Below are 72,089 nucleotides of genomic sequence, written 5' to 3' on the forward strand. Positions count from 1 at the left end.
AGAATCATATGTTTATTACAGTGCTGCCAAAGTACAGAGAAATTGCGAATGGTTTAGGTAATTTAAAATTACTTCTGGAGCAAGCACCCAATCTGAGAGATCTGAAAACTGAGCTGTTTAAAGAGACCTCCCAAACATAATTATTTCACTTCAGCAAGCTGTAGCAGTAGCACGCCAATCTGAGATCTAATCTAGCTGCAGCTTTTGGTCTAATGCAGTAACTATAGTTCAAATGTTTATAAATATTTTGTCTGGTAAATCCAGGTGACTGTGCTAACAGCACAGGAGGGTGTACCTATGGTATTTAAGATTGTAGGCAGCTTTTTGACTATGGAATTGTCAGTGTGCCTGAACTGACCTGACAAATGGATTCTACATTTAATCAGCAAAAGAGTTCACATTCCACCAGCAGACACCCCAGTCCCCACCTTGAAGTTAACAGGACATCAAATTTTGGTACAAAGTCTTTAAAGTTTCTTGGTCTTCGTGAATTGTCTCAGACCTAAGAAGACATAAAGAGAACCAACACCTGTCCATACTTCTCAGATACTTTATTCTACTTGATTCATTTACCAAATGTTAAATGAATCTCTTTTTTAAGCAGCTGAACAATCAGTTGGAGCATCTTACAGACACTGCTGTGAGAACAGTGATGGACAGATGGCTGAGTTCAGCCTGCACTCCAATTCAGGCATGAGGAGCACATGTGTAGATATGACCACACTTCACAGCTAGGAAAAAACAGTGCAATCCTTCCATTATGGCTTCAGCCTGGCCTGATCTGTCAGCAGTGTCTCAGCACTAACACACAGGGACATCTAGTACCTGACACAAAGAATATCTATACAAAGTGTCATAGTACCAGTCTCCCTTCATCCCTCACATACTTCTTCTGCCACTGTAAAATCATCACCCTATAAGGTTATAGAAAGTGTAAATTATTGTTAATCTTTCAGATATCTCTTTCTTGATTCCTTTCTTTTATTTTTTATTTCACCCAAAAAATAAATTCTCTCTTTAAATTTTTTTTCAAATAAATAATCCAGTCTCGGACCACTTAGGTTTTCATTTAAGAGGAAGGTGAAATAAATTAGTTTGGTACTTCATAATGTGCGTTGATCTACTGGACAGATTTACAATGCAATACAATTTAATTTATAGAATTTCTCATAATATTGACATCAACAAAATGACTTACAGCCAATTTTAAACACATTATCATAACAAAGCCATTGACTAACTTAGAAAAATATCTTCGATTTATATATTTTTCTAGAAAAGCTGAAAAAAGAAAGATGTGGTTTGTTGGGGTCCCTCCCCTGCCGTGTAGCCCTGGGAGAGGGGCCCTGAGGGCACAGACACGGGGTTTCCTGTCCCTGCTCAGCCTCGTTCCCATTGGTTGGTTTGTGTTCCCTGCGCGGGCAGAAGGACCCTTGGTCCCGTGACTGGAACAGTTCCTCAGCAGAGCTCCGGCCATGCGGCTGGAGAAATAAACATCTCTGAAACAGCTAGCAAGAATCTGTCTGTCCATATATATTTCCTTTCCACGGGACTCCTGGTTTGATATATGCGTGTTGCAGGATCCCCACTGCAACAAATGGTGGAGATTTGTGAGCAGAACGATCCCCGATCCCTAAGCGACTGATTTGTGTGAGTAAACCCTGGAAACTTTGGATTCCTCTTCTTGGTTTTGCTTTGCTATTCCATATCTGAACTATGGAGGAACCGTGGGAAGACTCTTGGCTCTCAGAGCCGCATATGGACATTTATCTTAAACTTAAAATGATTCTTGAACAACGATTTGTAAATTTTAGCTTGATTCAAGCTCAAAAAGAACTGAAACACTTCCTGGCATGGTTGTTTAAGAACTTTTTCTATGTTTCTTGGGATTTAATTCTTACCAAGGGCTTTTGGAAAACCGTTTGGACACAGTTAATACTAGAGTCAAAATATATGCCGATGGAAGAATATTTTCGTGAATATTATTTAGTTACCGAGACTGTTGAGCAATGTCAGCTGTGTCCTGGCGAAGGGAAGCGTGGCGCAGGGACCGTGCGGCCCAGGCCACGTGCACCGAGCGCTCTGCGAGCAGCAGCGAGGCAGTTCCCGCGCGCGGGCGGAGCCACGCGAGCCGCAGTGTCGGTGGCGGAGCGAGGCGCGGTGGGAGCGGCGGGACCCGGCGGGACCTGCACGGCCGCGTGCAGCGCGTGGTGGAGCGAGCCCCGGGAACGCCCGGCCGAGAGGGGCGGTGCGCAGGCGGCGGCTGGCGGTGGTGGCGGTGGAACGGAGCCGCGCCCAGCCGAGACGCGCGCTGGAGCCAGGCGCGGGGGAGTCATCGCTCGGGGGCCCGGCCGAGATGTGGGTGCAGCGCCCGGCATCGGCAGCGAAGCTGCGACCAGAGGAGGCGACGCACGGAGAACTGAGCGGCGTGGCCCGGCCCGGCCCGCACGGCCCCGAACGCGACCCCGGGAAGAGCGCGCAGGCACCAGCAGCCCCGACAATTCCAACACGGGAGCGACCGAAAGAGACAGCAAAGACGCAGCGAGACAGAAAACAGCAGCCACTCGGAAAAAGGAAAAGATCATAGCAACTAAGACCTTAGGGATAGTAAAATGGTATAATGTTAAGCAAAATTATGGTTTTATAACAAGGTGTGACAACCAGCAAGACATATTCGTGCATAGAACTGCTATTAAAAAGAATAACCCTGAAAAATGCATCCCAAGCTTGGGAGATGGAGAGGTGGTGGAATTTAATATTGTACTAAGGAGAAAAGGGTTACAAGCATCGCAGGTCACTGGGCCTGATGGTGTTCCTGTAAAAGGCAGTATATATGCAAAAAATCGTAGTCATGTTAGACAGTATCTCTATTGTAAGCCCCCCCTACAGTTTCCCTTTCCTAATCCCACCTTTCCCTTTTACCCTATGTCCTATTACCCCCAGTGTATTCCCAATCCGTTTTTTCACCCATGGTTTCCCTCACAAAACCATGCTTTTGCCAATTGTTTCCCCAAAAATCCCTTTCCAATGCCAAGTGGGGGATGAAAAGGGGGAGGGAAGAAGTTAAACCCTCTCCTGCCTCAGTTTCCCCACAAAGCATGCTCAGAGAATTCTGTCTCCCTTCTGTCAGCCCTAAGATGTTCCAGAGAATCTGTTTGGACATTTAAAGACTCAGGAGGGTGGCTTGTTTTGTCTTGAAACTGTTCTTGTTATGTTTATCCAGTTGTTTTCATTCTCCTTTTATTAAAATAAAACGGGTGAGGTGTTGGGGTCCCTCCCCTGCCGTGTAGCCCTGGGAGAGGGGCCCTGAGGGCACAGACACGGGGTTTCCTGTCCCTGCTCAGCCTCGTTCCCATTGGTTGGTTTGTGTTCCCTGCGCGGGCAGAAGGACCCTTGGTCCCGTGACTGGAACAGTTCCTCAGCAGAGCTCCGGCCATGCGGCTGGAGAAATAAACATCTCTGAAACAGCTAGCAAGAATCTGTCTGTCCATATATATTTCCTTTCCACGGGACTCCTGGTTTGATATATGCGTGTTGCAGGATCCCCACTGCAACAGTGGTTTATCCTTGAAGAAAGGAATTACAAATGTCAGGATAACGACGAGACAACTACAGTTCATTAACAAATACCTGGAAGCAGCAGCTAACAGGTATGCTCAGTTTGCAGGGAGCTGTGATACAAACCTCTCACGGTAAGCTTCATTCTCTAATATCCCATGGCTGGGGAAGATGTTTTCACCATAATTCGTTCAGTGTAAAATAAGGAAGATATATATTTGATATAACTCTTTGCTTATTTCTATGGAAAGCAATTCGTACTGACAACAATTAGTTATGCTGGATTCTGGATGGTGTAATCCTGGATGTCCTTAAGAACTGGGGGACAAGAGGCTGGAATGCATCCCTGCAGAAGGGGATGTGGGAGTTTGGGTTGATGGTGAGTTCAATATGAGCTCAATTTTCAAGAAACAGAAGAAAATGTACATCTAAATCTGATGCAGAATACCCTAATTTAAAACGTATAAAATGAAACAAAGAATGATACCAGTCCATTTCTGATAACATAGTGCTTGACTATCTTCAAATTTATATGGTCAGTCTTGACAATAGGAACAGTCATTCCAAATAATCAATGTTCTTTGTGATCAAACTCCCAAAAGGCAGAGAATTAATGTACTGTAAGAGCACCAGAAATGTGACTGCAAAGCAAATAAATTTATTAATTAATTATTAATAATTATATTGATAATTATATAAATTAATTTCAAACATTTATTAATTTTAAGGAAATAGTGTTTTATAGCTTCTTCCATGCCCACTTTGGTACACAAATGTACTGAATTTATGAGCTGGAGTATCTCTACTTGCTCTTGCCTGCTCCTTCTCTTGCCCCAGGTTTTCCATGACCTATGGTGGTAAGAAACTTAGAAGCTAATGCACCCTCTGTAATAACCCTTTCAATCCCTGCCCCAGCCTGTTAAGCTTTGCATGACATGAAATCCTGGGTGGGCCAGGGACAGCTCTTACTACATTCAATTACTGCTATCAATAAGAGGGTTCCCCCTTTTGAAAAGGTGCGTAGCCAGAATGGCAGGAACAAGCCTGTCCTGTCACACATAAATCTGATCATCTCTTTCTCCCCAGCTCCACCCCTGCATTACATATCCACACAATTTCTGTCATAAATATTTATATATGACCAGACAATCAGCTAATGTGAATTTGTTTCAGTTAAGCTATTCTGAATACCTTACTGTATTTTCATTATTTCTTTCATTGACCTGTAGTGTAGTGATTTTTTTTCCCTAAACATTGGAACTTATCACTTTTCAAGCTTTAATTCTGAAGTAATTTGATTCTGGGCAGGGGAGAGAGCCCAGACAAATACTGCTCTGCATGTACTAGCTGGTGTTTCTGTCTATATTTCAAGAGTCTGCTGATTTCTGGAGATATAAGTTATTCTTCAGGATGATAATTTTTCCAGACTCCAGTGCAGGCTTCTTGCTAGAATTTTACTGAAAGAGGACAACACTATTTGTTGGACATTGGGAGTACTGAAAAATAGATAATGATAAATTTTAAGGTTTTTTTATGTCTTAACTAGCACCATAATTTTCCTCTTCTCTATAACTATATCCATTAGGAAATGTAGCAATCACAGATAGAGTAATATAAATATCAGCTTTCAAAAAGCAAGAATTCAATATAGGCAGTTTAAGGATTAAACAGCATTGAGTAGTGTCTTTTCCACCCTTTTTGCAGTGGAATAAATGACCACAGAAGTTACAGGCAGTTGAGAAAGTAGCACTCTACTCTGCAATTAGAAATGATGGATAAAATGAAAATAGAACTACAAAGCTGTCATTTTCAGATATTAAAAAGACAAGCATTTTCCTAAGATACCTGAAAGATTATTTGCTCAACTACTTATTCTACTTAGATGTCAAAAATATAAAAACTTTATAGCATTTAGCATTTTAGCAGTTCTAAAACCAGCAAACTTAGCCCCAGTTTTCCTCTCATTGAACATGGTGATGATTTTTCCTAGAATCTCAGAAGGTGCTGAATTGGAAGGGACCAGTCAGGTTGGCAGGACACCCTAAGAATCACCATGTGCGTGGGAGCATTGCCCAAATGCTTCTTGAACTTGTCTTTGAACTCAAGGTGGGTTCAGACCCTTGGTTTGAAAGGAAATTAATATTTGAGTAGTTTGTAGTATAAATAAAGAATATTATGCTACAGTTCTAGTAGCATAAATTTGGAGTTAAAAGCAACACTTGTTAGTGATAATAAATTTGGAAAAATTTGCTTATTTTCATTGATTTTGTGCTTTCTTCCAGTTTATGAACTCTCTGAAGAGTTTGTGACTGTGATCTGTAAGGCAGACATCTACACTCCAGGAGTGAACTAAACAAAGTTCTCCTTAAAAACAGGGCCAGGGTCAATTTTCCATTTCCCCATTAAACCCATGTTAGGCTTATTGTTGTCTAGGCTCAAGGGGAGAAAATTCCCTCAAGGCTGTGACCTTTCCGGTGAGTTAGCACTGTTCTGAGTTTTATCTTGAAAGATGGGAGTTTTCCTAGATGGACACTAAGGTTTTAGGTATAGGGTCATTACCAAGCAACAAAGTAGCACAAATAAACTAGTTTCAAAATTCACATTTTTTGATGATATTTCGTCAGTGAGAGCTCGCTTGCTAGAGTACACAAATTGAACCGTTTGTCCAAGAAAAGACTGCTGAATATGGGAGTTAAAGAGAGGTCAAGAAAGGTGGAAGGTCTAGACTGGGTTCTCAGCTCCTGGAAGCACGGTGGTCATATTGGAGTCAATAGATCAATGTGGGTTTCTCCAGGCAGGGGCCTGGCCATCCAAAGCCACTGAAATGTGTCCCAGGGCTTGTTCTACCATTTTGCCATTTTGCAGCTCTCCCAGCACAGGACAAACTGTGCAATGCAGTGCAGAACTTACTAAGTGCAGAAAAGTCCTCAGGCTGCCACCCAACACTGAACTGATTAATGTTCAAGTCCTGAAGAGCAGCCAGTGCAGCACTGGAGTGAAAGGTGATGGTGTCTTTCCCAGAGGGATCCCGTGCCGTGGGAGCAGCTGAGTGCTGTGCTGCACTGTCTGCCTGCACTGCTCCTTGTCTGGGACATCACCCCTGAGATGTGTTGGACTAGATGCTACTGAATATGGCTCTGCCAGTGCATTCTCAAATTCCTGAGAAGTGACAACATTAAAAATGATGGCCCTTATCTAAATACTTCTCTCTTCCTCCTGCAAAGGACATTAAGGAGTTGTCTGTGTCAGTAGTAAAGAAAGAGCAGGGAGCCACTTGTAATCTCCACATTATTGTCTCAAATTGTGAGTTATGGCCCCATCAGCCACAATTCTGCCCAACCACATGGAGCCTCTATCACTGCATCACTCTGTAGTAGCATCTTCTTCAGCCACATTAATTTTATACCATGTTTCAATATTTTTTTCCCCAAGAGCAAACCTAATGTTTCTACCTGCCCTTTAATCACTCCTGGTTCATAGCAATCTGTGTTAAAGAACATTACAACAATAATATATAACTCTAGGGAACACTGATATTATGTAAACTGCAGCATAATACTTAACATATTAAATTCAATTTTTCAATTTAGCTATTCTCTGTCTGTTTTACTTGGCTTTAAACTAGACAAATTTCCAGTGCCAAATGCAGCAGTTGGAACTGACCACCTACAGCACAAGATTAAGGAAATGAAAAAATGCTGTGTATTTGTTCTGAAGCTAAAACCTCCTTCTCTTCAGCGAAGGAACTTCATTGATTATAAACCACACTGCTTTAAATTAAATAAAATGGAAATATAATGAGTTATTGTGGAGTGAAGTATAGTTTATGTAAGGTTTTTCAATCTCATAAACTCTAAGGGAGGTCACTCTTCTGCTAACAGAATTTTCCAGGCTTCTCTACAAAGTAAAAAATTCATCTGTAAACCTGGCAATTTTATTTTAAAGCAGTACAAGTAGTGAAAAGGAGAGAAGTTGATTTCAGTTCATTCAAGGCCCTTTTACTTCTACATATTTGCCCTGTCTGTAAGTAACTTCTTCTTGACAGTGTAACATCTCTTGTGGCTTTGTGGAACAAAGCCCTGGTTTGGCTCTGCAGTCAGAGCTCCAGAGGCTCGGCCTGCCCAAGCGTGGGGAAGACAGGAGCCACAGCTTCAGTGTTACTTGGGCTCTTAAATTTGTCAGCATCTCTCTAAGTACCTGCAGCATGAAGCTACAGCAGGAGCTCATGAAGGAGCACAACTTCCTCTCCTTGCCCAGACACAAAGGGTGACCAACACCTCTGGAGTTATTCCAGCTCCAGTGAACATGCTCAATGGGAATGAACATCCACAGATGAGAGATGAAGCACTGACTACAGAGGCAGGGTGGTCCTGCTGTCTCTTTCTGACAAAACAAACTACATACTTATTTCTGAGTCTTGTTAGCTCAGAAAATTTCTAATGCTTCCCCAGCCACCTAAAACAAAGAAAAATTGAGGTGTAAATTCATTCAGAAATGTAGTATAATGATCCTATCTGTCTTGGAGTCATTATGATGTTTTCTCAAGAGCAGGTACAGTTGGTTGGAGGATATAATTGTCTAGTTTAAAATACGTACCTTAACCTAAATTCGATTAAACAAAATTATTTCATTACAGTTTGTGTGCTGGAGAACAGCAAGAGTACCATGGGTGCTACTCCATGAGCTCTCTCATATCCTGTCTGATATAAAACCAGTATTTAGTATATTATTGTATAGACTTCAGTCTGTCCTTTATGTCCACTGAAGGAGCATGACTGAAGACTCTCCACCACTTCCAGCTCCCATGTGATGAAAATAATTTCTCTTTTCCCATTTATTTTAAACTTTCTTGTCTTGCATACTTATATTACTGCATTCTTGAGTGAAATACAAGAGGTTTGTTTAAGTTACAAGTCAGCTCAGAGAGGAACAGAACAATAGGAAAACATAGTACATGTTCAGTGCATATTGAGTATGGAATCATCAGGTCACTTAAAAATATGTAAAAGTAACCTCAGACAGAATATTGGAATTTTACCCAAACTATAACAGTTTTGAATAGGCATTCTCCTAACCAGTTAAAATGTCTGTATTCCTTGCAGAGCTCCTCCCTTCTCTTTAATTCAAGGTGAAGTAGTAGCATTGGTGGCTGTTGCTAATGTTGCTCTTAGTTCCACAGCACCGGCTCCATGCATGGCAGGTATGGGATATTGCCAGGAGTAAAATTGTAAAATTATGGAAATTTCCTGTATAATTAGGGAAAAGAAGGGATACTATGTTAAAAAGCCCATAAAGCACCAGCAGTTGCTGGTTTACTGTGTCCCTCCTCAAGGTAAGCAAGTAATAAAAGCTGTGTTATCTCTTGAATGACTCTCATGAATGAAAGCATCAAGATTTGTGCCTCATTTCAGAGAGAGTGAATAGCAACAGACCTTTTGAGAGTTCTCGGAAGAAGACCCCACTACACTGTGGATCTAGAGTTACATTAAGACAGAGAGAGCTGTGTTAAAATGAAGAAAGACCAAAAGACTGAGAACAGGCATCACTGGAAAGGCTGTGGGGGTGAGTTATGCATTAAGTCTCAAGAGTCAGCTCAGAATTACTACACAGACCAATGTGGAAAGATTTTTTAATACCCTTCCCTATAATGATAGAGAAAATTAAATTCTAGTAATTTTATGGTTAACTCATTCCCAAACTGTTATTTTTATTCACAGAGATGGTTCCTCTCAATATATTTTACTAAGCTCCACTTCAGCAGATTGGTAATTGTGGCTTCCATCCAACAAAGCACATACAGAGGTGAACCTGTGAGTAGCTGAATGTATTTTAGTGAAGTACAGATATGTTTAAGGTATTCATACACTTAACTGCTTTGCTGGGTTATGGTTTGGATGAACAACATCTCCATATCACTCCATCAGCCTGTCCAGCAATGCAATGGAGCCATTGAAAAGTTAATGTGATTGTTAAGTCATTGGAAACAGGGCATGCATAAGTCTGGGAAATCATCTTGTGGAAGCACTTGTCTGAAATTAGTTCTTGCTTTTTCAAATTAGCTCATTTTTCTGAATAAGAGAGCTGACTATTCTGTCCAAAAATGGTGAAATTAAATAAAATTAACATACTCTGCTACTAATCAAATAGGTGGCACCAGATTGCAGCTTAAGAACACGTTTTAAAGGAAAAAGGCTGTTCAAATAACAAATGCAAAAGTATATGTGTTTTACTGACAACAGAAGAATGTTATTATTCGTGTATTTTATTAGTTCTGAATAATATCAGCCTAATTAAAATTAATGTCATCTAGGTTCCTTGAACAGCATTTTAGCAAGAATAAAGAAAACAATCCAAATTTCCTGCAAATACTTTGCTGCACATTAGAAATAACTATCAACTAATTTACTTAAATACCCAGATTGTGCTACCACAGTCAATGAGGCTTGTGCTATACAGCAAATTAGATTTCAAAACTCGAGCATAAACAGAAGGCAGGGGCCTAGGCTGAGAAATCAGGAAAGGTGTTGAGCTCAACAGGTAAAATTATCCCTGAGGAATTGTGCAGCTCTGAGCCAGTACCCTGATGGGCAGCAAGAGGCAGGTGCTGACGGAACACTGTGGGATGCAGAACACTGGAGTTGTCTAACCAGGCTTGAACCTCACCTCACTGAAAGGAACGAGGAGTGAACGTTTGCAGAACCGCCTGGGTGATTTATGAGATTAGATCCGATTTCAACACTCCTTAGGTGTTTAATCCTTAAGAAAACCCCATGGTACTTAGGCTAGAAAGGCCAAGATTTTCTGACGGAAAGCAAAAGATGCATAAAAGTTCAGATGTGTTTTTCAGTGGTCTTAAAAACACCTCTGTGTGCACCTGTTGTCTTAAGCATAGGTTAGTTAATTTAATTTTTTTTTCTTTTTCTTTCTTTTTCCATTGACAGCATGGTTCAGAGGCTGCTGAAATCAATGGAAAGCCTTTCTTGTATCAGTGATTTTGAACTTGATTGTGAACAACATTTGTGAAAAACCATCATGCATCATCTCCATTTGCAGACAGACAATGGAACACAAGCGCTACACTTGATTTTCACTCTGTGCCTGAGTCAGGGGCCTATCTGAGATCTCATATGAGACCTTCTCTAACCTGTAAACAAGATCAGAAGTGAAGTTTATCCCTTCTATTGCAAAGACCTACCGAGGGCTTTAGTCCTTTTAGGCCTACAGGAGCATTATCAATATGTGTTTGTGATTTTAAGAAGGGTAAGTAAAGAAGGAAAATTTTACTGAGTTACTGGTTTTCCTCAGATGATTACACAGGGACCATAGAATTCCTTCTATCTGTTACAGTAGGATTGTTGTAGCCATGATCCAAGGATATAAGAGAAGCAGGGTAGAGAGTATCTTTCATCAGACAATTTGAGCTAGAAAAACACCTGGTAAATACTTCCTCAAATCTGAAAAGGAGCAGCAAACCTCCAGCTATGTAAAGATTAGAAACAATTGGTCTAAGTTCAGTATAAGAAAGAGAAGGAGTTACATGATTTAGCCATTTCTTCTCCTTCCTTCAGAGTACAATGTTTGATATTAAGGCCTTAGCCTTTGTAGCAGTGTGGAGAACCAAAAAAAAAATTAGCCAACAACTGTGGGGAGCTAGTTAAAATGAAAATGGAGACTATTAAAATCCCTTTACTTAATCCATGGAACACATCGCGCTGCATCCAGTAAAAAGATGTATTTTTATTTCCTAAGTTTTGTTCTGAAGATATTTTCTAAGTGTAGAAGATACATGAGGAGAACACGAGGTCCATGAGGACCAGGACTGAAAATTTGGAGATTATTTAGCTGTTTTACAAAAAAATAATTTCTCATTCACAACAGTTTTCATTGTTTGTTGATTATGTGCCTGAGCTCATTTCAACACATGGAAACTGTATAATTTTGCTGTTGTTATTGTCCTGGGTACATGTGGCAGATTGGGTAACGTTTCCTTTGCTTTGGGATGCCTATGAGCAGAATCTGTGGAATGGAGAGCACAACTGTTATAATTTGAACACAAGGCAGTAATTGTTTCCAAGTACTGCAGTTTTGGGTTGTTTTGTTGGTTTTTTTTTTTCCTTAATGGGCACAAAACCAAGTTTTCTACAAATATTTTCAATTTTACCAAATAAATCTATTCTATTTTAGGTACTGTTTATTAAAAAAAACCAACAACAACAATAACAAAACAAAGCAAAACAAAAACAAACCAAACAAACAAACCCAAAAAAATAAAAAAAAACCAAAAGCAAACAAAAAGAAAGGCATCAGGACTTTACCTTAAATTCCAGGAAGCTGTCTGAAAATAACTAGAAAAAAAATTAATATTAAACTGAAATGGAGGAGGGGTGTGTGTGTATGTGTGATGCCAGCCATTTCAGGCTAATGTGAAAATACCTACATTTTTTCCTATCCTATTTTAAATAAAAATATTGCAATTTTTTTTGCCTGTTTTTTCCTTGGAATATTTTCGATTTTCAGCTTGTGTCCTAATTTAAAAGGAATGTCAAAAATTTGGTATTATCCTGTATCATAAAGACCTCCATTTTTCTTAGCTTTAAACTTAAGTAGTTTAGTAGTTTTAACAGTGGGTTTTCCATGTGGACTAACAAAGAAAACAGCTACCATATAATGTGGAGAGGAAGCAGAAAATTATTCTTCTGGACTAGAATATCAGAAGTTCAAAGAATAAAATATGGTCACAAAATCTAATACATTCTCTATTTATAATATAGTCTGTCTGCACACTTCATGTTTTCCCCTTGGTCTTGAAGGAGAAAAAATTGTTATTATATTTATGATGTGTTACACAGAATGTATTTTTATTTTCACTTATGTAATTTAACATTTGTAAACACATACAGACTGTCTTAAGCAATGCACAGTAGCCTGAGGGATCTGGGGGTATGGTGACTCATTTAGTAAACAATTAACTCAGAAAGATTAGGGAATTAAATTGTTCCAACAAAGCTATAGCTGAGTAAAAGATTCTGTTCTGGGTTTCTTTGAATGTCTTAGTTTTAATTCCAAAAAACATCACCAATATCCGATAGAAAGCATTACAATACAGCAGTGAGGGCAGGCTTAGAGCATGCCAAGTGCTTATTAGGTTTTTTTTAGAAGAAATTTATACAGTTCCATAGAAGGAAATTCCGGGTATTCCTTCTGTTTTAAACTATGAACAATTTTTGGTCCTGAGTCCTAAATTCTTATCATTCACAAGGGAGTCAAAACCAAGGAGAGGGTATTAAGCTTCATGACCTTGTTCTCCTATCGTCCAGTTCCAACAAATTGCCCATCCTGCACGGTGGGGTTCAGAGCAATACTGAAAGATGCTGCTCACATTTATCCTTCTCTCTTTCACACATCACATCCTTGACCCAGTGAAAAGGTTGAAGTGCCAGTCAGGGAGTGCTTGGGGTCAGTTTTCCAGGAGTGTTATTTCTGGACTGTTCATCAGAAAAGATACGAAGACCTGAGTCAAGTACCTTTAATTCAGTACTGATGCCCACTTGCTGAACACTTGCTTAAAAATGATGTTTCTACTCAATTTTCACTGAGGTCATTACCAAGAAAACTGCTTGTACATTTGTTCAGCAGCATCTTGGGAACTTGGAAGGAGGTGATAGCACAGTGGGAATAGTTATCTACAGTTTCAGGTAAGAGCTCTGCTGAATCACTGAATTCTATATGTACTTGCACTGCTACTTACTTAAATGCATTGTTAAATTGAATTTAAAGTTTTGGGTTGTGATGTCTCACTGTGGTTTGTTGGGTTTTTTTGTTTGTTTGTTTGTTGGAATTGTTTTTTGTATGTTGTGGGTTAGTTCTTTGGGGGGAAATGATGTAACTTCCATGAATTTCACTCATTCTGGTCACTTATATTTGTCCACAGTAAGGTATCGAGAAAGATCAGACAGAGGGATGACCTGGCTCATTCAGGTACTCCTTATCCTGAAACGGAATTTGCATGCAAACAAAATGTTAGGTGTTGATGAAAACATTGTTGGTTCCCCCCAGTTCTATTCTGCACAATTTTAAAAGTGAACACGGTAATCTCCTGCCCTCTTGTCTCCCTCTCAGCAGCGCCTAAGCCTGCAGTGCAGCTCAGCCTGAGCACACGAGCGAGAGACACATTTACAAGCAAGGACCAGAATGCTTATCTGGAATAAATCGTTGCAGTTTAACCACAGACAGTAGATACCAGCTTAACATATGACTGCTTGTAACAACTCATAGAAACAGTTTCTGTAGGATGCATTTGCTACAATTTTCGCTACTCCGGGATTATTCGTTCATTTTCTTTGGAGAAGTGAAAGCCAAATTAGCTGATATTTTGGGACAGAAATGGGTATGGGAGTAGCATGATATCAGACCAAAAAGTGCCAGAGTTGGCAAATAGACACCATTACTTAATTCTTTAATTATCTGTTCTGGAGAGCAACACTGCTGAAGTCTGAATATCATAAAGCTCTTAGCGAAACTTGTCTGAAGTTGATTCATTTGGTTTCTTGTTGAGCTTGTTCCTCAAGGCTAATCTGCATCTCTAATTGTATTTTATGTGCTTCAAATACAGTTTACCAGCTTTTATTTCTACCATTGCATAAAATGATTCAGTAGTTATTTTACAGCTTAGCATAAATGCTCTGTTTATAATATTACAATAAGCCTAAATGGTAATTCAATTGTCATTCAAGCAAGAAACTGAAGATTCAGTCTTCAAGCTCAGGGGTTTAGGGGTGATTTCCATACTCTTAATTTCAAGTACAGAGAGAAGTGGGGAAGATAGGATTCACATCCAGCTGCATGATTTCTATATATTTAAGCCAGAAGTGCCGTCCTTGTCATCCTGTTCTTGAACAATTAAGATGTCTGTTAATTTGGGCCTTATGTAGATGAACTTTTAAAAGCACCAGAGAGACTTCTGTCATGCAAAAATAGTTCCATAATCACTTAATATACAATATAAGCCATCACCTCCAAAACTGTTGAAATTGAGAATCTTCCTGTGTCTGGGAGTACAGGAGAGATACATGTTACTAATATGTTTGTTTCTGTGCTCTGAACAAAAATTGGGCATAGGTTTGTTCCAGAGGATAAAAATCCACTTCTCCTGTGCCCAGTCCTGGTAAGCTTGGTTCTATTCATGTAGAACCATGACACTTTTCCACCTGAGCTGTGAGGAAGACAGTACTAGACTTATCTACCCTATGCAGATGTCAGTGAGATGTTAGAGAAAACCACCCCTCTCTAATTTAAGGACAGGGTATAGCACATATTGATAGGGTACAGGCCAAGTTCCATTTGCTTTGATCATATGTTTACAAATCTATCTTAACCAAAGCAACACACTTTGCAAAGAGAGGATAAGGAACATCACGTGTCCATGTTGGTGTGTTAAAACATTTCTTCCTAAAGACACAAGATTTTCAGATTGTTTGAGTTTTCCTGTGCTGACTCTGACAGGGAGTGCTTTAAAAAAAAAATCTCATTACAATGCTGTACATGTAAATTACCTGTGTATACTCAAATTACTTTACAAGAGATAAAATGGATGCCTGCTAATATTTTGCTATAAAGCAGCCAGCTCTGAGCACATCACAGCAGTGAAGGGAAAACAGATCCTTTCTGGTTTAATGCCATTCCTATGAAGACTCTATTTTACATGATCTATGTGTACATTTATAAGAATCTGGTACATAAACATGAGACACATTTACTGCCAGAAGTCACAGAAAGATGGGGGTAAGGTGGGAATGAAATAATGTGTTCATTTGTATGAGTACAAAACAACTTCCAGGCGAAACCAGGAGGAACATCAAGAAAGTAATTTCCACTGTGTTTTTCTCACTTCTCAGAGGGGTCTGTCCACAAGTAAGGTGGTCTAAGACTGGGACTTCTGTCTTCTAATGACTTCTGGCTAACTTGCCTATTTCTGAAGGTGAATTAGCACAAACCAGGTTATCCTCAGATGAAATTCATATTCTTTGTAATCTTATGGTCCAAAACAAAAGAATTAAAATCTCTGAATGCTCCAGCCTTGCAAGAAGTGATAAAACATCATGTAAATACCCTCAAGCACAATCTATTACTTTTAATCCCTGCACAATACATTGTCTTACTCTAATGTACACATGCAACCCCTCTTTACATTCCTTCAGCTTTTTTAGAGTGATGCCACGTTAATCTGCTGAAGGTCAAGCTGAGACAATGGAGGAAACAAAGCAAGTGCTGTTAGGAATCATGTCACGTCACATTGGGCTCCCAAACAAATGGGAATTAGTTGCAGATACAGGTACTTGCCTCTTCATCAAATTCCTTCACACCCCTGGTATCTTATCTTGGGTTATATTTTATTGCATTCAGTAATATTTAATAAGTTATTTGTGTGCAATTGTTTTCATATATTTGTACATTAAATACAGAAGGAGTGGGCGTAATCTGAAGCACAATTCTCTCCCTGTGCTACTTTCCTGGGATTGGACACAATAGAGATAATTGCCTTGTATTATGGTGAGCAGTAATCTATGTGCAATTAATCACATTTTGTCAAGGAGTAAAATTTTAATTTGCATCTTTAAAAGAACTGTTTGGGGTTTTTTCTTGGTGTCTCATTTGTAACTTTTCTTTTCAACTTGGGAGTTTCATGACTCAGAGAAGCACCAGAGCACAGATATGTTGACAGATTTGCTTTCTGTCATTTCATTTAAATTGAATCCCTTTTCCAAACCTCTAGATAATACATTGCTGAGACACACCTTTCCATCATTAAATACATCCTGCTTTTTCTTCAGTTGTGAAATAGTTACCTGTTCCACCACAGTCCAAAAATATATATAAATTATAGCTATATAAATTGTACAATATGCAAAACAAAAAACACAAACAAACAAACAACAACAAGAAAAAACAAACAAAAAAAAAGAAGAAGAGAAAGCTTTTTTTAGAAATTGCATTAGGGCATTAAGGACAGAACAAATTGCTTTTTCTGACAACCTAATCAGACAAAACAGAGTTATTTTAAATGTATAGATAAATAAATAATTTACTCTGTACCTTACACCACCAAGAATTTATTTAATCAACTAAATATTAGTTAATTATGTATTTATATATGAATTTCTAGACTGGATGAGGAATCAACCTTATGGTTCATATTCCTGAAGTTGCATAATTTTTTTTGTCTATGCATTAGAATAATCTGTCTGAATTGTTGGACTGTATTTCTTGAAAGCAGCGAGATAACCAATAGCCAGGATAACGCAGAGTGGATAAATTTACACATCATTTCTTCCCTGAATGCTTCTGCTCTTCAGGGAAGTATTTGTCACAGCACCATCCCCACTACTCAGAAACTCCCTGAATCCCTCCCATTCCTGATGTGGCTACAGGGATACACACCCAAAATAGGGGTGGAAGTATCACAACAATGGTAAAAGATCTAAAGACATTGAAAGAAGTGATTAAGAGATACTCAGAATTATCTTTCATCCCAGTTAAAAAGGAATATACCTTGTTTGAGGAAGAAAGGAGTGAAATATTTTATTTCTTACTTCTTTTTCTCTTCATTATACCTCGCATCTATTTTTTTTAGAACTACTTCCAGACATTAAATGAATTGTGCAAAGGTGTTTTGATACAGGTTCTGGCCAGATTCTGATTCCTTGACCAGGAGAACAACTGTCTTTTGGGAATATTGAAAGGAAATGTGAAGAAAGAGAGAGATTTCAAAGCAAAGTGAAAAAAATGAACAGATGCAAGAGTGAAAGATTTGGGTTTCTCTAACAGAATGGACAGTCAGAACGATACATGTACATGCACAGCAGTTGGCCTCAATGGAGAATACCTTTTTCTCTGTACTGGAAATGAGATAAAAATAATAACAGTTCAATGTATAAGATACAGGCCAGCCTGGGAAAATATTTCATCTGAAAGGCTAACTGATATTCAACTGCACTGAAAAGGTGGTTATGAGACCACCATTACTTTGAGAAGAGGTTAGACAAATGTTTCTGAAATACTGAGAATGTCACACATCCGCAGGGTTGGCTTGACTGTAGCCTAGAGATGAATCCTCCAAGTCTTTTCTAGACTCATTGCCTAAGATTTTAAATTGATCCTACTGTTAAAATGTAACACAAGGTCTTAGGATCTCTCTATGACCTAATTTCCTTCATAAATATCACTACATTAAGTGTCAGAGGTATACTGGATTACCAAAACATTGGGTAAATTCATTTTAATGCGCTAATTTCATGAGGGTCTGCTCCATAATGGTATAGACAAGTTTGGAATTCACACTCCTTAAAAAACAAGAGCTGGAGGACAAGAATTTTCACCCTTGACTGACTCACAAGACTATTAAAAAAAATCAGTATTTTTTCATTCAGTTCAGGAAAGATGGTTTATTGTGATTATTTTTCAGTTCTGTGTGCATTTGATAGAGAAAAATCTTACAGGTTTCCACAGCACTTGTATTTGAATCTGCTGCCAGATAATTCTTGTTCCAGCTGTCCAGTTCCAGCTCTGGTTCAGAGCCAAAGCTGCTGCATAAATCTCAGCCTGAAAAATCATATTTGGCTGGAGTGGATTGGACTTCAGAGAAGCTCTATATGAGCAAGTCAGTGTGTGCAGACAGTATTAGCAGACAGGAATAGCTGAACTTAGATGATGTAGGAGCTATTTATGGAAAATTAAGTTACATTAGTATCTTGTCTGAGAGCAGCAGAGAGTTTCTGTTTGCCAGACATTTTGCCTTGAGAGAAGCAAGGCTGGCTGACTTCTAAGGACAGAAAGTCAGGACAAGGTTCAGGCACAGATTAGTAGAAAATGTAGGAGAAACTTTAGTAGGAGAAACTTTAATGGTTACATTATTAATCCTTGATTGCAGGTCTTTGTGATAGAAATATAATGTATCATGATAACAGGGATTCCAAAAGGAGTGACATCCACTGTGCTGGGCACTGAGTGACTTGTGCAAATACAGGTTCAAACAAAAAATTATTACCTGAGTCTTGAAGACTTTGCCCTCTAATGACGCTGAAAAGTCTTGAAGAGACACCTGATAGCATCTATTTTCTGCTGGTCACTGTCCACATTCTTCCTGGGTGACAGTGACTAGTGGGGTTACTCCTACATGAACTTTGTAAATGGACAATGATTTTCAAGACTGACATGTAAAAATGTAAACAAAAGATAAATGACAAGAGTGTAAGAGTTCAAATAAAAAAGTCAAAGGTAAATATGCATTTTTTTCATATCACTTCTGGTGAAGCACAACATTAAAGGCTGTCTACTCCTGAGCAAATTGTAATTCCTTTTTCAGTGGTGATGGAAGCTGTGAGCTTGCTAAAGCAACCCAGGATGCTCAGTGTATTTGCTACCATTTTTATTCCTTGCAGCAGTTCTCCACAGAACACACTGCAGACAGACATCTGAGGATCTTTTTTCCTCACAGAATACACCAGAGCTGGATGCTTGAGAAGAGAAAGTGCTAAAGGTTGACTTCAATGGGAATGTTCCCCGACAAAGGTGAAGATTTGACCCAGAAAGGTTTGAGTGAGTTTCTGAACAAACTGAATTATCTTTTGTGTTTTGCAAACATGGGTCACCTAAAAAAAGTGCAAAAGTTTAACTCCCTGACCATATGTTTGAGTGAAACTATTTGATGTTATTCCTTTAAAAAACAGCCCTTCTATTTTACTTCCAAACTGCAGTGAAATGTTATACTCTAAATAAAAACTGTCTTTAACCCTGCATTTTTAAAATGTAGTTCGTTAGCCCAGGCAGTTACTTGCATTTTAGATTTCTGTTAATTCTAAACTTATCTCTTTTCATGAAACTGATTTGATTCCTTTTTTACTTGCATTTGTTGGCACAGTAAGAACATGTTATTTTCTAAACAATTGCTTTAAAGTTTGGACCTTATTTTTTTATTACAGAATATTTGTATTGAGCAAAAATACTGCAATCTAAATGAGGATACAAACTATGTTTGGTCGTGAATAATGAAGACTTGTTTCTTCTTCCAAAGCTAAACTGTCTGAATCCTGGTTCTATAATATTCTTATCTATGAAAATATTAGTTTCCTTATTCCGAAATAATTTTTATCTGCCTAAATTATCACAGTTTGCTTAGGATTATTTGATCATTATAATTCATTTAGAGCAGCACTTAAAAATAGTTTCCAAAACTTCTGATATATTTGGAATATTTGGGCATATTTCAGAATGAAATTTTCTGTTTTGTTCTGATGTAATCTAATTACTGAATCTAAACTTAATGCTTTGATTTCTCTTGGCTTATACATATCTTTTCTCTTTAAAATTTTATACAGCAAATGAGCACGCAATTATTTTTTGTCTATTTAATGCTAGTATCTACAATATATAGTATGCTGATCTTAGAATGTTATGGTTTAGATTTTTTAAATGCATTGATTGAATTCAATATTGAATATTGAAAAATTAAATAGTTAATAGCCATTTAACAAAATAGAGAAATAGACAATGTACATGTAATTTTGTCATGTTGTAGTATTTAAATACTTTTCAGTAGAGTTCAATGTATTCCTGTTAATAATTAAAAACATCTTGTAACGGATTAAAGGTGACCAGTTCCAAGAAGAAGAAACATGGAGAAATGCACTGTTAGAAATGAGCTAATAACATGAAAATGTGGGAAATCATTTTCAAAAAGTCTGAATCTTGACTTGTGCTTTATAAATCACGACCCAGAAGTAACTGGGGATTCAGCCAGATCTCATTAATTGCAGAGGAAGAGAAACTATAAAGACTGAAATTTATGTAAAACCAGTTCACTGGTCTATTCTTTTATGGGAACTATTTGGAATCAATCTGTAACTGCAACTCTTCTCTGGGAAATGAGTCGAAGAGCTACAGCAGGTGCTTTAAAGTAATAAGGGATTTCCTGTGAAACCCAGTGGAGTGATGACTCACCAGTTTAATTATGGCCTTCTTCTGTTGTAAAAGCAGGACCATCATTTGTAAAAGGCTCTTGTTGAGTAAATGAGTTCCAACAGAAAATCTTTGATAGGGAAAAGAAGATACCCATATTTTATTTTAAAGGGTATAGGATTTATAGCGAAGAGCTTCAGACTACTACAATGATTAGTGTTGTCTGGGTATCCCCAGAGTAACTGAATGGAGCAGCAGTAACTCTTTTCTTGCTGTCTGGCTTTGCTTTATTTTGAATTTCTGACTTATCTTTCAGTTCAGCCATTTGATTTATTCCTAAATTATATATATATCCCAGACAGACATTACCATAGTTGATACTGCTTCAGGATGGTTGGAGTGGGTTTGGTTTGGTTTGGTTTTTCCTTTAAAAAGACATAGCTAAAATTACAGATACTATTTCTTAATTTCACAATACCATTCCTTTTTAGCAAGTTGCATACCCCTGGGAAATAGGGCAATCTTTACAAATGGTGAACCAGCTCCTGGCACATTTAGTATTTACTTTTAAAACCACAATTTTTCACCCCATAAAATGGGAGATAAGATCTTCCATATCCACAGTGTCTCCGCTATAAGAAGAGACACCTCAGAACTGATGATACAACATTCTATCCTGACAAGTGATAAAAATCCAGGGGACCATAATAGCTGATTCAGAAACACCCTTTATAATATTTATTGCAACGTAGCAGTTTCCTGTGAAAATTCCATTGGTGAAAGGGGGGGACGTTCTGGTAATTAGGGTTTGGTAGACAAAAATTTTTAGGCAAAATGGTTCTTTTCAAGGACAGATGGGTCATGTAACCCATCTCTCTGTTCATTTTCTAGGTTGGTTGGTTGTCTTCATCTGAATTCTCTGCTCAGAAGTCATTAACCTCTTTTGCCCATGTCTGTCACCGTCTGGCACAATGCATCTTCTTGCTAAAAGGTAAACTTTTGGTATCTGGAGGGTAAAGGAAATAAAAAAGACTCATACCCAACATAAATCAAGAGAAAAAGGGGAAAAGAAAGCCACTTAGAAGAATAGGTGTCATTGATTGACTGTAATTTTAAAGGGTTTTTCTTATGATGGACAAATTCCTGAAGTGCTCATTAACTAATGGAATTATGGTGGCAAGTGACTGCTGTCTCCACAGAACATCAGGTTAAAAAGTGTAGAGTAATAATGTGCTTTTCTCTGTTGTGGATTGGTGTCCTCACTGTCTGGAGCTCCCTCAAAGACACTGGAAACGATCAAGGGTTTTCACTGTTGAAATTCCTGTTTATGTTTTCTTCTTCTCCAGGAATTCCTGCTCAAAGCATCAAATGAAGTTGAACTCAGAGGGTTAAACAATAGAAAAGCAGCACCTTGGCCTTAATATATTCAATTACCCAGAAAATAAAATCAATTTTGTTTTTGTTAATAGCACTGAAATATGCATTACACTATTTTAATTAAAACAGTCTATTACACTTGCCATTCAGCTCATTCCTGCATATTCCCTTAGGGCAGTAGTCATGTACTGTGATAAAACATAATGAAAATAATTTATAAAGGAAACAATACAATAAATCAATCTGATGCTTAATGAACCTGCATTACAAGAATGGATACAGTATTCTTTTTTAGAACATGTAGTGCATTCTCCTCAAATGACTGGAAGAATGCCCTACAGCTCTTAAAAAAATAGCACCTTGTTCCATGTCAGCATGCTTTTAAAGCACTGAAACTTGCGGTTTAAGCAAATCTTGGTTCAACAAATAGAAATCTCTTTAATTTACACTAGGTTTTTGATTTTTCTATTATTTTACCTTTAGTCAGATTCATCTGCCTCACAGGGACACCTGTAGAGACCACAGGGATTCAACTCATCTGCATACTTCAGCAGTCAGCTATTTGCTGTCTGTATTCCAGAGATCAAATTTTGCAGCTAAGATCAAAGCTACTCAGGAAGAATTCTCAGCTCCCCATCAGAAAGATGAACAAAAATAGCAGGAGAACTATTGTCATTATTTACTTTTTTTATATATTCATATGATGCTTAAAGAATTTTCGAGTTCAGCCAATGATGGAATCTGTGAATTACCTTTACCTGAGAACTGCCAGGGAATATCTGTCAGTATGTAATGTTTCATTCAGTGACCAAATATGTGCACAACAGTCTGATTTAGTGCAGTATTTTCCATTTCTGTGAAATGTGTCTGTATTTTGGTATCTGCTGCAAGACCTGCTACACTTGGAACAATCCTTCCTTAAGAGTTTGATTACTCACATATTTATAGGAGAATTCAATTGGTTTAGCAAATTTAATTGTCCAGAAGAACCAGGGCAGCACTAATGCAACAGATGATACAAGACAGACCAAATAATTTGAGAGAGGAGTCAGTCAGGGTGACTTGATCACGAATCCTACTGACACAGCCTAGAGGTATTCTGCTAAAGGTGTATTAAACTATGTTTTTCCAAGCAGGTGGATTAGAATTGGAAAAAGAAAAAAAAACTCTACCTACTACAGCTGAATAAGCTGAGACTGGCTGTGAAATTGCAACATGTTGTTGTTCTTGTACCCCATTAGTAAATTGGGAACAAAGAAAAAGATTGTGGAGGTGATGAGATACAGAGCAATTATGCAATGCATTTTCTTTGGGTATGGTTTTTCCTCTTTGTGATTGCAGAGGTGGAGTAGCTTGTGCATCATCTAAGTTAAATAAATTTTATTTGATGAGATCTCTAACTTTCCTTTAAAACAGCAACAACAACAACAAAAGAGAGTATCAAAATGCTGCCAAGAATGATTGTCAAATGCTTTGTCAATTCAGAGACCTGAATCAGTCTGAGGGGAACAAGTATCCTCCAAATGGTATTTTCTGAACTGCTATTTTCTGAAATACTATAACCAAAACTTTAGCATACCTGGAGGTCCTATGTGATAATTCAGGAACACAATTCATCACTCTGGTTATTTGTTATTTTTATGGGGAAAAAAAGAACAGATAGCAAGGAATGGTTCAAATAAGTACTATCAAATACCTAAATGCTCTTAGAGAGCAGTTCCAGAGCTGCTGGTTTTTTATGTTTTCTGCCTCCTCTCACCCCAAACCACAAAAACACTCTGGAGCACAGGAGGAATATCTGGGACAAGATGCTGAGGGTGAGTAGCAAGAGCCATTCCCAAAGACTTCAGACAGACAGACACCCAGAGGAGCAGGGCTGGGCCGCCAGCCAGAATGGCCCGGCAGGAATCCTTTCCTAGGGAATCATCTGGTCAGAGCTGCATCAGCTCACACAAAGGCTGGAGCAAACTGTAAATCCCAGCTCACACTGGAGGACAAATTTAGCAGGAGACAACAATCCCTGCCCCTCAGTGGGGCAGCAGCTACCCCAGAACAGCTTTGTCCATTTGAGGAACAGCTTTCCCCGGCCGGTCAGCAATTTGCTGTTACCGGCCCTGTAACTATTGCTACAGGCAGCTTTTATAGGCTCATCCTCTAATTTGGGAGAGAAGCTGGAATGCCTTTGGAAGCCTGCTGGCACACAGCATTAGACGTGCCTGAAAAAAGGCCCAGCTGTGAAGGTTGCCTGCCTCAGGCAGGTTAGAAAGACAGGCTGACCATTCTGTGGTTCTAGAAAACATTTCTTGTCTCAAATGTTTACTTCTTTTGTTAAGAGAACCAAAAACCTCTGGCTGAATTAGGTGAGCAAATGTAAAATGGTCAGAAAAGGCTCCCAAAAGCTGGTAGGTGACAAAAACCCTCTGCATTTTCTCCTTCTGTATAGGAAGGGGATATATAGATATAGGTATAAATAGATATAGTTTATATAGATATAGATATAGATACAGATGATATAGATAGATATAGATATAGATATAGATAAAGATATAGATATATTGCTTCTACCATATGTGACTTTTTTTCTAGGTGAATAATTTCTTTGCTTGACATAAACATTTCTGGGAAAGTGTGTTCATATATGAAAAATGTCCTTAAATGTGAGTGATTTCTACTCTTAACTCTTGCCATGTGTTCTCCTCCTCCAACCCACTGTTTTCTGATTACTTCAGTGTTTTCAATATGGAAATTAGTGATTTTTACCCACTTTAAATAGTACCATAAAACACACAAAAAAAGAGAAGGCTGACCATTCCACTCAGTGTTGATTCATTTACACATTAGTTTTATAATTCTAAACAAAGTGGAAGGCATTTGATGTCAGTTGTTTTACCTTTTTGGTGATTAATACAGTTATTTTAGATAGAATAGAAATGGATAAGAATATAAAACCTGCAGGTGCACTGAGAAGACAAATACTAATTGCCCCCAAAATTAAGCTTCTCTAGAATAAAATTAATGCTTGGGTATTTTGCTCACATTTCTTGACACTCTTGGTCAATAAGACATTGTATTTGATGGACAATTCATTCAGGTAAAATAATTGTATTCTTATGCCTTATAGTATGTTAGTTGTATTTGAGAATGTAAATTATTTAAGTAAATTTTTTTTTCCTTAAAAAACCCCTGGTAATTCATTGCAAATATTCCATCTTATTTCATCCTTGTAAACGTAGACAGAGGATACTGTGTTCAGAGGCCAGAGATAAATGTATGAAATAAGCTATATTGTAAATTTCATTTTAAGTTAATTGAAACATAAAATGATAAAATTACAGAATATGTCAAACTCTGTCAAGTTTTTATTAGACATGGGTGAACTGAAATCCATGACATGGTCATATTTGGACTATTTTCAATAAGAAAGAAAAAAAGAGGCAGATCTCTGATAAATACACAGCAACCACTTTCAATCCAAATGTTGAAACTCATTTAGAAGTTTAGAGCCTATAGAGAGTCTATCCTAAAGTCTTTTCTTGACCTTGTCAAAACATTTCTGAGAGGTTTTTTTGCACACAAGAAAATGTTTAAATTGTGGCAGTTATCCTACAAAGCATTTTCATTCTGAGAAGTATGGGAACTTAACAAGCAACAGGAAAAAGTGTCTATTAATGGAAAGTTTAGGCAATCTTTAAATTTAGGCATCACCATATGCGCACACTGAAATAGACATATATATGTGCTCATTTCTGTATAGATCCAGTTCTACTCTCTGCTATAAATCAAAGTCAGTACCTGAAAACAAAATATGACTGAGGAGAGATTTTTGGCCCATTGCCTCTTTGGGCCATCTCATTCTATTAAATAACCTACTTCTGAGAAACTTAGCTAGACCTTCACTGTTCAGTAACTTATGATTGCCTTTTTAATTAAAAGCTTGAACCTTACTTTATACTCATTAATCATATTAGATAGGAGTGTTGTTATAATGGGCATGGCTCCCCCTCAGACACATTAACAGAAGCATTACAGAAGCACAGGGTAAGATGTGTGAGGATTTAAAGATGGTGTTTTTCTCCTGGTGTGCTCTGCTTCTGCATGCTTTGCCTAATTCCGCACCTGGCACACTCTGCCTCAGGATCCATTTTTGTTCCATATGATAACACTGCATGAGCCAGGTTAGGCTAACAGGAGAAAAGCAGCAGGACAGGAGCCCCACCACGGTGTGTGAGGATATCTTTGCCTCAAGTCTGGTATCAGAGCATCTCCTGAGCCTGGAGATATGCTCTACTTCAGTGGGTACAGCAGCTGTACAAAGTCAGGGTGCAGCTCAAGCCCCACCTCACACCTTCCACAATCTGTTTATCACACTGAAACCTTTCTCCTCAAGCTGCTGAATGCCACATCCACTGCATGGCTGGATGTGTCCTGTTTATCTGCACCAAACTGGCTCCTTTGCTGAGGGTCCTTCTCCCCCCAAAAATCAATAGCAAAGCTCTAGGTGATTTCAATGGTAGCAGGGCTGGGTCTAACAAGTCTGGCTTTTATAAGAAATACAAGCCTTGGCCTCTGCTGGTATAAATCAATCTAAGTCTGCACTGGAACTGGGCTAATTTACACCAGAGCAGGATCTAACTTTACATATTCTTTTCTTTTTGCTCCCTCCTACTGGCAAGAGCCCAACAGCAAAGCTTTTTCTGCATTTGTTTCACTTTGTGTAAGGTCAGCTGAGGTTTTATGTAAAACAGATGGGCAAACTTAAAAATGATTTTTCACATTGCATTGAAAACCAGTAAAAAAGCAAAAGGGGGGAAAATTACTCTTTCTGTTCTTTCAAAGGTTGTTGCAATGACCTTTATTTTACCCAATGCCTCAATTTTAAAAAAGGAAAACTACCCCCTGCTTTTATTACAGTGAAGTTGTTTTCTCTGCTATTCATAGAGGCCTTAAGGAGGATCAGCAAGTAAAAGAAAATTCCCAGTGGTTCATTGGCAGTTTGAAAATGGGAATATAGTGCTCAAGTTATAAAATAAGAACTATATTTAAACATCCTTTAACTTACTGTGACACATTTTTCTTCTCACAACTGTGTAATTTTGTGGTAACTAATATTGTGAGATTGAAAGAATCTGCAGCCATACAGGTTACCAGCCCAGGAGGGAAAATGGCACAGCAATTTTAAATACCTTGTTCTTTTCTTTTTAAAAACCAACAGTATCAACAACAAAATTTACACAAGTGGGACTTCATGTTTATAGAAGTTTTCATTCTAAGGCATACAAGACAGAAGTGTGGATTTCCCAATGAATCAGGTCCTTTGTCTCTAATTAGGACTGACATATTTAGGAATTTCCAGTTGTTTAAATGACTGTAGGTTGCAGAATTATCTATACTGCTCTGGCATCCCTTGTAAGACAAAGAGCACCAAGCACAAGCCAGTCTGTGTAATCTGCAGAGGGATCCCTGTGTCCTTTCCCTGGAGCTTCAGCTCTGGGTGACGCATCCAAGAGAGACAGGCACAGTAGAGAGAGTCTAAAAACTGGCATCCAGAGGAGAACAGTGAGTTCAAACCAAGTGCTGTAACCCATGATCTGCAAATAATGACTGGTCAAGCAGGGGACTGACAATATAGAGGAAAGGGATGACATGAAGTGTAACAATGGGCTTCAAGTACAAATAAAGATACTGGAAAAAGGAAGCATATAACTTGTTATTTATGTTGTTAATTAATAACAAATAAATAATAAAAAATAACAAAAATAACAGGCTTACATTAAGAATTCAGGTTAGGAGAAAAAAATTCCAATTTAGATAGAGGGACTCACTGGGACAGACAGTTTTAGTGGGGATGCCCTGATCCTGCCAACGTCTCTTTTTTGACAAACATGTGGTAGGAGTAACACTGGTAGGAATGACACGAGTTCAGGTGATTCTGTCCTGGGCATGGGGAATGGACTGAGCTGAACTCACAAGGCCTTTTTAGCCCAATGATTTTATAAGTTGAATGCATATATATTTCTAATATCCAAATAACACACTTGGTTGCAAAAACTTATGCCTGTAACCATGAGGATTTTATTACTTTAGAGGAATTTTAAATGGATAAAGGTGCTATCAGGAAGTCTGTCTAGGCATTGACTTAATACTACATATAATGACCAAAATAAACTTCTGGTTATGCATATGTATGTATAAGTTTTGAAACTTCAAAAAAAGCAAGTAAAAATGTCAGTGAATTAATGGCCAAAATACCAAATATTTTACTAAATTTGTATGATTTTTCATATATTTCAAAGTAGTTAATGTATTTTCAGATAAAATTATTTTGTGGCTGTTTTGGCCAGATACCCATTTGTTGCCTAGTTTTGTGTTTGCTGAATACTGTTCAGCCAGCTCAGACATTCCTGTCATCTTTAGCCCAGAACCAGCTACATGTAGTCTTATCCTGATGGATCAATTGACTGTGTATTTATTTGCAATCTAGTGTTAATGAAAGGGAGAAAAAAAAAAAGGCTTGAAGAGAAGTTGAGACAAGCTGATGGCTTAGTAAGTGTTTAATTCGTTGAACTCTACAGAAATAGAGGAGTCTCAGAATGAAGGAAGCCAATATGACCACGTAACTTAAAACTGGCTCACTTATAATTACTTGGGGGAAAAAAAGGAGGGGGAAACTGTATATTGGAGCTTCAGGGGCTTCTCAGAACAGGAATGTGACAGTCATTTAAACTGGAAAAAAATCATCAAGATGATTTTCATTTGAGTTTACATTCAAACATTTCAGAAGACAAATAGCCTTTAAACTTTCCAAAATGCTTGGGGTATTTCAAAATTAAAATACTTTGATGTATTTAGACAAATTGAATCCAGGATGCCTCTGCAGCGGCAGGAGAAGTAATAAAGCTGCTGACTGCTTGCAGTGGTTGAATGTTTAGTCTACAAGCTTAACAATGGTTTTGCAAAGCAAAGTGAGAATGATTTTTATTGCAGATGGCCATGATGGTTTAAGTTAGGACTGAAGTCTGCACTTTGACATGGTTATGAAACTGAATATTTGGCTACCTTCATATATTACTGAAATAAACCACAAATAATTGAATTGATGCTTTGGCACTTTACAAAGGAATTGAAATGAGCCTTTTTTTTTTTTCTGAAATTAATTATTGCATCCTGGTTATCTCAATCTGATATCTGTACTTATTTGAGGACACTGCCTCCAGATTCAATCCAAAATATCTGCTACTAAAGTAGTCCACGGGACTCAGGAGAGGGCTATTTTCATCCTATTTTCATCATATTTATTATGCATAGGTGAGGAAAAGTCTGTACGTAGGCCTTATCTGCCTTGAAAAGGCAGATGTCCTTTCAAGGACAGATAAATCAGGAATATGAAAAGTTATTAGTGAATACTCATTATTATTTCCCTTATGAATTTAAAGAAACTTTAAAAAATTATGTTAATTTAATTGCTAATTTTGATTGATTGCCTGCCATCTTAGTATCTCAGAATTTAGAAAGCGTTTGCTAATACTGTAAAAAGCTCATCACTGCTTTTAGGGACTTTAATTTTACAATTGCAAAGAAACTGCATCATTTCCCTCAACAAACAGAAATAACTGATTTTTATACAGGAAGCTAAGAAAACAGACAAACATGAAAGGCCACCATCTGTTAATTCAAAATCTATTTCTGCGTATATACACTGCAAGACTCCATAGCTGTGTCCATGTAACAGCCATGTTGAACTGACTGTCCCAGGAAGGACATGGTCTCATCCTTCCAAATATATGAATATTACATGTAACGAAGCTTATTTTTTAAAATTATAAACTGTGTGTTCTTTTGGATTGCCTTTGGCTTTCCAGCTTTTAGAATGCACTTGGTTCATGTTTTTACACTTTTCTGTTAAGCTAAAAGAAATTAATTTTTCTTAAATGACACCCAAGAGTCTCACATAATCACATTACCCAAGGAAATGGGACTTGAGGAGAAATACCAAACATTGTGAAACATTTGATAAAAGCATGGAAGCAAGAAACTACAAAATAATAGTAAACTATGTGTGTTTTAAAACAGAAGTCCCTACTGATCTTGGGACAAGAGAAGGTTGCCAGAGTGAAAACAAGCCTTTCCCAGTTGTGTATTTATGAAATCAAACAGGTGACATGTCTAAAAAGTCTAGAATACTCCTGATACAGAGATTTTACAATTAATGATTAGTCTGTGATCCAGAGAGATAATTGTGGGGGGTTTTGATGAGAAACAAACAAATAAAAGGAATCATCTGTATCCTGTTAGTCTTCAATGAGAGAACACACAGACATTACTCAACCTCTGGACTTCCAAAAGAAAGGGAAAAGCAGCAAAGCAAAGCAAACAAAGATCAGGAGGGGGGGGGAAATTAAAGGGAAAAAAGTACAAACGCAACTACGGTGCTGTCAGCATCTAAACCCACCTGGCTGAGCGTGTCTCACTGAAAAAATGATCCTGTCTAGTGAATTACATATATATTCAGGACTCATCTCTTAATTGCTTATCAGCCTAGATAGTGATTTCTGCTGCTGAAGTTGGTAATGTTAATACAAATTAATACGAGAGCCAATGTTGCTGCTTTCCTTAAACAATCCCTTTCCCCAGTGGTTTGGTGAACTGGACCTACCCTCCCTAGGCTGTAATTATTGACCATAGGGTTTTTCCTTCCCAGGCATTCTCCATCATCCCTGTAGACTAGAGGGCTTCACTTGTACACCAGTTCATTTCAAGACCTTTCGAACACTGAAATGTTGGCCTATAAAGCCGCTGAAATAGAGCTAATCCAAATGACTAATACAGATCAAGGGACAGCAGTGCCAGGATTCTCAAGGGAAAGGTTTACAGAGGCCTTTGGTCACTAGAAACACATTGTCCTGAATGTGGAAAAACTGGAATTCAAGAAACCAGTTAAATTTCTAATGCCAAACTAGCTTCATCTGACTAAATATTTCCATTACTGTATGGTTACATGGTGTTTCTGACATTCCATTCTAAAAACTTGTATTGATGCCTCCCTTTTCAAAATAGTACCTAAAGGAACATAAGAACCTTTTCTCTACACCTGAGACTTGATTGCAATTTGCTTTGCCATTTAATTTATTGTGGCTACCCAGATGTGATCCTTTTTTAAACACCACAATTGGCCTAAATTTAATTGCTTTGACACAGGTGCAAAGTCAGACTGAGCCCAAAAGCTGTGTTATAACTGTTCTGGATTTGCCCCAAAGAATGATCCTTTGCTCTGTGCTATGGAATGCCTGGTGTCAGGTCAGCAGCCATTCAAAATAGTCCTGGTCCTGCTGAGCAGAAATACACCAGCCAAGGAGTCTGGCCTTATGTTCAGCCATTGCTCAGTGCAAAAGTTTAATCACACCCAAGCAATGTTTGTAGCTCACCAGGACCAGCAATCAGCGTGGAGCTGAGGGCTGCACTTTCTAGAGGGCTGTTAGAGAAGGAAAGAGGCCCTTGCGAACTTTTCAGCTGAGTCACTTGCTCGATGACAGCTGCTGTGGCAATTCCCTCTTCTCCTGACCTTATGGTCTACCCCACTATGCTTCAGAGATCTTTGGGAAGGGAGACGATTACACCTAATGTGTTTGGACAAGCCTAACGTGCATGCAAATTAATAAGAATGGAATAGTCCTGTCTGTATTTCCCTTTACACATGTTGTCCTGCATTTATGAAACCTGCACATCTGCTTACCTGCTCTAACTAATGATAATGGATCTAGCAGGACAAGGAGAATGCAATATTCCCACCAGTGATATTTTGGGGGGGGGGGGGGGGGTGGGGGGCAGGGAGAGTTTCTTCCTCTACTGAATGTTAGGAGCCTTAACCAACTCCTTAAAACAAGATGGATTTCTTATGTAATTCTCCTCTTCAGATAAAGGAGGAAGAGATATCCGCCTATCCATGAATGTAAGCATCTGGGAGTTGAGAAGAACACAGCAGGTCACCCATTGCAACACTCACATTTAAACTGTGTGAACAAATTTCCTGACTTATTATAAAATGAAGCAGCATTTTTGCCTCTGGTATCAAAAACAAAATAAACACAATGAATGCATACATCTTATGACAACAGGTGCCTGGTAATCTTCACGTGACAGTGAGGCCTGTAAGCAAGGGCACATTTTGGCTTCATTTCAACTTCTAACATTTCATTTCTCTTTCTAAAGCAGTCCTTAAACAGTTTTTTGCTAAACTACAAAAGAAAGAAAACAAAAGAAGAAAAGGTACTGCAATAATACATTGCTTCATTAAAAAATCCTTCAAATGTTTCTGCAGTCCTGTTCAGTGGAATTTATGAGTAAATAAATGCCAAATTAAGAAAAGTTCCCATATTATATTGTTTGTGCATCCCATTACGTCCATCTGTAGTAGTGGAAAGATTTATAACCCAGTCTCTGACTGAAAACACAGTGTACATCTTTCCTCCCTCAGAAACAAATTCCCTCTTTTCACCTGAGCACAAGGTGCGGGTGTTGTAAGATAGCGAGCGTACACGAAGCAGAATCTCCCCAGAAAAGCAATACTGCCAGGGAGGCTTCTGATGTGGCTTATCAGCTGTGTTCAGCAGTATTGCACTGCTTGCAGTGTGGCCCTGGAAGCTGTCAGGACTCTTTCCTGAAGGGTTCAACTCCACTATCCAACTTTGATAGCGTGAACAGAACTAAAGTGTTTCTGCCTTTGCATGTTTTTTGCAAGGACTCTCTGTGAAGCCTGGTGCATGGGCGGCCATATGACTTCATCAAAAAAGGAATAGAATCCTCCACATATTTGCATAATTCTCTGCCAAATCTTTACATATATGACAAATTTTTGCATACCTTGTGCTGATATTCACAAAAGAGCCCCCTCTTTCCTGTTCTTTGTCTATTACAGCAACACCCATTTTCTTAAAAATGAAAGAAGAATAAATCAAAATTAATAATTTCTGGTTTTGTGAAATATCTTTCCTTTTTGGGGGAAAAGATGTTACTTTTCTTCAGCTCAGAGTATGAGCAAATGCTAGAATTGAAGCTGCTTCTCATCACAATTTTATTGTTTATTACCTTTACATATAAAATATATGACTTCTAGATTACTAGATTATCCTGTAAATCATTGCAATGGATTTAATTGTATTACCTTTCCTTAAACTGTACAGTATTTTTCACCCTGTGCAAAACCCTCTTGCACAAACCACAAGGTAAAAGATGCTATGAAGTTTTTAAGAAACTCTTCCAAACATTGCTGTGAGTACAAAGCATCAAGTATTCCTGCACTGAGTGCTAAAATATAGACTGCAAGACATTGCTGGGTGTATGAATGTTGGTATGTGCATGTCTATCAGAACTGTAGGGCTTTCATTAGTTCATTACTGGTGTTTATTAATTTAACAAGGCCACTTCGAAATTCCCAAGATTTCTCTTTTCAGAACACAGACCTCTTGATATCACTTCAAATATTTGGAGGAACACTGCATTTTCTATCAGAGGAAAAAATAAGTATCAACTCTTAATAAATTGTTGAATATTTCAGCACTTGTGAAATATGAACTCATAGAATCAGAGCTGCTGTTTGCAATGTGCTGTCAGGTACAAAGGGATTGTTCTCATATATTTGGCATTACAGTCAGCTAATCCTTGTCTGATTTTTGTATGTCACAAGCCAGTGAAATAAAACTATGGGATGATGTTTTATGAGCAATGCAATAATAAATTCCCAAAGAAGGTTTTTTCTTAAACTCAAGCCTGCAAGTAACAGCTTGAGGAACGCTTTCTGGAATCATACTCATTATAACTTGGATCCAGTTTCCACAGGAATACAGTATCTCCACATTAAACCTTTAGGCTGGGATGCAGAATATATTTATTCTTTTTAGTATGGAGGATATTTTTGGCTTATTACATTAATAGAACAACATAGTGAAAGAGGGTTATGAGTTTTACTCTTTTAAAACCTGGGTATTTTTCTCAAAATTTGTAGGATATTTGGAAAAGAACATTTTGATTTTCTGATTCTATTGTTTATTGAGAAACTTGAGTTCCATTTTAGATTTTGTTTAGCTTATTAATAATATTAACAATAAAAATATAAATACTGGCTTAAGTTTGGGAGCTCAAAATCCAAAGCTTCCAAAATAAAGCTTTTTTGAAACATCCACATGTCCAATAAAGTCAGTGGTGTTACAAAACTATAAAACTTAAATTTTAGAGAAAAAGAAAGAAAAAACAGATTTTAGTTCACTTTATAAACATCTGTGGATGATTCCAAGCTGACGAGCTGGAGAAAGAGGCTTGCGTGCTTTGTTAGAGATGTATTAACTCATGCTATGGTCTTGTACATCTATTACAGAGCACCAGAAATTTAATTTCAGAGAGAGATTCATGATTCCTGAAATTAATTTATTTTATCTAATTTTTCCTTACTTTAAGAAGTCCTTCTTTCCCAGTGTTGTGAAATTTTTCCCACCTTGATTAATAGGTCACAAAGACTTTAGGGAATGGATAGACACGAGTGGCAGCAGCAGCAATTGCTATCTCAGCCTTAGGGGGAAGATAAGGTCAGACAAAAACATAAAACATGGATAAATATCTGACATAAAGAGGCCTCACAGAGTACAGAAGATGAAAATGATTCCTTAGTGAAATGGATCTTGAAACATGAGCCTGGTACTGAGGCACAGTATTTGGTAAGGAGAGGAAATTAAATTTTACTTTTAAATTTTAGATCATGTATCTTTTTAGAAAGAGATTTACTGATAAGATGGGTATAAAACATGGTAGTAGATGGGCTTTTAAATGCCAGACATTTGCAGGCTCGTATTTTAGTGTGCCATGCCCTGAGATAATATAGTATATCAGAGGTACCCAAATTATTTCACAGCATTGATCATTTTTTAAGTGAATCAGGAATTTCTTGCCCCACTTTCCCTTTGGATGACATTCCTGCTCCCAGCCATCAGTGCATGTGTGTGCACCCCGAGCCTCTTACACTCACCAGTGTGGAGCCATTGACCAAGGGAGCCATTCACCAACACTTCCAAAAACAAATGTATCCCCTCTTCTCGTTCTGTTTCAAACATGCAATTCCATGTACCAATTAATTACTGATTTCTTTAGGTAATTAATTGCTAAGTGCTAAAGAATTGTTGCAGTACTGTATGTAGAAGTAACAAAATTACTCAAAGGCTTTAGAAAAGTCTTCAAGAAAGCAATTACTGCTAGTTGTAGTCAAAATTATTTGTTATATTAATTACCAGTAATCTCTGCCTAGACATAATTAGACTGGAAGCAATTTTATAGTGGTGCAATATAATTATGTAATTAATATGAAAAATAACAGATTATTTTACTTTAATTTGACATATTATATGTTTAAGAGCTTTCCAATTAAAGAACAAAGCATTGAGTTAAAGAACAAAGTATGCACCAAGTTTTGGGATAATTTCTTACAGCAATAGCACATTTAGGCAGATCTTAAGATCTGTACATTCTTGTTGAGTGCTTATAAATATGACCTGAACCTAAGCTTTTGATAAATTTCCATTTTGGACCTGAATTAATTGCTCTCCAACTAAGTAGAGTAGTTCTAAACTCTTGTCCAAATTTTACTCCTACAACTTCATGTAGAATGTACCTTTCAGAGATACTCATGCTCATCTCAATCTGATCTGATCTGATAAACAACATAATTTATTCACATTTTTAATTGGTGATTGTTTAGTTTTCTGCTGGAATTAATCTCAGGCTCATATCAGAATAATTTAAGCACAAGCTTAGCATTAAGCAAACATTTGGTGTAGTCCACTGACGTGTGTTCTGTATTCCTCTTTTTCCCACATTTTTCATGGTGACAATAAACAGATGCCCAAGGGATTTTCCAAATTTAAGCTCAAATCAGCAAGGAAAATGGTGATTTCAGAGCATAATCATAAAATATTAACTAGTCATATAGAATGTTTCTCTTTGAAAAAAAAAAATCAGAGAAAAAGTCCCAGGTTTTTAATAAAATAAAAGTCCATATCACAAAGAAAAAATATTTTGTTAAAAACTTTTCACAGACTTTTTTGGAGTGGGGCAGTTTATGAAACACATTTTCAATTTAGGTACACTTTCAGCAGTGAATAATAATATTTCTGATAAGTAATTTTACATCATTTAAAGCTTTTTGTCTTTTTATATTTTATTTTTTATTTACTTCAGGGTTTTGTTCTACAGAGTATCATTAATAACCAGATTTCATAAGCACAAGCCCACAACAGAAAGATTATCTATCTCAGATAATTTTTTATCACCTATAATAGTACTCTGTGAGAATTCACTGATAAAAAGTGTGAAAAAATTATTATTAAGGAACTACTTTCATTTGTATCATTGTATTACTGCAATTTCTTGCTACAGTGTTTTGACAGAGGCTCTTCTGCTGAGGAATGGAATAACCCATAAATACCCAGAATCCATGTCAGGAACTTTCACTGAACCAGACCATTCCTCAGAGACCCTCTGGATAAGAGCGTTTTGTTGTATTCTCTAACCTGAGTAGCCACTGGTCAGGTTTTCCTGAGTGTCTGCAAGCACCTCATACAAATAAAGGCTGACTCTTTCTGGAGTGATTGTCATGTAAAGGAAAGATGCAAAATAGGGTTTGTGCAGCCTCAGATGCATCACTTCAGTGATGAAATTATTTCCAGGGTTTTAATGTGTAATGGTATATATAGAAGAAATTAATGTTATCCCCTCTTTTCCAAAACCTTTTGTTTAAAATAAATGCTTCCTGTTACTGCTAAAACAACTGCTAAACCTGAAGATAAGGCACAGTGTAGGTACTGTATTCAATTTTAGGAAGATTCCACCTGAGCAAATTATTTCTAGATACCTCAGTTCCTGGAATGTATTGTATGTTACTACTCTCCTATTATTTGTCCAAAAAAACCCAAAAAAAATCAACCAACCAACCAAAAAACCCCAGAATCCTGCATATATTTGGCTTAGTTTCTCCATTATTCACTGCAGAGTACTCATGAGGGATCTAAGTTGCATTTACTGGAATCTGAGGAGTCTGAAAATCATTTTCATTTCAGTGTTGGTACAAAAAAAACCCCTACTCTGTAATTGTCTTTAGCTTTTAGGTAGCTCGTGGCTTTCAAAGTGAATAGCTCATTTTGAATGTGATTGAGATTTTTATGGGAAATTAGTACCATTTGTTTGTAAAGTAAATTTCAAATTAGAAGTCATGTGGTAAAAATGGAGTCAATTTATGGAGCATTTCAGGTTTTGATTTTTTTTCCTCTCATATTTAGTAATAATGACAAATCCCTTTTTAATGAAGTTTTAAAATGAAAGCCAGTCTCATGTGGCTTTTTTTATCACCTATTTACTTTAGATAAAAACTCTTATTGTCCTGAACCACGAGCATTATGCAGACTAAAAATGCCATATTAAATCTGTCGTTTTAATCCCAAGGCATGGATTGCACCATAATTTATTGGATAAATTATAGTAACAAATAGCAGTGATGATGTAACACTATATTTCAACGTTTTACAGCACCACAATGTTATTCTTGTGATTATACTGTAGTTGGAATAAATATTACTAAATTTGAGACAGATTTATTATGGTTTTAGACTTTCTTTTACTTGGTCCAGGAAACAGAGGATTTACACAGTAACTCTTATTAACATTAATGAGCATTAATTGCTTATCTCTCTTGTGAACCATGAGGAGTTTCTATCCCTCTGGCTGTCCTGTATGTTAGCACCTTTTAAGGTTTGGTTTGGGACTAGATCATCCCTCCAGTTTCAGCACTGTGTGAAAGGAGGCACTGAGCCAGAAAAACATTTCAATCCTTCCCTTCATCTCTCTTGCCGTTGAGAACCCATCCACAGTCATTTGGGCAAGAGGAGCCAGGCCACACTATGTGTAGTCTTTTTGCAGCTCTGATGCTCTCCTGTGTGAATAAAGGGCAAAATGCACAGGCAGGTCAAACCCAGCCCAGCCTTTCTGCCCCTCATTCTAGCTTCAGAGAGCCAGGAGGCCACGTGAGACACCTGAGGGGACAGAGAGTCTCATTTTGCCTTAATGCCATAAACTGGCAGGTATGATCTGATTCCTCATTATATATGTCCTGAAAAGATAGCTTTGGGTTTGGAACAAGTAGATTGTTACCAGAAAAATTTGACCTTCTGTCGGAAATAAATTCAAACCACACTTTTTGGTGAGATGCTGAACAGTGGGAGAAACTTGCACTGTCCTCCTGACTGGTCATTGATTCCCACCACTCTTACAGTCACAGACGTCACTCTGTGATGTTAAGAAGAACCATTTATGGCATTTTCAGCTAGTCCCAAAACAGCAGAGGAAAACCAAACTCCCAAGAGAATCTGTTCTTACATCAGCAGCCAGGTCCTGCATGGACTGCCATGGCTCTGGCTGTTCAAGGCATGAGGTTGGCAATAAGCATTTGGATTTCTGACCAGCTTGCCAGTATCTCTGAGAAAGAAAAGGCTGAATCCTGTTTTCATCTGTACCAGTGCATACCATTTACTTCAATTACCTTGGCCTGAAATAGCTGATTTCCATTTGATATTTACACTCTGGTACCAACACGTTACAGAAGGGCTCTATCTGGCCTGTGAAAACTTTCCTTCCACATTATAAAGTCAGTGCTTAACTTCTGTTCCCATATTAATTTTTTAATAATTTGCAACATCTCAGAAAATAGTATCTTTTAAATACAGTCCCCTGCAAACCTGATCTGTGAGGTTTAGCCTTGTGCTTCAGCCAGAATCTCACAGACCAAGTGCTTAATGGAAATGAGCAGGAACTGGGTGATATTTCTCCATTATGAGTTAAATCTCTGAGTGCTTCAGGGTACTTTGGGGCAGCAGAAAGGGGAAAAATATGGAAAACAGTTTCAGCTTTCCAGTTTGGAACCTGCCTTGCTGTAATTTTGAGACACAATCTAAACCACAGGTAATTGATCATAATGAAAAAAATGCATTAATGAAAGTAATTGACAAAAGCCAGTACACCTGTCAAAGAAGAGAAACCTTGAAAAGGAACGGTGAGCTTTTGAAGGTCAAGGCTCAGTGTGGTGTAATCCCTACCATCTGTGTTCAGGCTGGTGCTATTCTCAGACTGTCATATGCACTCTCTTCTTTGAAAATAACAGACAAGGGAAAAAAGGCTTACCCGACAGGGAGCCTAAATGTAGTTAGTTTTATAGAAAATGAAAAAGCACCACTGTATAAACTTAAGATGACCCTTAATTTTCCTTCCCCTTGACCTACACACGTCCACAATTGGTTTCAGAGCTGTAGTGGCACTGGGAATGAAAATAACCAAGGGGACAATAAAATGTAACAGTTATAACTGTGAGTTGGAATTGTAGGCAATCATACCCAATGTAATCAGAAAGCATGGTATTGCCCTGCAAACTCACTAACCTGATTAAGAAATTTCAGCCTTTCCTTCAGCTGAGAGAGGTTCTTGCCTTGAACCTACAAAAAGCTGTGGACTGATTCCTGTGCCCTCACCAAATTTGTAACCCGTGGTTGCCTCATCCTTTCAGATGTTTGGGATGTCCTGCTCCCCAGAGCTTCTGGATGTTTTCAGACAGCAGGGAGAAGCTTGACACACTTGTGTGGGATTAGTGCCTGGGTACACATTCATATGCTGGATCTGCAGAGCCCATATTCAAATTCTCAGAAAATACTCACTGGCTCACAGTCCATAAGCACAGGGCTGGAACAGGCACCTTGGATAGCCAGCTCCTGATAGAGGCACTGCTCAGAGAATAGAAGCTGTGTTCAGTGCCCTGTGTTTTCTGAACACCAACTACCAGATAGCAGAGCAATCAGCCTTCCTTCAGATGGCTTTGCGTGTTGTTTGGATGACTTAGAAAGTATGAAGAGAGTCTTCTGCACCCACAAAATAGTGTAGCTTGCTGATCAGGTCACTTTGTGTGGTCTGGAGTTCAAATCCCTCAGGCACACAAGGAAATTGAATTCAGGTTTCCCACACACTGACAGGATATATTAATCACAGCGTTATTATATTAAATAAGGGCATTAGCTCCTCCATGGCAGTTCTGCTTTGAAAGAAAAGGTTTAGAAATCCAGTTCCAGAAGCTGGAATGGAAACTCCAACTGTCTCATCCAGACATCTTCCTAGCATCTGAACATGAAGTCCTGATGAAGCATAACATTTGTTAAACACATAAATTTGTTCTTATTAATTCATCATCAAATGCAGAGGTAGATGCCTGCTTGCTTGCCTTGTTTCTTATTCCTCTCCTTTCAAACATCCACATACATCCCCCAGGGAGCATCTTTAGGAAGTTGCTCTTTCCAGAAGATGGGAAGGGATCTGTAGTGATCAAGCATTTGGTCTTCAGGTTAAATCCCTTCAGGGTTTCTTTCCAGCTCTAGTCTAGATTTTTTCACACCAAAAATTCAAGGATGAGAAAAATTTTCAAAATCTTTACAAAATTCCCAAATTTTCTAATTTACTTTCAAAATATAGTGGATACATGGAGACAGTAGGCTGCCATCTGGAGACTTTTTTTTTTGGACATTTTTCTATGAGAAAGGTTCATCTATTAAAGTAATGATAAAGGAATTTTCATAGAACTTTTTACTGCAGAGTGCAGACATGTAAAACTACAAAGCACAACCAAACAGATCCCCCAGAAGTCATGTTTCATCTACTTTGTGGGAAATGGTGTATATGAAAAGCTGCTATTTCTGTTACTTTTGAGTGACAAAAATGGTGTGTCTAAAAGTACTATATATGTTATATATACTCCTTGATCCTGAGAAGAAAAATCAAAAAATAAAAACATCTGTCTCCATGCACAACACCAGAACACACCACATAAAACATCCCTCTGTTAAATGGAGATTCCTGGGAAAACAACCACAATAAAAATAACATATAAAAGAATAATAGTGTTCCACAAATGTCTAATTAAAAAGGTTCTCCACCTCTTTGGAAGAAACACATTTCATTTGCCCTCATTAAGGTGACCTAACCACTGTGCTTCACCCTTTCCTGCCTGCATGATGCAATCAACACAATCCCTGAAAACAGCAAACAAGAGGCAAAGAATCGCCTTTCTCTCACTGAGCTTTAGCTGCCTAATCAACTTTAAGCATACACCTCAATTAATGATTCAAAAGGCATCCTGTTGACCCTGTATCATCTAACTCTACAGTATACACAGAGGTTCAGAACTTGGTCTACCTTGAAAGACGGTTCCAGAGAATCTTTGCTAATACCTTTTCCTTGCTATTCACACTCACTCAAAGTAAGCACTTATCTTATTATTTTTAACTTTGACCTGGATGCACTCTCTGTTGATAGAATGAAACTTCTTGCTCAGTACAAGCAGGCAATTCTGGCAATTCTTCTTCTTGTTTGCATTAATTACGTTTTTCAATTAATTCAATTTCTTTACCTTTTTCTCTACTGCATGTGTCTCAGGGTGTGGTTTGCTTGCACTGAAGGTCACAGAAACTGAGGGAGCCTGAAGCTGCTTTAACACCCAGGAACATCCAGAGCCCAGCTCACAACTGCTCCTATCTGTGGAGGACCTCATTGCCAAAGCTATGCTAGACCACAACACCTTGGAGAAAATTAACAGTTGGTACAAAAGGTGAGAAGTGTTACCGGGCCAAGGAATGCTCTTGCCGGGATACTCACTGGACAGTAATGGGACAAGAGACGTGACAAAAACCAGTGTGAGACTAGACTAAAATCTCTTGATTTATAGCTGTTGAAGCTGTATAGAGGAATGAAAACTTCCAAAAATAAATAAATATTCTAAAGAAATCACAGGTTTGGACTTAACTTTACTAATAAGAAAAAAGAAAGAGAAAAGAAAAGGGGAATAAAAAATAAAATTGAAATCTAAAATTGAGATGGAAGTGCAATGAAGATTTACTAGCATGAAACTCAGGGTCCATTGGCAAAAAAAGTTGAAAGACACAGAAAGAAAGGAAGAAATGAGAAAGACAATCTTAAAACCCTGCAAAATTTTTATTAAAATTCATAAATAAATGTTTTTCTATTATAGACTGCAAAAAAATCCTATTTTTGAAATTTCCAGAGTTTGGTATTTTATGCACTGGATTGCTAATCTCAAGGCACACCTGAAAAAATAGTGGGAAAGAAGTAAAAACATTCATAGGGGGAGCATTTCCATGCAGAAGGAGTGAAAGAAGCCAGATCACAAACAAAGCTACTAAAGCAGTAGAGATTTCCATTTGTGATGAGGCTCGTCATCCTTTAGGAAAAGAATCTGACAATGGCTAGGAATAACTTTCTCAGCTCACAATTCTAAGCAGTTTATGTCAACATTTTCTTCTTTTAATCCTCAGGGTAATACATGTTTTTCTCCTACAAGAAGTGTCAGCTCTGGTCAACGTGTAGTAGGTGCAAAATTTGTATATTACAGCATTATTGATGTGTTGCTAGTACCATGTCCTACATTTTAATTAGCTGCACAGCAAAGAGAAGGAGCTGCTTCTTTGCCTTGTGTGTCTTCTGAAATGAAGCATTCTACAAAATAAGAGAGGATCTCGAGGGGTAGAGATCAGTCTGCACCATGTGTGCAGGGGCAGGACATGCTCTGAAGTACAGCTTCTACATTTCAATTTGTCACTATTGTTTTGGCTCTCAAGTCTCCTCTGCTTTTTTCCAAAGCCACTGGAGAGCCGGCAGGAATCACGAGACAACGCACTTGCTGAGTGGGACTGCACAGTCCCATGCTTGGGCTGACAAGTTGGCAGTGGATATCTTTCATCCAGTACATCTCTATAAATTGCACAAAAAAATGCCTGGGGAGCCTTGGTAATGAATACATCAACTTTTACCCTGCACTGTAAAAACAGCTATAAGGTTTCTATGCTACAGAGGGGGTACACAGGCTAAAAAGAAAACACAACACTTGCCAGAAAAATAAATGCCCTGCTCCATCAGAGAGATGAGAGAGAAAGATAAAGTGCTCTGTTTATGCTACGCTGTTGTATTGGGTTTGCACGGCAAGGTCTGGGGAGCAGGGGAGCCACAGGGGTGACTTCTCTGAGGAGGTGCCAGAAGCTTCCCCTGTGTCTAAAAGAACACAAGACAGATCCACTGCTGGCCAAGGCTGAGCCTGTCAGAGACAGTGGCAGCACCTCTGGGATAATGTATTAAAGAGGAAAAAAACTGCACAGCTGCACCTGGGGAGAGGAGTGAGGATGTGGGAGAGCAAAAGTCCTGCAGATCCCCAGGTCAGTGCTGAAGGAGGGGCAGGAGGTTGTCCAGGCAGTCCGAGGTGCAGCCCATGGAGAGGCAGCTGTGCTTCTGCAGCCCTTGGAGGTCCATGGGGAGCAGAGATCCACCTGCAGCCTGTGGAGGAGCCCACACTGGAGCAGGGTGATGCCCTAATAGGCTGTGACTCCATGGGGTCAACACTCTGGATCAGTTTTGCTTGCAGGACCTGTGATCCTGTGGGAGACCCACAGCGGAGCATTCTGTTCCTAAAGACTGCACCCCATGGAAGGGACCCACAGTGGAGCAGTTCATAAAGAACTTCAGCCTGTGGGATGGCCTTTTGTTGGAGAAGTTCATGGAGAACGCTCTCCCATGGAAGAGACCCCATGCTGGAGCAGGGGAAGTGTGTGAGAAGTCCTCCCACTGAGGAGGGAGCAGTGGAAGAAACAATGTGTGGTGAACTGACCAAAACCTCCATTCCCATCCCCCTTCATCACTGCCAGGGAGGAGGCAGAGAAAATGGGGAGTAAAGTTAACCTGGGAGGTTTGGAGGGAAGGTGTTATATGATTATATATATCCTACTCTGATTTGATTGGTAAAAAATTCAATTAATTTTTTCCTGAGTTACCATGATGGCAACTGGTGAGGGATATCTCCCAGTCCTTATCTCAGCCCAGGAGAATTCTGTTATATTTTCTCTCCACTGTCCAGCTGAGGAGGGGAGTGATAGAGCAGCTTGGTGGGCACCTGGCTCCCATCTGAGTTTAAGCAGACTACAAACCCTTCCCCTCATTACCAGGGGGCAAATATCAACACAGATACACACTTTTCCCAGTCTTCCATGAGACGGAAGCTGCTTGCCACCTAAGTGGAAACTGATTGAGGAAGATCTTTTACTTAAGAAAAGCTGGGAGAAACAAATGAGAAAAAGCTGTCATGTGATTAATTGTTACCAGTCACAGTTATAATCTTAATTTGCAAAATGCAGCGTACAAAAAATCCCCGATTCTGGTTAGTCCTTTCATCCAATAGCAGCAGGACAGCAGTGCCTGAGCAGCCCGTGCTCCCTACCTTGCTTATCCTACTTCAGGTGCCAATTAAATCTCTGCAATCTTTGTGCTGCATTCTGCTGTTTCCAGAGTCTGATGGAACTGGGAATGGGTTTTGTTGGGATAACCCAGAAACAGCAGGAGTTCTGTGCATTTCATTCTCTGGGTTCTTGAATTTCTCAGCTGAAGTCCAGTTTTCAACTAGCCACAGCTGAGCTGAGAACAAAATAACCATATAGCCTACGATTTGAGTTTTGATTGAAACAGCTTTCTGATTTATTTGCCTCAGATAGAATCCTTGAACAGATCCATGCAACAGAAATAGCAGAAGCGTCTGAGATGGGGAATTGCGTGTCCCGTCCACCAGCCAAGCTGGATGGGCTGCTCCATTGTACATATTTATGGAGCTGAGCTGAACCCTCAGGGTAAAAGTGAACAAAGAATAGACTGTTTTTGTCCTAAAGCATCTGGGTGTAAGTCTTATTTTGCCAGCAACCGTGGTGTTTATGGGCATGTTTTACTGGAAACCTGCTGCTTCTCACAACGTTTCCTGAGTGACTGTCTTAGTAAAACTGCATCTGGAAATGACAAGCACACAGCTGTAAATCTGAAAAGCAGTGTGCAGCCCTAATAGCTAGCAGCTACAGCACAGCTGTCCTGCTGAACATTGGAAAGATTTACAAAGACAAAGCAGAGCAATGAATACGTTCTGAGCGCTCTGTGATCACGCTACACCTCTTCCTCTTCCAAGATTTTTTTCTGCAGTCATAGAAGGGACTATCACTGCTCTTTGAGCAAATGCCTTAGGCAGGTAACCTATTACTACTTACCTGCCTAAGGCACCCGGAATTTCTGCCCTGTACCTGTCCTCCAAAGCAGTGACTAATGCTGTATTTTATCATTTTTCATTTTCACCTGAGTTGGATACATGACAAGAACAAGGCCAGGAAAATGAGCCAGCTTAAAAAAAAATATACTGTTACAATGGTGTGCAGCATTTTGAGCATTGCAGGGACTGTTTATGCAGTGAAATCATCAAAAAAGAGGAAGAGATGAAGGAGATCTGTGCTCTTCATCATCATGTGCCCTAACCTGGACATCCTGTAACTGCTCTGGATCTCAATCTCCGCAAGCTCTGAAGTGAGAGGAAACAGTGGCAGGAGGTGCACAGAGGAAACAACCAACACACATTGCAGATATACTGACTTGGCTGACAGGAGGAATCGCTGCTCCACTGGACCAGTCATTGCCAGGGAGGACTGGGGGCTGGAGCCCAGGTGTTGGAGTATGAAAAACATGGCAAAATGCCCAGCATTGTAAAGAAATATAGTTGCTCTCTTCTGTATAAAAATTTAGGCAATAAGCTATTCATTAAAAAAAACCCACCCTCATATTTGAATAATAATATTAATAATAAAATTACTAAAAAATAAAAAAAGGGTTTTTTCCATTCCTAAAGCAGAAAGTTCTAATTCTCTAATTTAAAGTATCTTTTCCTTCAAGTGCCCTGCAGCTTTGCTAAAAAGTAAAATACCTAAAAATACTAAAATTCTTAAACAAACAGCCTCACTTGACCTAAGCATTACTGCAATTCCTGCAGAAAGTGACGCTTAAACATATTAATATGTAAAAGTGTGTTTGTGAAAAAACAGGTGTTAGTAATTTTGAACTGGATTGTAACTGGATTGTTTGCTTCAAACTAGTGTTAATTTTATGCATATAAATATATGTGCGTGACACACACACATAAGTACTTAAAGTCTGTGCTTCCATGCTTGGTTTTGGATTTGCAATGGCAGAGAACCAATTATTCACTGTGTCCCTTTCTGAAGATGGTGCTATTGGATGTGTACTTAAACCTGAGCACCTGAGATTAGCCCTGAGTTTGCTGATTTTCAATCTGGCTATTAATTCATACCTATTGCAGACTGCAGAGAAGGCTGAATACAAACTTTAGAAATTCATCAAGCCCCTCTTTCTGTGAGCCCAGATCTCTAGATTTTTGATAGTTTTTACAAAAAGACCTGTCAATGGCTTCATTAAATCAAGCCTCCAGCCAGAACTCATCTTTTATTTAGAAACAATTACACTGTTCCTTTATAGGTTGCCCTTCCATGTCCCTGTTTACTCCTCAAACTATTCTCTGTTTCTGGCATTTTTCCCACTTTACAGTACTATGTTTTACCTCCCTAAGCCACCTCAGGGTATTCCCATAGAAGCAATCCCATGGCAGAGCAGGCTGCTGAAGGTGCCCAGCTCAACGTGCTTTGTTGCCCTTTTAAAATAACGTAGATGGGGGTAAAAGGGCCCCTTGAGATCCACAGCTCTGGGGAGAAGGAGCAGAAGCACCTCTCCTCCTTGACAGTTGATATATCTCCTGTAACAGGGAATGTGTTTCCAGGCCCATAGAAACATACTTTTTCCTTTTGTTTTCTTTCCCTGCCTTTCCCCCGCTCCATCTTGTAACCTTGATTTTACCCTTAGATTTTTAAATAATAGCTATTTAGGATTTGGGAAGAGTCAGCAGCTACCCTGAAATATCCATAAGAATTAAATCCACTAAAAACCTTTCCTCTTAGTGACGCACAAAGCAGCTGGATGGAGGTGTTGGTTTGTGTTTCTCTGCAGTGCCATTCCTTTGCTCTGCCCCCAGTTAAACAACAATGATAATGCTCCTCACTCTGCTTGTTTGAAGATTAAATTAGCTGCTATTAGTTCAGCTCTTTGAAGATGTACCCAAAGTGGTAAGTGCTAAGTATTATTAAATGAATTTTAGTCATTAGACCCCAGAGAAATTTTGTTGCTTTGGATTAGTGTTTGCACCGTGGTGAAGTCTGGTGCACACGAGCACCCCGGCCCCTGGGTCCCCTCGGCTCAGCACTGCCAAGTGCCACACAGGAGATTCTGTCCTTAAACACAGTCACCTTAAAGGCATTTAAAGGACCAGGCTGCAAACTGACTTTAAAGAGTAATGGTTAGTCTTCATAATTAAGAGACGGTTTAATTTTCCAAGAGGTATCTCAGAAAATTTCTGTCTCCTTTTTAGCAGAACTTTAAAGAAGCAAATCACTTACATGATGTATTAAGCTGAACTTCGATTTAATTTAAAATAAAAACAAACAACTGTCATCCTGTCTTTCAAATTTAAAGGAAAATCGGCAACTATATTTTCCATTAAATTACTCCAGGCTGTAAAGGGTGTAACAGAGGTAAGATTTGGGCCCTTATTCAAGCCCTCTAGTGGTAATTGTCCCGTTTGTTAACATGGGAAATTGCCACATTGCTAAACTATATTATTTGGAATCTTTAACAGGAAATTAGAAGCATCTGCCCTTAGAAGCAGGGGGAGGAAAAAAAGAAATTATTTGTAGAAAGGTAAGTATTTCTATGCAGAAATAATTGTGATTTAAATGTACAGAGCAGTAGAAATTCTAAATGCCAAACCAAATGGCATTTCATTTTTCAAACCCAAAAGGCAGAAAGTGCCACTCTAAGCAAATGACAAGGCCTGTCCTCCAGGGACTGACAGGTGGTATGGACTGAAAATGCTTCTGCAAAATCAAAGCTGACCCAGTTCTTCTACAGACAGGGTCAGAGCATCAAATATTCAGGATCTGAGTACTCTGGTGGCTGTGGAGAAGCTGCCAGTCAATGTGCTGCACCGGCTACATAGGTAAACAACACCTTTCATTCCTCTAGCCTATATCGCTGCCACTGCTCTCTAGCCACTATATTGCCATTACAGTGTGTTTTTCAAACTTTCATTCCTCCGTTAAGTTCTCTTTCAAAAGAAATTTACAAATGGTACAGTCTGAGTCTGCAGAGACAACACAGAAGCATTTCAGTAAAAATATTGCTGAAATTAGGAAAAAAAAAGCTTAAGATTAGGAAAAAAAATCATGTCATTAAATCAGTATAGGTAGGACCACTGCTACTGCAACATGCATTACATAATGGCTGCCTTTTGCAAAAAGAAACTCTTTAAAAAATCAATACTTAATTGAAGCTTAAACCAGTTTTTATAAATGCAAGATAACATTACAGTTTATTTCTAGAAGCAATTTCAGGATTTTAACAATAAAACTGACCTGTCCAGAGCATGTCAAATAACCAGCCCACCTGTCTCAGCCCCCAGGTTAACGAATTATCTGTATATTCTGCACAGGACTGTACCTGAAGCTATTTCACTTGTTAAATGGCTAAATAGTAGCTGACGTGCCTGGCAGAGCATTCAGTGTTTCTCAAGAATAACTCTCCCAGAATTTTCTGGCAGATAAAGGCTTTACTCAGTTCTGAGTGTTTCTTCAGCATCTCCTCTTAACCATCTAGAGGATTTTCTGGAGTGCTTACATGAATAGAGGTGCTTGTTAGAAGTGCTCGTTTCAAGAAAGTGTTTTGTGAGTGGAACAAGAATTATAATAGACAGTCAAGAGATCCTTTGGGGAAATGGGGCTGGTAGGAACAGACAGAACATCCTTGCTGAATAAAACATTTTTTCAAGGAATGTCAAAACTAAGCATAACAAGAGATCACTTCCAGAAGGGGATGGTCTTCATCCTGGATACTTTCCCATTACTCTACTCATGTTCCATGAGAGCTCCAAAGTGGCTGAATAATTTCTGGACTATCCCAGAAAAGTGTTTAAGACACTTATTTTTATTGTAAGCATTTGATAAGTAATTTTTAAAAAGGAAAAGTAATAGAATGCCCCTGATTAGTACAGTCCTGAAAATTAGAATAATAAAATGTATGTTGTTTTGCTTGCAGTTATGGTATTACACAAATTAGACAGAGCAAACAAAGAAATATGCATTGCTTACTAGTGTAAGGTTCTCTGAAAACTATCCTTTGTCAGAAGGATGATCACTAGGTAACCTGTAGGCCATGTCCAATAAAAATGTACAATGAACACACTGTGTGGCAGTTTAATTTCCTGACTCTTGTGGAACTTAAATCTCAACTTTAATAAGGCACCACGAAGCATTGTGATGCAGTGGCTACAATGCAAGCTGAGTGCACAAAATTATGTTCTTTTCCTGGATCTACCATTGGCTTCCAAAATAATTTTGTACATGTCACTTCTACAGCTCAATTTCCTCCTTGATAAAAATGGGACTAAACATGGTTTCTCACCTTTGACACTCCTGGATGAAAAGTGCTTAGTATTATTAATTCATGAATTTATCAACCTCAAGCAGAGTTGTGACCTTGAAAATGGAGAAGAGTTCCAGAGTCTGCGGGGGCTGCTGGGGAGATCATTAGAGCTATTTATTTTACCAGGCAAGCACGTGGCTGTTACAGTGATGTTTCAGGGCTGAGGAGGAGAAGCAGCACCACACATCAGATAATGTGGTGATTTTCATGCCCAGATAGAATTAGGGAATAACAGCACTGATTGGAATAAGCCCATCATATCCAAGTGGAAGGGCTGCTCCCATCCTGGGAGATGCAGGGCAAAATTTTGAAAAACTCTCCATCCTTCAGTCCTATATCTTACGGATTAGTTGTAGCAATCACTCATAACTATTGATTAGCATGGCAGTACAGGGGGACTCACAGTAAAACCTCCTTCTCAGTAAAGATCCGTTGGGATCATTTTTCCTTTTTAAAGTATTAAAATGATCAAGGAAACTGAGGTTGTGTTTTGTAAATTTTTACTAAAGAATGGCAAACCCAAGACAATTCATAATTTGAGTTCCACCAATTCTCTCTAGGAACATTTTTTGTATGGAAGTCAGCCTTAGTCTATTGATATTTCGTAAGTCTATATAAAAATATGCCACTAGTTTGCCTTACAAAAATATTCAGTGCTTTATTAACTTGCCTTTTTGCCTTATTGCAAAGAGAATTGGAAAGCCCTGAGTGAGTTACAGCTAAGGGTTCTGCAGCTTTTCACTCTGCACTGCAATTTCCTTTGCGCTCTTTTAGCCAATGTTAATTGTGCACCACTACTGTCATTGGAGCATGTGTCCCCTGCTGCACTGAATCACCAGAAAGCAGCTCTTCCAGTCCATCTGTGACAGCTCCAAGTGCAGAGGAAACACTCTTTGTGGATACTCTGATTCAGAGTGCAGGGGATAAGTGGGCTGGCAGAAGCGGCTTTGTGCATTTTAATAACTGATGAAAAAAGGGATGGGAATGACATTCAGGAAGTGAAACAGAGAATGTAAATTTTCTCTTCTTGACTAACCCAACATGCTTGTGCTTGAGTTGCATTTCAGAGGGCTAGAAATTTAGCTGGGACAATGAAAACTGCATGCATCTCTCATAAAATGTTTATATTATACCTCTATGTAACTTGTATAACAGATCTTAATACAGATGATACACATTTTTCCAAATAATATACACCAATGTTCTTCAAAAGCTTTGCTTATGGCTTTTTTGTTGCTGTTGTTTTGTCTTGTTCTTAATGGGGATTAGTGTTAGGGTAGTAACAGAGTAGTAACTTGTCAAAGATTAGAGAAAGCAGAGAAAGGAAAAGAGAAGTGAAAACAAGCAAAACACTTTTCAGGATTACCCATACAGGCACTACCACTGTCCATATGGGCAAACAGATGTAAGCACACAACCTTTGGAGCTACAGATATGTTCTTAAATCTGATATACACAGTGTAGGTTTTGTCCAACAAATAACTACGTATCACATCATATAATGTGTATCATATAATCATACAGTGTGTAAATATGGCATATAGAGATTAATACATGACACATTTCTGCTTACAGTCCAAGATTATATTCCTGGAACTGGAAAGAAATTTTGGATATCAAGAGAAAATAATACAGAAAGTAATTTCTTTTCTTCCCTAAAATCTCTGAGACTTCCATACAGATCAGACTGAGATTTCAGCAACTTTCCTCACAACAGTACAACAAATACATCACAACACTTAAATGGAGCAGATACCAGTGGGAGTGTCAGTTAAGAACATTCTGCCTCATAGGGAAAATAGTGACCCTATGGATTTTTCAGTTACAATGAAGTTATGGCTTAGTGAATCCTCAATACCCTTGTACCCTGTCTTAAGCTGATGTTAAGTATTTATGTTCCATTTTGAGCTACTGGCCAGCTCCACATGGAGGTGATCAAGCTTCTCTAGGAGCTAAGGGTTGCCTTAGTTACTTATTTTTTGCTTAGTCTCCTTGACATGAAGGAGTTTAGGACACATTGAACAGAAAAAGAACTGGAAGTGTGAGATAACATTTTGTTCTGGGGAAGTAAAAAAACTTGAAGATAGATACAGTATTTTTTCCACTTTTTCCCAATCATGCATTTAGTGGCCTTTAAAAAAAAATCTATCGCTTTCCCAGAAAATGAAGGAAAAAAGAAAAGCATGGCAGTTCATAAAACCATGTCAAAACTCTTCCTGATTTTTTCAAATTTGATTGGCATCATTTGACCAGCTGTAAATATAGTGTGTGTGCCATCATCTTTAGCCTTTCAGTCTGAACTGACTGTAAAACACTCACTTTAATTTAAAACATAAACAGCTCTCTTATCTACCGTTCCTAATCTGGAAGATCAATGCAAACATAACTTAATAACTAATATAGCAATAAAACTTCTGCAAGGAGAAATTTATAGTACATTAATCTTTAGATTCTGTATTTGGACTGGAAATGATTACATGATAATGGAGTAAATGCTCTGCTAAGTGAATACAAACTTAAATACTGTATATATCAAATGTGGACATGCTGAAGAATAAATCTGCACTACAGATTAATTAATTTACAGAAAGAACTTTCTTAAGTGAAAGCTTCTGAAATAATAAGTCCAGGGAAGTGAATAGGCCATCTTTAAAGGGCAGGAAGTAAATTCAAAGTGAATCTATTAAATGAGAGACTGTAAAGTTTCCTATTGAAACAGTGAAAATATAACTACAACCATCAAAGTTTTCCTCTCCCTTGTAGGAGTCAGCTCTTTATGCAGCCTGGAGATGTTCCCAAAGCTATTAGTTATAATGGTATAAATTGTGGGGTTACCTGAACACAGAAGACTGCAGATTCTGTAGAAACATTTCTTCCACAAGGAGGAGAGTGCAAGTAAAAGTACATCCCAAGGTGGGTACTGTTCATTCACAACCCACCACTTAAAAGTCAAACTCTGTGTCAGATTTAGGCTGCAATACATCCTTCATCCTTTTTGTGACAAAATCTACTACCAAATGTTGTTCTGCATGTGAAGTCCTAGCATGCAGCTGGACACAAATGGAGGTTATCAAAGGTCAAGAGGAAACTAAATCCTTGCCACATGGTTTGCTCTTAGACAGTACCATCATTGAACCATGGCCATTTCTATAACTCCAAGTCAGGTGTGACCCTCAGAGTCTTATGGATAGTTCAGGTAAGAAAGCCACACACAAATTTCCTGTTCTATTTCTTGCCTTTCTTCTCAAAGCACTTCTAAGTTCACTAACTGGAGAAAAAAAAAAAAAAAAGAAAAATAAAGGTAATTCCCCTTCTTCCATTCCAGTGATTTTCAGTTAAAATTAAACCTGGTTAAACTGCAGCAAATATCTGCTCTGTAGGACTGAAACAGGGGGAAATAGGCTATTTTAAAATGAGAATTGATGTTGGCCCATGTGTAAATGCCATGGTGTATTGGGCTTGCATGGCAAGATTTTTTTAGTAGTGGGGGAGTTACAGGAGTGACTTCTCTGAGCAGGTGCCAGAAGCTTCCCCTGTGTGCAGCAGTTTACATGGATAAGACCTCCCTCCAATGTGTTAAAGGGCATTGTAAAGAGATAGGCCCAAGCATTTCAGTGGATTAAACATTGCTTCACTCAGTGTTGCCCAAGTTCTCATTCTGAAAATTGAGTGGTGCCATTTACGTCAGTTCAGCTGCGCAACACCAGGTACAGCCTCCTGTTCTTATAAAAGTAGATCTTCCTGACTAATGGCCCTCTATCACAACAAAATGCTCACTTCCACTGATAAGGGTATTTCAGGAAGAAAAACAGCAGGGTGTTTGTTGGCAAATAGTGTTTCCCAATTTGAGGAAACAGCTGGGGAAGACAATTGTCAAACAGGTTTAGAAGCACAGAACAGACAGGAGTAACAAGAAAGGTGAGGAAACATGACCTCAAATCCACCCAAACCACAGGCCACCCACATTAATTTTCCAATACTTCTGGATGAAATAGGAATTAACTCTTCCCAGCTTCTTTCTGTTTTCCTGCCTGCCCTAAAGCTGTGACCTATGGCTGCAGCTTCTGCATAGGCTCAGTAAATCCCAGTCAAACCCTCTGCAGCTCTCTGACCCAAACCTTGGGAGAGCTCCCAGAGCACACCAGTCGAGCTGCAAGGAACAGCCTTGTTCATACTGGGACACACTAGGAATAGGAGTCCAGGGAATGAAAAGGTGATAGTGAAACAAAAGCATGAAGATGGAAAAAGGTAAAGAGCAAGAATGTAAAAATTTAGGAATAAAGACAGATAATAGAAAAAAAACGTCCACCCCAGCCTGTCAAGAACAGCTTTGGGAAACAGCTTTGAAAGAAAATCTTAATAAGAATAAAAAATTTCAAATTATGAGCCCAAAAAGGTTCTTATAATCTTGAATTAGTTTTTTAATCGAGAAGGAAAAATCTGAGAGAGTATCCTAATGTCATGCCACTGCTGGTATACATATGAATTACTGCCACAAACCCTAGAGCAAGATGTGTGTTGTTATCCCTTTGATAGCACTCGCATATTTCTTTCCTTTTTTTTTTGTAATGGTGAGAAAGTTATCGTCCTGTGTAATGACAAACCAGAGCTGAATGTGGTAAATAGATGGTCCCTTCAGTTTCAAAACTTTAGCAAAAAATTGCTATTTTTTCCCTGTTAATAAACATCTTGGTTGGGATGTTTGAAAGAAAACCCTTTTACAAAAATCATGTTCTGCACTCATCATCGGCCTCTTTTTCCACACAGCAGACTTGAGCAATTTGCAGTCAAAAAGAATAATTTGCTCTAACTTGCCATTAACCATTTATAGATTCCACCTGAACTGGAGTCATTATCAAGTCAGAACAGAGTTATACTCTAGGCAAATTAATAAAAGTTATGTGCCTATAGCACACAGGAGAAAATACCTTACTTTTTTAGTTTTTCCTCCCAGTTACTTTTCTTTCCATATTCTTTCTCCCGCTTGATCTACATCCAAGAGCTAAGTCTTTTGGAAAATAATTTTCAGTGTTGCAACTTGTGTATGTTTGCACTTTTAGAACTGATTCCTGATATTCTGTTCTCAGGTGGGAGGAAATGTGTGATAGGGATATTAAGAGCCAGAGATATTGAAGGCTCTTCAAGGTACCCAAGTAATTTTGAAAAATCTAAGGCAACCACAACTGGTTGACAAGGACTTAGCACCCTCGTAGTTCATATTACAGACTCTGAAATGATCCTCCATCCCTTTCAAGTCACAAGGTCTCCATTCATTTAAGCTGTGCAGGATCAATCCCACAAAGCTAAAACATGTGCCAAAAAACTGTCAGAAGCTAATAGCCAGGACATGTGACAGCAACACTTAATTCCCTGGATGAATATGGGGGTTCACCTGACATAAATAAGAGTTATGAATTCAGAGAAGGCTTTTCTGATAAAACCTCTGATATGTCCCAACTACAGTCACTGTGACTTTTAGTTCTAAGCAACAGAATGCCAGGCACATTTTGCCCTTCCCTCACTTATCCCATGCAATGCCAATATCCTGGTCTTTCCAGATTGCTTTTCATAAATTAAGGTGGGGCTAATTTAACAAACTGTCCATCAGAAAGGCTTTGCAGAGTAAGGAAAACTTTTCCATAAAGTGAGTTTTCAAACATGCCTTCATAAAAAATGTCAGAGCAAAAGTATTTTAAAGGGTCATGTTTGTGAAAAAAACATTTTTAATGGCACGTGGTGGCCAACAGCAACAGTGGCTGAGGCTGGGACACTGCTGCAGAGCAGAGGCTGCTGCTCTCCTAACGACTGTAAGTCTACGATGAACACAAATTTAAGTGAGGAATTTGAGACTATTATTAGCCTTCATCAGTCTCTCCATGGCTCATTCATGAAATCTGGACAGATCCCAGAAGCACCGTTTCTCAGCCCTCATTAGGCTCTGCAAAATGAGCCTCCCGTACTTGGAATACCTACTTGGCACGGATTCTGTCTTCTCTCTCTTCTTTCAGTGGGTGTTTTGTTGCAATATTCAGGGTTCATATTGGGCCAGATCCTTTTTCAGAGGAAGGGCTGAACCACACTTGCAGCTTGCCTGTAACTGTGAAAGGAAGGCTGCACATCTCATTATGTCTTACAGCTGCACACATAACCCAACAGAAAATGTCTGCATAAAACCAAATTCACATTCAAACACCATGGAAATCTCCAGCAGGACTGGCTTTGTCACTGTGTGCCCTCCCTCTCTTGGATACACACACTGCACCAGACTTGCTCACTTGCAAACACAGAGAGTCAGTGACCTGTGAAAATGTTCCTGATCTTTCAAACATGAGCTCTGCTCTGCCACCCCCTAATCAAACAGAAAGATCATTTATGTAATGAACCATCCACAAAAGGCTTTTATTTAGAACACACAAACACGTGTGTCGCTTTCTGCTCATAGTACCTGACATACCAGCACAAAAACAAATTCATGTGGATGAGCTGACAAAGGAAAATTTTTTTAAAAGTTTAGTCCAATGCTAAATTCACTTGAATTAGCCAGAAGGAGCTAAGTTTGGGATGATCAGTCTCCTGACTGAAAAGCTTAGCTGGAGGTCAGCCGGAGATGACTTGTGTGAACAACATAGCTTCCAAAAATAATTGTTTTGTCTGCTAGAAAAACAGACCCACTGAAGTCAGGAATGCTTTCTGTTTTGAAGAATGGGCAGCAGTAGTGCCAGATGACAACCTTCTTTTGGTTGGATGCTGGCTTGTTGCCTTCAAGTGTTTCATGGACCTTTAAAGTAATTCTCAATTTTTCTAGTTAATCACATTTAATTTACCAAATTCTTCAACTTCAGGGAGATATTTGATATCTATACTTACTAAAATTGCAAGGTATTTTCAACATCAACAGTTCTATTTTACTTTTCATCCTTCTCTGACATAATTTCTAACACCAATTCCACCACTGTTGCATCTTTTCCTTCAGTTAGACTCATTAAAGCATGGTGTCCTTGTAATGGTAGCTTCTTTGCCTAAATCAACAACCAACAAAGTAAAAAACGAGATCAGTTAATTGATATTACTGACAGGAACTCTGATCTCTAAACTCATATATGAGGTTTTCATGAGGAATGTTTTTCATGCAACATTTTTTAAAATTCACTCCAGATTTTAAATTAGTTGGTTACCAAAAATTTGAGCTTTTTATGTGGCTATTGGTTTATTTTTATGTAGATAAAGGACAGAAAAACAAAAACATGATGATGTTAATGGGAGATTCTGTTGGCATTGATTACAACCACAACCAAGGTTTAGAGTTCTGTCTCATGGATGTCTTACGAAACAAGCAAGGCTTTCCCAGTGTTTCATAGAAAATGTTGAAAAGAAAGCATTATGTTGTAAGTGTGCAATTTTTTTGTTCTTTTCAAAACCAGTAATAATGTATTCAGTTAGCATCTTTAAAAACATATCATTAGGGGTTCTTTTCAGTAGTATTCTGTTCAATATTGCAAAAATAAAAATGAATCATGCAAAGTGGACTTAAAAGACTATAAATATTACTGTTAACTCTGTGATGCTCCACTTTTCTGGTGGCAAGGATTAAGAGTTGGGAATTTGCTATGTCTCAATGGAAAGTTTGATTTTAAAGAGTTATCATTAGGCAGCACCAAGAAAACCGCTTGTTCTCAACATATTTTCCTTTCCATAAACCAGGGAGCCAGAACTTTTCCATAGAAAAAGGAAGAGGAAAAAATGAATTTCTTATAAAACCACTGCATGTTTTTGGTCAGACCTCAATTATTTTCAAAAGCTTCATGGGGTGGTAGTGGTTCTGTTTCAAATCAGGGAGATGTCCAAGAGGCACACAACAGATCAGGATGTGCCTTTCTCAGAATACAGGGATGCTGCCATCCCAGGCAGATTCAGAACTGTGGAAATAGAAAGCACACACATAGGTTTAACATCAATATAACCAAGGAGTGCAGGTGTTGGTGTTGATTTCATCTGGACTGCCTTTCTATACAATGTCTAATTTACCTGTTTCAAAACCACTGACTGGGAAAAGGTTGGCTTGTCCAGCCACATTTTATTCTTTTCCTATGAAGCCTAGATTTTCTACAACATCTAGAATCAGCTACTTCTGGGTGCTTAAACTTGCTGCTGCTCCCAGAAAATTATATTGTTCCTTATTCTGTGATATTGAATAGCTGGTCTACTGCTGAACTCATTCATCAATCTACCTTAGATTTTAATAGGAGGACCCAGCTGTGCTGCCACCAAATTCATGGCACAACTGTCAATGATGGACAGTGCTGGTTACCAAGGAATACAATGTGATTATAGCAGATGTCTTTAGAATCATTAGGAGCTTTGTACACATAGATTTATATAATGTATAGCATTAATTTCTTAGCAGTAGTAGACATGAGCCTAAACATTGCCATTCCAAAGCCACAGTAATCAATAATGATGATGAATGAATCATTAACATAGAACTTAATTCAGGAGGTAATGCTTATGGAATTTTCACTAGAAGACTGAATTATTCAAACACGCACTGGTACATGGAAAACAATGTTTGTAGCATTGGCCAAATACTCAGAATTCAGGCTGTCTTTGGTTTTGGCCAAATCAAACACATGGTTCCTTACGGAATGAACATGATAAAGCCTTTTCTGTAAATCTTCCACAGGCAAATACAATCATGGAATGATAGATCACAGAATCATTTAGGTTGGAGGATACTTTTAAGATCATAAAGTCCAACCATTGACCCAACACTGCCAAGTCCACCGCTAAATCATATCCCTAAGCACCATATCTATAGGTGTTTTAAACACTTCCAGACATGGTGACTCCACCATTTCCCTGGTCAACACATTCCAATGTTTGGTAATCCTTCCTGTGAAGAAATTTTTCCTAATATCCAAACTGAACTTCCTCTGGCACAACTTGAGGCCATTTTCTCTTGTGCTGTCACTTGTTACCAGGGAGAAGAGAACGACCCCCACCTGGCTGCACCCTTCTTTCAGGTAGTTGTTAATGATAAGAGAATGATTAGTTCCCCCCTGAGTTTCCATTTTTCCAGGCTAAACACCCCCAGCTCCCTTAGCTGCCCTTGTGCTCAAGAGCCTTCCCCAGCTCTGTTCCCTTGTCTGGACTTACTCCAGGCCTTCAATGTTTTTCTTGCAGTGAAATGCCAAAAACTGAACAAAGTATTCAAGGTGCAGCTTCACCAGTGCTTATTACTGGATTTAATTCCCATTTTCTCTGAATCTGGTAACAACTTTTAGTACTTTCCTATTGCTATTCCAGTCCTTTGCAGACTGGATTCTGGGTTTTTTCTTGGACAGACTTTCAATAAAGTCAACTACTGTAATCCAAAATTTTCTCTTACCTGACTGCATGACACAAGACAGGAGAAGGATGGAGGTGCCCCAAAACTGTCATTCTTCCTTGTTCTCCCTGCTTTGTTTCGCCACCAGTTTTGTAATCCACAATAAAACCCCTATTGAGAACCTTTCTTACGCAGTTCACACGTCTACCTCTAAAGTTTGAAGCTCTGGCTCAAACAGCTAATTAGAGATCTTACGTTATATAGTCTCCTCTACCCTGTAGTTTGGTAACTCTAATCAGCTTTGCCCATTTGAATGGTCCCCCACATCCTCCATTCCAGCTAAGCTGACATTTTGTCAGGCTGGGCAGCTTCTTACCTTCCTTTCAGTTAAACTTGATAATTTGATCACATAGTCAACATACAATTACTCTGCAGGCAGGAACTGAAACCTTTCCACAGTTTATTTTGTCAAAAAAACCACCAGTATTTGGAAAACTTTTTAGAATGTGTGAGATTTTCATGTAATTTAAAAGTGAAAGGCAAGAAAATATTTAAGAAACAAGCAAGAAAATTCTTGTTCTGAACCTATTTTCAGTTCAGACACCATTTCAATTTATTATTCTTATGCTTTCATCAAGCCTGCTCAAAGAGAAATACAGCTCTAAAATTTGACTGTGAGACTTCTTATTTCCATATACTTCCTTTTAGAGAAAGACAGTTTTCAACCAGAATCATACATCAGAGGAAACTCTCTTAAAGAGATCAGCACAATTTAGTAGACAAGTTTAGTTTTTCTTATTGATTGTCAGTATGAAATAATTTTGATTGAATTTTTTGGAACTGTTAAAATTTAGCAATTCCCCTGCTTCTCTAAAATAGCCTCTAGAATCTCAGACAATAGGAGATAAAAATTTAGAGCAATTGATTTGCATCATTTCTGCAGAGGAATGTGACTACTGAGACATTCACTATCCTTTATTTGCCAGACAAGGACAGAGCTTTTAGACAATTGACTGCATCTATGCAGGTTACTGACAAAGGATGGTAAAAGATCACTCTAAAAGATGTCCCTTCGGGCCATGTGGGCTTGAGTGGTCCTGTCCACAACTTATTTGCTATAGTCCACCGCTTTTAGGTAGACATGAAAAGAGCTTTGTGCAAAGCTCATATTAAGACATCTCTGCATGACCTTCCATTACTTTTTTCAAAGATTCTGGACAGACCTCATCTTTGTGGCAAAGGTCAAATGGAAAACATCTTGAAAAGAGCTACTGAAGCAACAAGGGAATGTGAATCTTTGTGCTCTTCTGCTCTCAGCCATGAAGCTACTGTACCTTATGAGTAAATCCATGGTTCTTTGTTCCTTTGAGACTATTTATTAAAAAATAAGCCTTTGAAAGCCCTCTTTATTTTCAGTTTGAATCATATAATTAAAGGGAGGAGGTGGAAGCACACTTAAAATATTTTCACTGGAGTCACCTTTGTTAGTTGAAGGAAAGGATTTGTATTTACAAGAGATGAAATACAGGTCTGTGAAACATAATCACAGAGAATGTATTGGTATTTGAAAATGACAGTTGTACTGAAAAACTTCATCTTGAGTTGCATTTTATTATAGAAATCTGACAGTTCAGAAGGCTTGATCACTTGTGAAGCTTTTCATAATACATTTCTATTCTATTTTAGCATCCAAGACAAATAGAAAAAGAGAAAAATCATTCCAAGTCTGCCCAGCTTCACAGATTTTAGCAGAATATTGCACTATTTTTTATAGTTTGAGATCTTACTGATTGCCTTGATATGTCCTCATATAAATTCTCTTTCAGAGCAATCAGTTGTTTTCCTGTTACAAGACCTGTTGCAATTTTGGTCTATATTTCAGAAGAAACCCCATGAAACTCTTTGAGATAAGCAAGCAATAATATGTCACACCCAAAGAAATTATAGGAAATATATTGTTATTAAAGATACCCAGAAAAGGTCATCTATGAAAACAAAAAAACAAGTAGCATTTCCATCCTTGGCCTGCCTGAAATGTTGAACATAAGGAATGTTGTTCAGCACTTCCCTGAGCAGGGGAAAGCTGCTGCCCAGGCTAAGGGCAGCTTGCAGTCCAGCACAGAGGGCTGTGCTCATGGGCCATGAGAAGGGGCCGTGGAACAGGCTGTAGGTGACAGGCTCTGTCCTCCCCTGGCCAAGTACCACCAGCCTGGTTATCACTAGGGCTCAATTTGAAGGTTTAAATGGAACCATGCTGTACCAAGTAAGGAATATATTTTAAAACATCTGTTTTAAAGGAACAGCTTTCTTTGAAATCACATTTCTGTACCTTTCAAAAAAATTCTTAGTGTCACCTAAAGAACAGGCAGCCGTTCGAAAAATAGGGATAGGCCTTTTTGTAATTTGCATAATATACAGTGGTATTTGTGATTTCCATTTTGTAACTCACACGGAGAATATTTACTTGATCAAATGTTAAATGTGAGCTCTGAGGTATTTAGCAATTCTAGAAATGTGTCAAGAAAATGCACTCATCTCAAAAATCAAGCTGAAAAACCATGATCTGGCTTTTAAGAATCTGCCTGTGTCAATAATTCAAATTCTTTCTTCAGTATAAACAGAAAGAAGTGCCTATTTAGTATAACATGACCATAATGTTATCTAACAGAAGTCCACGGAACACATGAAACATTTGTCTTACAGTCCCTAGGCGAATACATTATCATTTTCTCCTTGTCACTCAACACTGAGCATGTTAGATAACAACTTATAATAGAATTTAATATAATGGTTTCTCCAGTCAATATTGGGATGAAGATTGAGATTTTTCTAATGGAATCTGAGTAGCCAAATCCCCTGGGCAGCACGGATGATCACATCAACCTTAAAATTCAGTCGCGCAAAGAAGCAGTGTCAACATGATTTTAATATTGGAAAACAGTTGTTGCCTTCATTACCTTAAAATGAAAATTTTCACATAGAAATGTATATTTAATAGAAGGTTTTTGAGAGAAACATTCTTTCCACAAGGAGTTTTTTTTAAAAGCAATATTTTCTCCATTCACCTACTACCACTTCAATATTTTGCATCTGCCCTCCTTTTTCTATCTTGCTAATAAAAGGAAAATGACAAATAAATGTAACAAAAAATAATTTTTAAATTAAATAATTATTTTAATTTTTCCTTTTGTTTCATTTAAATGGGAAGAGGAAGGGAGACTTTCTTAGCGGCAGGTTAGAAAGGTGGTTTGCTGGCTGACTGTGCACCTATCTCACAAAATTTCTGGGCTCATGAAGCAGCACTGAACACCAAGGTAGAGGAAACCTCACAGCTTCACATGAGCCTCACCTGCTTAACCCAAGACAAGCAGATTGAAAAAATAGTCCCACCAAGGGGTTTTTTTTAATGGGAAAAGGAATAGAGCTCTTCTGTTACAATTTACAGCATGAGTCTGCCCAGGGCTGCACCAACATAGCTCAGGTAGAAAATCCAATGTGCAATTAGTTACCAAAAGATTGCAGATCCAGGCTTTGACTTCAGGCATCCATGAGGAACCAAACATCCTCTTTGTCTCTTTGATCTAGTCCTTAAAAACAAGCAGGTGATGATAGTCCCACCTATTGTTGCTTCTCCTTATGCAACAATCAGTCAGTCTAACACAACTCAATCTGATAAGCCAACTTTTATCCTCAACTTTTCTGGTTCAATTAATTTGTAATAACTAAAACTCTCAAGGCGGCTGAAAACCAGCCAGGAATGATCTTTCATGTACACTAACATCTGATTCCTGGGAAATGAACTGTAATTATTGAAAATAGCTCTCCAGTTGAATCCATACACTGACAGGAGGCAAATATATATTAAGAAGTTAATTTAAAAGTACCAGGGATACGGAACCATAAGCATAAATTGATTTATGTGAATTTAAATGTCCCTCTGCACATTATAGCTCCCTTTTACCGATATGTGTGTAAAAACATCTTACTATCAGTATTTTAATAATGCAAAGATGTAATCAAAACTGTGTCACTTGAAAATTTTGAATTATTCATATTAGTTATTGTGAAAGTAAGCATCACTCAAAAATCTCTATGCATTTATATTTACCTTTCATGTATAATAGAGAAACAATTGTGTTTCTATTCTATTATAATGAATAAATACACACTATAGTATATAAATCTCTACATGTATGTATTTTTGTTGAGACACACCTTTGAGACTGGAAAAATACCAACACCCAGCTGTAAAAACGGTGTCTTCCAGTAAGACCTTACATTATAAATAGACAATACAGACAAGGAATGGGAAAAAAAGAAAGTCTTGTTATGAACACTTTATGATCTGAAGCACTGAGGGAGTAAAAGCATATCCCTACCACACTGACAGAAATAAGAATCAAACCAGAGCTCTTAAAATGCAGTCTTATGCTCTAACCACATGGCCAAAAATGTCTGTAAAATACTAAAGGTTTAGTAGGAAACTATGAAGAGTTGCTAATACAATAATGGAGTTTATTTTGCATATCTGCCTTCTGAACTCCTGGGCATAGCAAAACTCTTCAGGGAGTGGGTGACTATGCCAACAAAAAGAGTATGCAAGTGTATTTCAGAGATATCTTTTCAAGTCACATGGTTTATTTATTTTTTCCCACTGACCTTCCTGAAGGTAACATAGTGTTGACGTGTTATAGTTGAATGGTTTTCTATGAGAGGGAGAACAAAATAGAATCTGGATTGATGAAAAAATAATTTGCTCAAAGACTGAGTACCACAGGAAACAAGACTGCCTCTTAGCAATTTGAAAGAGATTTGACTCTGGAGAAGAGCAAATAAAAATACAAGAGGAGGATTCTGGAAGGTGGGAGTACCCCACAGCTGTCAGTTCTACCACACTATGGGCTAAAAGACGAATAGACGCTGTTGTGACTAACACTGCAAATTAAATGCAGCTGCTAAAACATTTCCTGGCTAATCTTTGGGTATGTTACCTTTGACCCACATTGCTGAAAAGCTATTCCAAACTGAGTCATGTCTTATGGACACCTCACAGACTAGTCCAAGCAAAAAGCATCACCACAAACAGTGGTGAGTTGTTCTAAAATAAGTAAATGGAATCAGCTACTTCCCCCTCTTCTCTGTCACATACACACACACGAAAAACAAACCAAAGCCCACTGTTGCAGGTGAGCTCCACACGGCTGTTAAACACGGGGCTGGAGCCAAGCCACATCTGAGCAAAGTCCCTGTCCAGCTTTCTCCTGACAGATCAGCCAGTTTGCTCCTCAGGCTTCTCCTGGCTTTGGCTGTATACACCGTGAATTCCCCTCTGTGGACTCCAAAACCAGAACAAAATTTTATTAGCATGAAATGGAAAGAAAAATATTACAGGAAACATTAAAAGGCTGGGTGTAACCAAACTTAAAATAATCTTTTCTTTGGTTTAATTACCGTTCTGGTAGAATGCATTACTGTGCCTTGTGAATACAGTGCTGAGAGTACAAAAAAAGCTCCCAAAACTACACAATAGAAGTGCAGCAGAAGAGGGAATAGAAACCAGATGCTGAAAAAAGGTGCAAGTAAGAGTATAATTTGTGGCACCATACAGTTATCCTCCACAGCCTCAAGCCTCACGTGCCTCACCAGGTCAGCGTAATGTGATTGTCGCCTATAAAAATCACAGTAATCTTGGTTTTATACATATCTCATTCCTCCAGGTTGTAGCTCTTTTCAGCCAAAATAACTTCTTTCACAGCATACCACAACAGAGATCGACTCCTCCTACATGCATCACTACCATTCCCAGTTATTTTATGTTCAGTTTAATTTACAGTTCTCTTGGAACAGAATAACCCTAAAAACCTGCTGGTTTTTTGTGTTTGTAGCATGTGTTTGTCTGTCTGACACTGTACAAACAATGTAATCTTAAAGGACCATATTTTCCCCAGCCTTTTATTCGGGGGCTGAAGGGGTTTCAACTCCTCTTTACTCCCACTTTCTCACACAAGAATTACAGTCCTGTAAGTTGCCCACAAATTGCTGCTTGTAGAAAGCATAAAGCATCATCCTCTAACAATAAATTAACCTGAGTAAAATCTTAAAGCCTGTATGTTGGGAAATATTTTACCAGTTATTTTAAAGCGTTCCTCAACTTATTAAGTTTGTCAGCAAAGCCACCTGTCTTACAAATGAGAGGGGCTTGCAGTGGGGATAGGTTTAACGTTGTCCCCTGCTTTTAGTGCTCAGCCAAAAGATTTGTTTGTGAAATAATTTTGGGCAATTTAAGCAGAATTCATCATAGAACTAGATGTGTTTCTGAGGAGTCCAGAAGTAGTATCCATAAACCAACGTCTTAAAATGAGCAAGAAAAGAAAAAAATCTGGTTTGCACTTCAAGCTCAGCAAACAATTAAACCATCACAGTTAAGAAAAGTGGTATTTTTAATTGGAAAAAAAAAATCTATCTCAATCTTCTCTCTTGTTCAAAACCAGGCAGAAAATACATACAGTTATTTGCCAATTAACATATATAACCTATCCTCTTATGTCCTACTCATTTTCACAATTAACGAAAATTCCTAATCCCAGCATACAGTGTAAAAAAATGTATTCAGCATACTTTAATCAAAGCCTAATGCAGGCTAATAATGGTCCTTAATTTTTAGAAGCAGTCCTAAGACAATTAATAAAACCTCTTACTCTTTCCTTTAGCAGTAACCATAGCTTAATAGTAAAAATTATTAAACTTGTCACAACCATTGGATGTATTTAACACATTAACTTCATTTGCACCCACTCCAGTCAAAGAAACAATGGGATTTGACATTAATATAACACCAGTCTTTTGCAACTCTCTCCAAAACTTTCTCCTTGTCTTTCACAAAAGTAACAGATTTTGACACTTTTCTGTCTATCCTCTTCTTCCAGATCAGCTCTAGTCCTAGCACAAAACTTTATGATTTCCAATATAAAAGTTCACCTTCTGTTCTCATTACTTGTATTTTTTGCCTCACATGGTCTTTTGATGAATTACTGTACTTTAACTTCCTCACTTCTCTTTTTCTCCAGTCTCTTGTGATTATACCTCTCAAAAGTCTTTTGAAATGTAAACAAGTTATAGAGTCAGAATTCCTTCCTTGTCCACTGCTGCACGGATTTCTTCCACCTACACTAATAATAGTGTAGCATGATGCTCTTTAGCTGAACCTGTGGTAATATATCAAGTTTAAGGACATGATTTTGAAAAATCTCAATTCATAAGCAATATATGTTTTGATTATATAGGAGACATGCACTAAACTGGGTTTAATTTCTGTATATGATAGAAAGGTTTTAAAATATAGAAATTAAAACCTCCTAAACAGATGGAATTTCCACCTGCTGTCACTCATAGGGATATAAGGATCTGCATGTAGAAGAGTATCACATTTTATTCAGCCATGATTCATCCTGCAATATGAGAATTTATCACAGGGAAATATATGCTCTCATACTGACCATCAATCTTTAACCAATGTCATAAGTTACTGCTTCTTCTTTGGTGGAAGAAAGGAAAGTTGCTCTTGCCATTTGTTCTTAATTCTTGTTTTATGGAGGTCCAGTATCCAAAAATGCAAAGACTTTTCTTCTTCCTCCTTTGATTATAGGGTAAACTCTATTACATCCATATTTGCATCTTGTCCCCTATCCCGTATCAAATGTTGCAGTTTAAGTATATCTCTGAAAGAGATCTGGTCTCTCAGCCTTCTAAAGTGAGTTATTAGTCAACTATTCTTTTGTGGAAGGAGACACTTTTTGCTATTTGACATCTGGCAGTCATTTAAAGCACTAGCAACTCCTCATTCAGAACAGTACACATATCTGATTTGCTTTCAATATTTTCTTGGTCTAAATGCCACCCTATTGCTTTTCTTGGCAAAAAAAAAATTTAAAGTTCTGGGTGGAGCTAGATTTCCACTGCTAGATTTTCAGTATACTTCATACTATAACAGATCCTTTAGAACTATCTAATGTGCAAAATCTGTTGTTTATACAGATCTGCAGCTGGCTTTGTCCCAGTTGCTCAAGAGTGATATCTAAACATAAAATAATCTCTGTATAAACTGTGGGCTTGTAAAGTATGTAAGTGCTCTGTGTTTGTTCAGCTCAGGTCGCTTGCTGAAAATGAAGGTTATGCCTGGGTGATAACCATCAGATGTCAGCTCAGAAGGGAACCCAAATTTTTCCAAAATTTAATTATGCTCAAGTCACAAGGACATGAGATGGGGACAGGTTGGGTAGCATTTTAAAGCATGCCAACAGCACATGCAAAAACTTACCCACAGTTAACTGCACTTCCTTGAATTCTGTGAAGTCAAGTAAAGTAAACAACTTTTAAAGACATACTTAATTATGAGATTGCACCCTTGGAATCATTAGAGCTGCAATCAGGAACAATTCCTGTTTTCTGCTCCCACAGAGCGATGATCCTGCTTTAATGATCCCGTTCCAATTATTAACTGCTGCTGAATGGTAACACAAGGTAAGGTTAGAACAGTTTTCAAAAAACTGAGGCAATGAAATACATGACTTTTGAACAATACAAATTATCACATTAAGGGTCATGTCTTGCAAAAAGTGAGAAAAACTGTAGTTATTTCAGTACTGGTACAAGGTAATCTCACCTATCAGCAATAAAATCCCACTCTGACATTGCATTTGGGGTTTGAAGAGTTAATCTTAGGATGGCAGAAGCATATTATTTACATCAAGATTTAAAAAGCACCTTTTTATATTGGAAGAGACTGCCATGTGAAAGTTAAGCAAAATATTACCTGAAAAAAAAGTGACAGATATGATCTGGTTTTAATGCCTGCCTTATAGGAAAATCAACCAGAAAGGTCAGTAGGTATTTTTTGGCAAAATTATTTTAGGCTTTTCAATGCATTAATTTGATATAACTAAATATGCCACCCCTACTTCAGCTACATAGATTATCACTTACTAGAGCACACTCCCTGGTGTTAGGAGAGCTCACTGATCAAAAATAGCACATACAGTTTGGCAAAATTAATCCTTTCTTTTGTGATTCCTTTGCATAATCTTCTGCAAGCTCCAGGGAGCAGAATCTCCTCTTATGCAGATGCCACAGTATAAAATACAGGGGCCCATTTCCTTAGGACACCCCCTAAATGAAAATGTCACACCATGCAGTGGGATAACTCCCTGTGCTGAGTTCTGATATGGAATTTGTCCTTCTTCCCTGGGACTGGGACCTTCTCCTCAAAGCCCTTCCCACTGAGACCCTTACTCCCATGGAGTATGTGCTCTACAGCAATGGAAATGTTAAGTGACATTGGGTCAGCAGCAGGATCTTGTGGAAGTTTAACATAAACTCCTAAATTCATTCATATAATAGAGCCCCAAGATTCCTTGAAATTTTTCATTCTTTGAATCTTCAAATATTCTTTCCTTTTGCCTAGTTGAATACTGAAAAGATCAGAGCACAGCTGTCCTAATAAAGAACTTTAACTTAGTTTGTGCCAAACTTCTTTTCCAAGATCCACCATTTCAATCCTCTGGGTGCCCTTTTTGAATTTAAATTCTTGTACATTAAATTATTGCAAAATACTCTGTGTAATCATTTGGAATACAGCTGATTTAACCAAAACCTCAGACTGTGTTGGCTCAGTAGTGTCAAGGTTCAGGTGTATATGTGTTCAGGAGCTGTTTTTCCTGTGTGCCAGAGCTGGAAGCAGGGCAGAGGTGTGGTCTCCACAGCGAGTGTGGCTTGGGTAATGTGCTGCTAAACCACTCCAGCTTCACTGTTCTTTTAACCAGCCCTTCTCCTGTCTCTAGTAAGTTCTGTGGCAAGGCAGTGCATTTTCATGTCTTTCTAAAGCAATAATAAATATTATTTGTTGCCTTTACTATTGAAATTTGTTCCCACGCTGTGTTAACTTTCCACAAACAGATACTGACAGGGTGCAATGGCCTCATTCCAATAACTATTGGATATTACTACTGTTACACCTGCATCCATATTAGCAAACGTTTGGGATAAGATATTGATCTCTCTTCCATCTATGTTCTCCCTACTTGCTGGAGTGATTTGCTCTTGAGGGAGTAGGAAGCTGAAGCTGAAGTGACCTAATTTTTGTTTCCATTTCCTAGTTAGGTTCAGAGTCAAGGTTACATGAGTGACAATAACTATAATTTTTACCATGTCATAAGCTTAACTATTTTGGGGTTTTTTTCCTAAAAGGTACTCAAGTTTGCTTTTATAGGATTTGAAATACTACAGCATTTCTCTAAGGATTCATACAGGGGGTAGAAAAGGCTGAGGCAATCAATACATGGTCTCAAAAGAAAAAAAAAGAGGGGAAGAATATGTCTCCATTAACCAAGGGAATTTCGGGATCAGGTAGATTGTTTCTTAGTGAATAAGAGAGTCAAGACTACAGTTGAGTTCCCTCTAAGGGAATTTCTGATATTCTCAGGTGGCTGTGGTTAATTTTGAGTTTTTAGTTCATCTCCTCAGCCAGCAGCTGGCACACTGTCAAACAACAGAAATACACAACTCTCAAACAAAAATACAAGACTGACCATGATAATCAACACATTGCAAATATAATTAGAATTCAGTGCTTGGATCAGAGAGAGAGCAGTATCCTGACATGGCAAATGTGCCTGTTGGGACAGCTGCTGCACCTGACACCCTGTCCTTTGCCAGCTCCTGTCTGCCTCTCCTCCCCACAACCTCCGAGCCCGATCCCTCCTGCTGCCCTTGGAACTGTGATCTGTGCCTGTTGAGAGGGGGCCAGGCCATCTGCAGCAGTTCTGCAGGCTGCCTTCGCAGAAGTGCTCAGCCCTCACAATGGAGTCCTGATTTTCCAGAGGCTCTGGCACCTATTCAGCCATCTTACTGCAGTGTACCAATATTTTCAGAAGTGCTTGGCCATGAGCAGTTCCTGTTGACATGAAGCATGTCTGTGTGCTTATCTACAGCTGTCACCTCTTCTGCAGGTCCTTTAAACACCTCCTTTCCTGGTGCCTGTGTCAGCACAATGACCTATGCCCTTGTCAAGCATATCTTTAGGATGTGAGGTCCCACACAGTGGAGCAATCACAGTCCCAGCAGCTGGTGAGGCCTGCTCTGCCTTGTTGGGTTTCTGCCAGCAAATGGCACAGCCCCAGCTGCAGAGCAGTCCCATGGATTCCTCACAGAGTCCTGGTGTTACGAGTGGAAGGTTCCAGCACTCTTCTCCCAGTGCTCTGAAACGAGTGAGCCAGATAGTGGGATAGGAGGGGGGAAAGAATGCAAGGTTGAATTCTTATGTGTGAATCACAGGCTCAGCATTTCACATGTACATATGGGTCTGTAAACAGCAGAGACAGTATCAGTTAAACACTGACTGCCTCTAACCAGTTGCACCTTTGCTCTTTATAGGAAGACTTGATGGCATTTTGCAAATGGTTGTTAACCTTGAGGTGAGGTTCACAACAAATTGTCCACATTTATCCCCTCTTTGCAATGCCCCATGCAGATTTTCCTCAAGCTTGTACCATGGATGTAGCACACAGGACTCTCTCTCCCCAGATTTCCGAACATTGCTCAGATAAAGGCATCTTCTCCAGAAACTAATCTGGATGGAAATACTCCTGTTTTGTAAACATTTTCCCTGTATTTGTTAGGAGTGAGATTGCCACCTACCTAAACAGAAGCACAAGGAAGTAAAGCCAAATTCCCTACTCCTCATAGGTAGAATGAGCATAGGCCACTACATTATTGTTCAGAGAAACTGTTTTCCTTACAAATGTGTCTCTCATAATATTCACAAAAATGAACCTCATTCCCTTCAAACTGCAATTAGCGTTGGTTTGATACTGCAGGTATAATGATGATTTGCTTACACAGAATTTCACCACGCACTGTAGTTTTGAAAATGCCAGTCTAACTCATAAGAAACAGAGGGAATGCATGGATCCACTCTGAAAAGGGGACCAGGAAAGGGTGGATATGCAGGTAAATCTATTGTAACATCCCACTACAATAACTGAGCTAGGCTGCAGGACACAAAGTCTGCTGAGGAGCAGAAATACTAAACTACTAAACATAAACAACAAGAGATCATCTGCAGAGTCATCTGAAAAAATCTGAACCAATTTTGTCTTCTAGAAAGCCATTTACTTGACTTCATCTTTGCATTTTCAAAGGTTATCCTTTTTTACAAAGAGTAAAAGGAACGTTTTTAAAATGATTAATCTGACAGTGTCATTTTTAACTTTCACAACATCCCATGCTGTTATGACAAACAGTGCACAGTTCAAAAGAAAGGAATGTTTCTATCAAAGTATTCTGCACACAAAGAATACAGAGCCCAGCATGGAATAACTAATGGCCCAAGCTACAGCAGTAGTATTTTTTTTAAAGTTCTTCAACCTGAGAAGCATGCAGGTTTATCAAGCTGTGATCCAAATCTTTTCTATGCATACAGAGTCCCTCTGTCTGACTTAATACTTGACTTTTCTCTAAGCACATCACATAGCGACACAGAGGTTGGGTATTTTTTAAGGGCTCCCCATTCAGCAGCATCAAAATATGACTTCAGAAATGCCTTTACATGTAGTATGTATTTGCTGATTGTTCAAATGGGCTACTAATAAAGGGTGCAGATTGAAAAGCAGTTATATAGAATGGTCCTTTCAGGATGATCTGCTTGAAAATAGTCATCAGTTTGAAGGGAGCTTTGAGGAGTGAGTATCTTTCAGTGTGGATTATAAAGGATAGCAAGCAGGACCCTGGGTAACAGAGGAAGCCTCTTCATGCAAGAAATTGCTGAGGTAGGTCATGTACTGTCCAGAGACCATGCAGGTCCCTAACATCTGAGGTTGTCCTGCCAAAATCAGCTCTACAAATTCAATTTATTTCAGTATGAACATAATGTAATTTTGTCATGTAAAGCCTGTAAAGATTGAAAACTATTCCTTGATTTTGTGCTTATTTTCAGACTACACTGATAGTAGGTCAAATGCTAGAACTCCACACTTAGCTCTGGTACCACACACCTAATGTGCTCAGCTATGTTTAACTAAAAAAAAGAGAAGCAATGATCACCACTACTAGGTAACCACAAAACATGCAGATGCTCTTCCTTGAAATATCTCCATTCTTTTTTTCATGTCATGTTCACTTTCTATTTGTGCAGTTCTGAAGGTTTATCCAAATCCTGCTGAAATCAGTCAATTCTATTTAATCTCAGGGCCTATTTCTACCCTGACTAGCAGCACTTCAGTAGAAAAAATTATAGTCACAGCACTACAAGAGGTGTCAAATGAAGTTCTATATTTTTAGCTGTTCAATGATAGTATCGTTTCAGCATTAAAAAGAGCAAAAGGAGTAATAAAGTTTTGCAAATAGT

At 38.4% G+C, this 72,089-nt stretch overlaps 1 long non-coding RNA gene across 1 annotated transcript; it reads left to right on the plus strand.

Moving 5' to 3' along the window:
* Positions 1–18,903: 18,903 nt before the first annotated feature.
* On the plus strand, positions 18,904–41,920 carry LOC125331049. The gene is made up of 3 exons (XR_007205838.1): positions 18,904–19,152; positions 21,403–21,502; positions 41,389–41,920. It is a non-coding gene; the product is annotated as an uncharacterized LOC125331049 (long non-coding RNA).
* Positions 41,921–72,089: the final 30,169 nt, after the last annotated feature.

This window comes from Corvus hawaiiensis, chromosome 10 (genome assembly GCF_020740725.1).
Source record: "Corvus hawaiiensis isolate bCorHaw1 chromosome 10, bCorHaw1.pri.cur, whole genome shotgun sequence".
NCBI lineage: Eukaryota > Metazoa > Chordata > Aves > Passeriformes > Corvidae > Corvus > Corvus hawaiiensis.